We start from the raw sequence: 63329 nt of genomic DNA, 5'->3' as shown, positions 1-63329 counted from the left end.
ATCCAAAGCCCTAGTTGCAGGCCTATGCCTTTTGAGAAGTTATCACCATGGATATTTGGACAAGGATGACTGATATTGGAATGGTTTTCAGTACTGTTAAGCTTGGTCATCTTCTAACTGTAAATCATGTATCAATGTCCTAACAATAGGCTGAAAGGTAGAAGAGCTCTAAATGTCAATATAAAGTAAGAAGCAGGCCTGGCCTAAGTGATCATTGGTGCATGGTCCAAACTGTATCCTTAACTAAACCAAGGAATTTTTCTACACTTATTCCTAATCCCACTAATCCTGATCCTGATCCCAGGGACTGCAGGATCTGTACTTGGAACTATACCAGAAACTGTTATATTTTTCCATTTTATTAGCAAATGCCACTTCAGTTGAAAAAGCATTACAATAATATATATATATTCCATAATGGCAAGCTCATTATTGATGATACCATACAAAAGAAAACACAATATTATACATTTCTAAGTTCCAGTACAGTTGAGTGGATATACAGTATATTTATAAAGCCAAAAAGGCACCACACTCAAATGGGCATAAATGATTTATAAGCACCTCATGGAGTGAAGGTGGTTATGCACAGTTATTATATAATACCTTTTGTCTCAGCTCCCAGCCTGCAGACCCGCCAGGGACTAAAAGACAGATGCATCCAATAGTGTAAAAAAAACCTTTAATACTAATAAATATTTTGTTTAAATTTGCAGTCACAAATTAGTGGTAGTATATTTGCATAACATAAAAGTCTCTCCTTTGTGTTCCTACTATCACTTCTAGCAGTGGGGTGTATCTTCCACCTCCACTCTGCATCATGTTACACCAGCATGACATCTCTTAGAGTAGTGGCACACATGCCATTTTCCTGCCACATGCATTTTTATTGATCGATTATTGATTAATTTTCACTGATAGTGTCTGCTTCTGTAACTGTTTAGTTCCTAAACCTGACTGTTTTGCCAACCTGACTGTCCTTTCTCAACCTATCAGTTATAGCTTTTAAAGCCAATGAACTACTGCTGCATAAAAATGGCCGCACCCTTATAGAACTTGGGGGAAGTACTTGTTTGGTAAAATCATAAAGCTCAAGAGACAATGTTTATACATAGTAACATAGTAATTTAGGTTGAAAAAAGACACATGTCCATCACGTTCAACTATAATGCCTATATATAACCTGCCTAACTGCTAGTTGATCCACAGGAAGGCAAAAAAAAAACCATCTGAAGCCTCTCTAATTTATAGCAGAGGGGAAAAAAATTATTTCCTGACTTCAAGATGGCAATCCGACCCTGTATCAACTTGTACTAAGAGCTATCTCCCATAACCCTGTATTCTAGTTGCCCTTCTCTGGACCCTCTCTAATTTAATAATGTCCCATTTGAGCACTGGAGACCAAAGCTGAACAGCATATTCTAGATGGGGCCTTACCAGTAAAGCACCCCCTCCTCCCATGAATCTATGCCCCTTTTAATACAGTTCAAAACCCTGTTTGCCCTTGCAGCTGCTGCCTGGCATTGCTTGCTACAAGTTTATTATCTACAAGGACTGCAAGGTCCTTCTCCATTATGGATTTGCCAAGTGCAGTCCCATTAAGTAAATAACTGGCTTGCATATTTTTACATCCCAGGTGTATGACCTTACATTTATCCACATTTAATCTCATCTGCATACATACATCTGCCACTTAGCTGCCCAGATTGCCAGTTTTTCAAGATCCTGCTGCAAGGATGCCACATCCTGAATAGAATTAACTGGTCTGGAGAGTTATTTGTCATCTGCAAACACTGATTCATTGCTTATAATACTCTCCCCTAAGTCATTTATGAAGAAGTTAAACAAAAGTGGACCCAATACAGAACCCTGAGGGACCCCACTGAGAACCTTATTCCAAGTAGAGAATGTACCATTAACAACCACCCTCTGTACCCGATCCTGTAGCCAGTTTTCTATCCATGTGCAAACGACTTCACTAGGACCAATAGATCTTAGTTTAGAAAGCAGTTGTTTGTGGTAAATGGTATCAAATGCTTTGGCAAAATCCAAATAGATCACATCTACTACCCATGTTTATAATGTTCTATGTTTACCTTAGTTTATCTTCCACATTTGCCTCTTCTGATGATTGGTGCTCAGCTGCACCCTTGATCTACAGCAACCCTAAACATGGCAGTAATTTTAGAGTTCCCACAGGTGGCTCCATCTATATTCACATCAGACGTGCTTTAGACATATTATAATATATACACGTGTCTATATTACAGGGTCCTACAGAGGATGTGAAGGGTGCAGCTCATCAGAGAAAATGGCACCCAGGAGTTTTACTCTTTATTGCAGCTTTAATATGCTCTGCCTTCTCCTTGGTAACTGGCTGTAATAAAGCCCTCTGTGCGAGTGATGTCAGCAAATGTCTGTTGCAGGTGAGAGATGGTAATAAGTTGTTCCTAAAAAGATTATAAGGTAGTAGCATTATATATTTGAAATATTTCCCCATCCCTTAAGTAGTTTATCTAACTATCTAACTATATTTGATGCATAGTAGACCCAAAGGGTCCATTTGATTATTTTGTGGGCATTTACAGCAATGCTGTCCAACTGAAACAAGTGGCATAAGGGCTTGGCACCCCACAAAAATATATTTGGGGGGGCAGGGCTCGAACAGTCTCTCTTCTCCAGGCTGCCTGTTCACACATACACTACCAGTCTCTCATTCGCAGCAAGGGGCAAAATTAAACTGGCATATGGGGCTGGGAAGAACTAGTATGCATCAGATCCCAAGGTTTAGGAACCCCATAACATGTTTGAGGGCCAAAATTTATTAAAATAGTGGTGTAATAAAATGGAATCTGTGGAGTCTTGTGCACATTGGAGGCAGCATGCTTTCACTTGTACAGGCCTGTTTTATATACTTATTTATATAGCAATGGCATTTACAGTATTTACCAGTTTATGAAATATTTAGTAATCAGACGAAATGGTGACCAGAAGAAACAAAACAATCAATATGTCCAAGCTCTGATCCTAAATGTGTATTATCAAATAGTGTTACATATGCCACTGTTAGAATTGGGTGCTAAAAAAAATTATATGTTCGACAGCACTTCTAAAATGTTATTTTTATTTTGTTAAATTGCCTTTATTTCGCTGCATGGTTTTAGCCAGAGCAGAGCAATTTCACATGTAAAACTTGAGCTGTGCTCTCCACCATCTAACCAAGATCTGAGTCTGCAAAGTCTTATCCCCCAACCCGATAACTTTAAATGGCCCCTTGCAGGTGCAAACTCCCTTTGTTTATAATAGAGGGCAGAAAGGTTCACGGTGTGATTAGGACTGTGCTAAAAGCTTACCTTGGATCTTTTACATTGCAAGCCCATAGGGTTAATTTATGTAGTAAACTGCTCAAAACTAACTGTTGATTGGTTGCTGTCAGTAACTGAATTTGTGCTATTTAGTAGCAATTTTTGTAAATCAGCCCCTTTGACTTTAACTTCTTTATACTCTGTAGGAACTCTGCCAGTGCCAAGTAAAGGAAGGAAACTGCTCCTGCTGTCCCGAGTGTTTGCTGTGCATGGGGAGCCTGTGGGATCAGTGTTGTGACTGCGTTGGTAAGATGGTTTACACACACACGTGTTACTCCCTCACTGCTCTGCACCCGTATTTTACAGCCAAACCCAACTTTGATCTATTTCAGTTCCTGGCAAGGCATGGCTTGCTCTGTAAATGAATGTGTCATCTAGAAAGAAGGAATAATATTTAGTCAGGAAGTGGAAAGATTAAAAAAATGCTGTACCAGGTGTTGGCACATAGAAATGATCGCTTTAAGAACAGAAAAGACCATTTATGCAAGAAAGAACTTGTATTAAATCATAACAAACAAGTGTGAATGTGCAGAAATTGTAGCTTTTTCTAAAAAATAAGAAAACAAGCGATTCAGTTTGCATTGTGTATGGGCATCTGTTATTAATGCAGGCATAGAAGGAAGGATTGGTATAACATATCCTGATGTACAGGTAAAACTAAACAGCAGCTCTTTTGCTGGGACTTAAAACCTGCAAATAAATGTAACTTAAATTCTTAGTGACCCTAATTTAAAAAAAATGCACCAATTATAAATGTGTCTAGTTCTATTAATGAGCTACACAAGATTCATATTGGAAGAGTCCTATTTCCCTTGTGACACTGTCAATAAAATAGATGTCAGGACAAATGTGCAATTATATTGCTAGGAGTCGTTGCAGTACTGGGCAACTAACATACCGGTAGTTTATGGGCGTGCCATGGCTCGCACCCCGCCCCCCCCCCCCCGCGTGGACGTATGTTCTGCAAAAAGCAGTGCATTAAAGTCAACAGCAGCCATAAGTGAGCCAACCATTTGCGGTATACATTCAGTTAACCAGCAGGTGGACAGAAGAGGGACTTGTTTGCATTGACAACTAATTTACAGTATATGAAACCAACATATTCTGCTGCACTTTACAGAGATCATTCACCTCAGTTCTTGCCCCAGCTGAGCTTACAAACTATAGTCCTAATACTTTTATGCACATTTTAGTCAGTTTCATCAGGAGCCTCAATGTTTTCAGAATGTGGAAGGAAACCCACAGTAGCATGGAGAAAACAAACTCCATGTAGGTTGTTCTGTTGTTCTAACAAACCCAGCAAACATTAAATTCATGATTACTTTTGCTTTAAGGGGAACTAAAGGCTGACATAATATGAAAGGAAGTATGCAGAAAATGTTCTCATGTTTAAAAAAGTGATCTGATCATCACTGTAGGGCTAGTCATAAGTTAATTGCCTATGCAGAAAAGTTAGCCAATAAAATGTCTCCTGCATAGCTCTCCTTTCTAATGCTAGTTGGGCTCTGGCAGTAGTGGGCCGGGTGTCCTAGGCTCAAATGCCCCCCTTGCCCAGCCCCCACTCAGGAACACAAGTTGATGAGGACAAGGGGTAGAGAACAGCAGAGGTTCATGCCTAGCACACCACACTGTTTCACCCTAGGCACATGCCTTTTCTGCCTACCCCTAGCTCCAGCCCTGGGCTTCAGAGACAGTGCAGCATCCCCAGCACAGTTCTTTGTTTTGATAACTGCTGCATAGTCATTGACTAAATTGACTATGTCCCAGTCATTTATCTGATAGGGACACACAATGAGTTAATTTACCAAAAGAACAGAGTATTGGCATAGGGACTGTAGCATCTGTCAAAATACAATATTGTAATCCTTGCAGACCAAACTATTAAAGCTTGTGTTAAAAAATAATGAGATTTAAAAAGGGGTTGATTATATGATGGTAGCATCTTTATAAGGCTATTGTAAGCTGACAGCACTGTGAGGTCACCTTATGCAGGAAGTTATAATTGGAAAAGTTGCCTACATAAGGCATTAAACTCTAAGCTCCCCTTCTTGTTGCAATCTTTGAACTCTGCAGGAGCAGAAAGAACAAAAGAGGATTTCAATAATCCTTAAACTTAATTTTAAAAATGTAAATTGCACAAGTGCTCTGGAAAGTAATTATTAATAATAATATAACATTTTATATATGACAGCCAGTGTAAGCTGAGGATCAGTGTCAGGAGGGAATGAAACTGAAATGCAAATAAATGTAACTCCTCTTCTCATCTATGTCTCAGGATTATGCAGCAAAAATAAGGAAAGCAAAAAGCATTCAGCTCGGCGAAGCTCCCTGGAAGAGCTGCCTGTCTCTGTCCCCTCTTTATTCCGGGCTGTGAGTTCCATGCAAGAAGGAGAGTCAGCCCTTGGATGGACAGCCCATAATCTGCCTATTTTGGAGGAGCTGGCACAGAGTACTCACATGGACCATATTTTGCTAGGGGCACATTCAGGTTTGTTGGCATGCATATTTATGGCAACCCTTAGTAAAAGTGACATTCTACTTCCTGTTCCCTACAAGCAGAATCAAAAGAAATTAGCTATCCACTGAGATGCCTTTTGTATTGCTCTATAGGGTAAGAACCCACGGAGCGGTTCAGTTGCCCACAATGGATTTCTGCTATTGTTGGTGATGAACTTACTTTCCATCTGCAACAATAGGAGTCGACAGTGGAAATCCCTTTGCGTCTCTTTGGTAATCCAAAGTCACGCAAAGTTTCCTCCTGCAGCATCTTCACACGACTTGTGAAGCTATGTGAAAGACTTTCAAATGGCAACTCCTATTGTTGCCATTGGAAAGCCATTTGGAAGTGGTTTGTAGCCCGCAATAGCAGAGATCTATCACGGGGTGGGGATTGTTTATACAAAGGGATTCTCAGTAGACTGTTGATATGTTTTTACTGAGCTCACTGGGAAACAGAAGTAGAATGTGACTTTCAGTTTCAAATGTTTCTCTGTTTGGTGCAAGAGATATTTTTTAGTTTTAATTATATAACACGAACACTTTTCATTGCACAAATGTTGGAAAACAGCTTATACTGCCTCCTTAACCTTCAATCTGCATTTAGTGGAGAGAAAATATGAATTCCAAACCTCAGACTGGGTCTGACCTCAGCCTCCCAGGGGGTTAGTTTACTAGTTTAGCAATTGTGTTGAGTGTAGCTACTACTAAGGTGGACTTTATTCAAACATCATTACAGTAAATTATATGTCTCCTTGTCCCAGCCATTTTGGTGGCCAAATTATGCTGATTAGGTGTGAGGCTTGTGTGGATCTATCAGCCATCAACTGGCCACAGTTGTATTTAGCAGGTGGCATATTCTAACCTGCCAGAATGATATTTGAGCAGCAAATGGCATCTCTTGAATTGTAATGTACAGTAACATAACGGGCAAGTTGCTCTTGCAGCAGATTCTTTCCTCTCTTACAAGTGTTGTATTCCAAATAGTTAATGCCCCCTGGTGCAGCAAAAATCTCTTGAGTATATTCCTTTGGGACCTTGCCTAAACTGGCACGCTGTAAACACAATGAAAACAAGGCTATAACTGGTGGAAAAAAAGGCCTGAGAGATGGATGTATGTGTCTATAGCAATATAGCTACTAGATAAATGAGAAATTAACAGTAGTCTATCTCTCTCATTCACTACAGTTGTGACTGCTTCACCCTTGACAAACATATCTGGTTCCTGCACAGTGTTGTACTTTAACCCTTGCATGTCCATGAGACGTTGCCATCAGTCCTGTGAATCTGTTGGATCACCCAGGTATCGTTGGTTTCACAATGGCTGCTGTCAGTGTGTGGGACCAGACTGTCATGGATATGGAAGCAAAGAACCCCTCTGCCTGCAATGCCAGCCCAAAGAGATGATGCCAGAAGGAAAAAAAGAGAGGGCTACAGTATGAGAGGAACCTTGAATAACCACTGGTTAAAAACCAACAAATTACAATACTCAGTTGCCTTAAACATAATTAATGCAAGATAATGTGTGTATTTTACAGACCTACCACAGAATATAGTAGGTGGCTGCTTCTATATAAGGGAAAACTGTGTCAGTATTGTCAACCTTTCCTGCTGAAGTTCCAGAGCTTATTGGACTATAAATGTGAGCTTTCACACCCCAAATTTGCTACATAGCACATTATGTAGTCCTAGTATTATACTGGCTGGCAGATCTGATTCTTTTGGTTTCTAAATTCAATGAAAAATAATAATAAATGGCTGAATTCTAAATGCCTAAAACGCCTAAACCTGATGTTAAATGTTTTCTGTTGTCCGTAACTCACAAAGCAATCTGCAGTATATGGGGTAATAGGATTGCTGCTTTTGCATACACACGAACAAGGTTGTACCTTAATGTTAACAAAACACAATAATACAGATACAAATAAAAAGTAGCTGATCACAATTTGGGCATTAACAGGGAACTGATCTATCAAGGTGTCAGAGGAAAGTGCAGAGTGCAGCTACAGTTACATTTATACAAGACCTCTATTTGGGCATCAGTCCAGGAGTCAGTAAACCCTGTGCCTGCTCGGACCCCTGTGTACACAGTTGCATAGTGTGAATTAGTTGCCAGTGCTAGCCACAATACTAATACATCAGTGAGACAATCGATTACGGGCCACGGCAACAGTTTCCAAAAATATCTGCCCATCCGCATCCATTGGTATTGCCGCATGTAAAACACTAGTGGTGAGCCAGTCAGTCACACTCAGATGTAAATGTATTTGGGAGCCACACAAGCATAAAAAAAGCACTGTTGTTGGCTGTGGAGCCTGCAGTAGGTTCTGTTTGGAAGAAAACTTGTATTTATATGGCTCTGAAACTTGTCTCCAGGCCAGAAATTTAAAAATAAGCACTTGCTTTGAGGTCACTGGGAGCAACAGCAAAGGGGTTAGTGAGCAACAAATTGTTCATGAGCCACTGGTTGTGGGCCTGTGAAGGTCTATATATTATATATATATATATATAAGAACTGGTAGCATTTACAATTAATGCAGTCTTTTTAGCAGGTTTTTCTAAAAGCATCCCCTGATTTTTCACATTTTCATAATAATTCAAAAACTCTAAAAAATAAATAATGAAAACCAATTGCAGCGTTTCTTAGAATTCGTCACTTAGCATTCGAACCACCCCTTTAAGTTTCACTTGAAACTGGGTGAAATAGAAAACAATGATGGGGTTAACTTCCCCTTGAATCTGCGGTAAACAGAAAACAATGAGGGGATTAATGTCTCCTTGAAACTGTGTCAGGCTGACTATTTTATTACTCTACTGTTCTAAGCTTCCATAGGACTCAATGGTACTCGACAGATCAAACCTGCCAAATTTTTGTTTTACAAAAAAAGTTAACTAAACATTGATAAACCACAAATTATGGGAGTTATTTTCGAAAAACTCAAATTTTTCAGGGAAAATTTCCAAAAAAAATAATATTTTAGAGAAACAATATCAGAAAAAAACTGGAGAAAATCCATCATAAATCTCGAAAATATCTAGAAGTAAATAAATGTACTTTTTCTCAAAATTGCTTAGTTTTTATCTGTTGATCTAGAACCTACAAAAAACAATTTTGTTTGATTTTATATAGTTCTGTAGAGAGACATGAATAGCATATGACCTGTGTTTATCTCCCTGTATGTGTGCTATATGTGGCACACACAGCCAGATCTGCTGATTTGGTGTGGTTGCCAAATGAGTGGATCTGGCTCTAATTTAGCCAATCACATGCTGGGACAAATAGAAGAATTTTTTGGGATATTATTGTTCCTTTAACTGGAAGAATGCAGTGGAATCTCAAAAGAGTATTTAACAAATAATACTCAAGAAAGAACTGTATATGTATCATGATGGCTTACCATGTATAATCATGAATACTACCTAACTCAGGGCTTTGGAAATTATAAATTTTTATAATTAAAAGGAAGAGCTGACAGATGTTTTGCTGATTATAGTTCATTCTAAGTTGAGTGGGAAGGATGGTTATCTACACATTGCAGCAGAGTGACAGTACATGGTGGTGCCTAAATAAACATGCATTTGCAATAAGAGTAATTTTTAAAAAAAGCTTGGCCCTAGCAGGAAAACAGAAAACAAGTAAGTTTTTCCTTGAGAGGTGAATAAATGAAGAGGGCTGCTACCAAATTCCCCGCTGGTAAAAGATAATGCTAAACATTAAATACCAAGAGGGAGGCCTAAGAAGCAGGTCCATCCAAATTTCTTTAATTCCCCTTACTACTCTTTTAATACTAGCTTTGAGCAAAAGTGCCTTCTAGTGCAAAGACCTTTCTTTGACCATTTAGATCTGCATAGTACAACTTGAAAGGATAAAAAGGTTAATAGTTATTTAAAATGAGAATGCTGGCTCTCACATGAAGAATGTTAGTGCAGATCCTACCAAAGGACTTTGCTACAAACCAAGTACATCAGGTCTAGCCATTTCATACAGGAGGACCAGGAGCAAGTACAATTCTGTATAAATGATCTCCTGTTGTGATTGAGTATAATTGTATTATGCATCTTTGCACAGTGATGTAACTTGTTCATGTCGGGCCCCCCTACAAAGAAATCTTTTGAGGGAGCCCGGTGCAAACAGTCCCTCCTGCCCCACTCCCCCTCCAGGTCCGCACCTCGCCGAACCTCTCAGCCCACACTGCTCTTAAGGTAGGAGAGGGGCTGGGAGGGGGAATTAAAATACAGCAGACCCCGTGGTCTGCCCCCCCCCCCGTAACTGTGGGGGTCTGCTGTATGGGTAGTTACGCCCAGGGTCGGACTGGGGGGTGCAGAGCCTACCAGGGCTTCTGCCTCAGGGACCCCTCAATGGCTCCCCACTGCGGCCACCTCCCCGCAGGGCCTCCCACCTATCCGACCCCCCAGAGGGTCAGTGGAGCACCCTGCAGGGATCAGGCCCAGTTCAACTATGGTTACACCACTGTCTTTGCCCCTACTGGTCTGGCACTATACAGGCATATAGATCAGCACCACTGGCTATGGAAATACATTGAATTGTGTTGTGTTGCAACACAATTCAATGTGTGTCCAGAACCACAGAAAGTCTATGCACAGATTTATTTTTAGTGTTATAAAGTGCTGTAGTGATTCTACAAAGTTATGTGAGCTATAGTGCTCAGTATCAGTCTGGCCACGAGACAAGGTCAGAACCTTGCCTTAGGGGCGACAAGAGCCACCATTTTTTAAAATGGAAATTCAGCTCTTTACTGCAGAAAGCACAATAGGGCTCTTTGCACTAGAGATGTGCCCCCCCTGACCCACTCCGCTTCGACATTAAAGTTGTAAGTATAGAGTGAAAGAGGGCTGCTGTCTAGGTGGCAGCAGCCCCAGAATAGGCGCTGATAGTGCTTTTTTCAAAAACAAGCTCAGCATGCGGATTTCCCACTTAGTACCAATTTTTTCTGGAAAGACATTAAAATGCAGGAACAGTGTCCAAAGTGTAATTTGCTTTTATTTTTAAAAAGGATTTAAAACATATTGCATTGACATACATCACACTTCTGATCACATAGTCACTTTTTCTAGTGTTATAATGAAGCCAGCAAAGTGGAAAAAATTGGTTGAAGCAGCCTTTTTTGCACTTTTCACACTGTGTGGGGCATTGTAAATTACCTCTAATATGCAATCATTATAAGTGTAAAACTAATTCAGATATCATCACACTGCACCAGGACTTTTTGTTTGAGTTTAGTATTGAAGAGATTGAAGGAGATTTCTCCATGGAGGAATTCAAGGAGAGAATGAAGGTAAGACGTAAGAAGTGAAAAAGATTTAAGGCAGGAAACAGCAATGGCTGTGCAACCAGGCAGTGGCTCTGAAATGAACAGATGAGTTGGCCAGGAATGTATGGAGAGAAGGAAGGGGGTCATTTACCATAACCAGTCGCTCAAAAGCACACCCCATGGTGCTCATTCAGAAATAACTGTGGGCTGGCTGTGCTCTGCATATAAGCAGCAGTTAAAAATAAGATGATAGGTGCAAAGCATTATGCCAAAGGGCAAGTGGTAGGTACACCCTGTGCTTGTCACCACTCCCTAACTTGTGAGTCTAAATGATTTGAAAGTTAAGGGATGGAAGGGGATCATTAGGGAAGATGTTTACATAACTTCCTTCATAAGTACAGTTCTACTAAACACAGACATTAATTTTGGAGTTTAAAGGCCTGTGGCCTGGTGAGAACCTTGCCTTTAGGTGGCAGTGAGCGGCTAGTTACCAGGGGCAGCAAAAAGCCACCTCTGCTAACTTTAAGAGCCAAATTTTTGTTTTTTAAAACAAAAATTTGGTTCTGTTAGTACAGAAAGACAATAGTACTCTCTGCACTAGCGATGCGACCCCCTCTGGACCAGTTCTGATGCTAAAGTTGTAAGAATGGGGCAGGAGAGAGGGCCTGGCATTGGGGCTGCTACCTCAGGCACTGATCATGGTGCAAGTGTGTAAAAAACATGGCAGGTTGTGCATAACTTAGTGGTCCTGGGCTTCCCCTGCAAAATGTTTTTTTTCAGGGCCCCTGTTCTGAAGTCTCACTAAATCATTACGCCAAGGGGTTGTGCCCATTTTTTGCACTTTGCACCCTGTCCTACATGCGGTAAATGGGTGTAGTGAAGTGTAGAAGATGCCATGCCTGTGACTGGGCTATGGAATGTAGCCCACAACAGCGCATCCACTTATCATCTGGTGGGAAACTGCAGGCAGAGGATACCGGACAGCAGAGGAAACCGGAAAATCCGCTTTTTGTGCTCCTTAGGCGTGAGGAGGATTCTAGTAGCTGCATATAAAATAGTGCTAAAGTGAATCATTGGTGGCAAAACATATGCAGCCCTTCATTTTCCAAAACCACCCAAAATTTCCTCTTCTTCGGGCAACTTCAGAAAACTAAGTGCCAAGTATGTTGTTGCCACTGGCAATTCACTTTTTTGCTTGTAGGGAAGCATTCAGGGGGTCATTTGTCGCCTATTTTAAACGCAGGCAACAAATATTCACATGTGCCATGAACCTTACATGGGTGGCAGCATAAAAATGGCTCCTTCACTACCTTGGGCTTAGCTGCTATTTTTGTTGAGCTATGATTGCTCCTTGTAAATTAAATTCTCTGTTCTGCTTTCTCCCAAGGCTAATAACAACTACCTATAATGTTTCCCATTGGTCTTTGCGCTCCCGGATTAGCAGAAAGCCAACTTCAGGAGTCTTCTGAACAGAAAGAAAGAATTTCTACCGTATTTGTATCTATTGAAAATAGATAAAAGTATGTAATCAGTGTTAACACTTTATTTAAATTCATAGTGTAAACAGAAAAGTAACAACCACCCTGCAAAACTTTTAATCTGTGATCATTCTCCTCCACAGGGCGGTCACATGGTACACCGACGTCACGGTCACATGACTGTGATGTCATTAAGGTCCTGGCAATGGATAGGAACTAGACACTACCGAATGATAATATTTACAATAGTTTGCTGGGCACGGTGATTGAGAGACGCTGCTTGTGGATGGTCACCAGAGACCAGTACAAATCCATAGTCTGTTTAGTAGGAAGACTTTTTGAGCACATGGAAGCCTGACAGGTAGCAGACAGCAGTGCCTGTGCTACAGAAAGACACAGTGCGACACGGGTGTGCAAGACAAAATTCCAGCTGCCTAGCAACCACAGAGAGCAACGGGGCCATTAGCCGGAGTGTCCATAAGCTCCTCTTGGTTCGCGGTGGGACACGTTAAGCTGTGAGTGAAGGCGGGGAGTGAGGGGAGGATTGGCAGTAATGTACATGCGTCTGTATGGTGAGTATTTGCGAGCTGAACTCCTTATCTTCATTCTTGGTTGGCAACTGGGGGCTTTACACTGACATATATCTCTTACACATTGTGTATCATCAACCGTTCCCATCCCTTCCCATTTTTATATTGAAGGGGTAGTTCAGGTTTAAGTTAACTTTTCGTATGTTATAGAATGTCCAGTTCTTAACAACTTTTCAATTGTTCTTTTTTTAAAATTTGTTGTAGTTTTTAAGTGAGTTGCCATCTTCTTCCTTGTTCTAGTTTTCAAATGGGGGATTACTGACCACAGCAGCCAAAATACATTTCCTCTGGGAGGCTATAGTTGTGTCTTACTGTTCAGTCCCCCTCCTATCTATATTCCAGACTCTTATTCAAACCACTGCCTGGTTGCTAGGGTAATTTGGACCCTAGAAACAGCTGCTAAAATTCTAAAGTAGACTGCTGCTGAACAACAAGGCAACAAGGTACATAATTGAAAAACCACTAAAACAGACCAATTGCAAATTGTCTCAGAATATCTTTCTCTACATCATACTAATAGTTAATTTTAAGGTGAACTTCAGTTAGGCACATGTAGAAAAAGTGGATAAACATTATCAGAACTTCCAAAAATAAATATCAATTTCTGTTTTTTTACACTGAAATACCTGATTCCACTGAGTAAAAAGAAACCATGTTAAACTAATGAGTCAGATTCCCCAGCCCCTCTTAGTCAGATCATGTAGTGCAACCCCTCCCTCACATTGTTCCATTTTAAAGTGAGAAATTTGGGAGATTAAAGTCCCTCTGGTTTCCATAGTGGGTGGGGCACAAATTCTCTGGAAAGCAGAGGCATTTCTAGAATCCATCACTTCAGCAGCAAGCACTCCATATGCCACTTGGGAAGATAAAAATCATATTTTATTTCATCAGTTTAAAAACACCACATCCTGAGTTGGGCCACTGAGACTGAAGTAGGGGTGGGGAGCTGCCACCTTTTTCTAATGGTTATACCAGCCCTTGGGCTGGGGGTGGGGCAGTAAAATAGGCAGGGAAAAGGTGAATGGGGCTGGTAAATGGGTGGGGAAATAGGCAGGGCAGATGGAGAACATGAGGAAATGGATGTATTTATAGGGCAGTGATCCCCAACCAGTGGCAATTGAGCAACATGTTGCTCCCAGTGGCCTCAAAACAGGTGCTTATTTTTGAATTTCTGGTAAAGAGGCAAGTTTTGGTTGCATAAAAAGGATGCAAGTCCACATAAGGGCTATTAAGTAGCCAATTATAGCTTATTGGCACCCTCAGGAACATTTTTCATACTTGTGTTGCTCCTCAACACTTTTTCCATTTAAATGTGGCTCACCGGTATAAAAGGTTGGGGATCCCTGTTATAGGGAATTACACATTTACAAGCCAGTACATTACAGGTAGATTTGTAATACTGGTGCCGGCCCTAGCTGGTAATTTACAGCACAGACAAAAAAAATATATATTTATTTCTGGCAGTTCAGACAATTTTATGTACCTTTTCTACATACACCAAGCTGAATAAGCACATGTCAAAGAGCAGGGTACATGTTTTGAGTAAGATTACCAGATTTTAAAAATAAACACCAGAGATTTTGTTTTCGGTTACTCTTGACTACTGACATTAACCATATCCAGTCAATCATTGGTTTGCATATTTCAGAAGTATGTGCAGGGGGTGTAAAAACTATGTATAGGCACCCAGGGGCACTTACCAAGGGTGGTGACAGTTTCAAGGGCTGACCCTTGGGTCTATAAAGTGCTAAGGGACACCGCTTTCCTTCATTAGCAGCCCATTAATAAACACTGTCCTACCCATGGACCAACAGGACAGGGTCAGGTAAATGCCCTCTAGTACTGAATATATGTTAACTATTAGTATGTATATGTAGCTGTATAAATACAGTGCTAACTTCATGCCTTAGTTCCACATGATACCAAAAAGTGCTAAGAGGTAATTTGGGAAGACTTTCATAATCAGAATACTAGCTAACAACATTAATATTCTTGGTAAACATGCCCCATCCATAACCTTCTCTTAAAAACTGGTAGTAGGAGCTGCTTGTTAATACTTAAGGTAGTAATAATAAATTGTTTCCACTTTAAAGTGGGCATGGGTACTTTTTGCTTTGGAGCGTTGCATAGGCATTGCTGTTAGGGTGCCCAATGATTAAAAATCTCAAGCTTTTAAATGACAAGGAAGGGAAGAGAATTTATTAGGTAGCCGCCCAGCCCCCCCTCTCCCCCGGAAATTTGAATCACTGAAAAATACACCAGCCTGAGTTACTATTCTGGCAAGCACTGTATTGCCATCTTGCCTCCTCCCCTGGTCTTTGGAGCTCCCCTTTGCTGGGTGCATACACAAACACAATAGAGTAAATGTTTATCTTTTACCACCCCATGTCTGATGTGCACAGCCCTAGGATGCTGCAAGGGATTGGTGAGACTGCCTGCCCTGTTAGCCCCCAAGCCTGATGCCCCCCATCCCTTCTCCCTTGCCTGCCTCCCTGCTGTCTCTCCACCCATGTTTTCACACTGGTACATCACATGCAGGAATGGTGCAGTGGAGGAGAGCTGCTGGGGGATGGAAGTGGTGGGGAACAGTCACAGGGGAGGGGTAGGCAAATGATGGGAACCAAGATGGTAAAGAGGGGATAGGGAATGTGGACAGGGCAGAATTATATATATTTAAGCCCCCCCCGCCGCCCCCCCACCCCCCCCTTAGCCACATGCAAGTGCCTCTGTGACCCACAGGTTGTGCACTGGGTGGTAGTCAGAGTTGGACCACTCTCTCTACATGCCCTCAGAGGGTTCTGCAGTCACTATAGTCATGCCACTGAACATAGGAGAGGGTTTTGGTTTTGTAGACCATGCGGTTAAGGGAGAGAGCTATCAGAAAAATTTAATTTAACTTTACACATTAAACTGTATATTATAATTTATGTGCTCCGCTACACAAAACAAAGATGTGAAGATATTCAGAGTCACCTCAAAGATGCATGACCTGTATATGTACATGCGACTCCTTGGTGACTTTGAATATTTTTTTAAACCATTGTTTTGAGTGCATAACTGAATTGTAACACTTTTCTATAGGTAGAAATACATTAACTTGATATACTGCACATCTGCATCAGTGAGAAGGAATTGACAGGAAATGATCATTAGTACAGAGGTGTGTAACAGGGTTTCACAGGGCTTTATGTTAATGATAAAAAGTTGTAGTTCTATGAGTAGGGTTTTGGGCTCCCTGAGGAGCGCATAGGGCTAATGCCATTCATCACAGGGAAGAGGTTAGAAGACAAAGGACTCTGACACACTGACTGGGTGGACACTGGGGGTGGAGTTAACCTTTTGTTCTCCCATTAAATAGCTGGGGGTGGAAATATGTTCCTTCCCCCATGCAATGTGTGCGCTTTAGGCAGCCCTTTTTTTTTCTTGTGTTTGAAAATCTCTCTCTACACAGGGTAAATCCTGATTATTCTCTCAATGTTTCCACAGATCATGTAGCTTCAAGTGACATCAGGGCTCAGCAGGCAGGATCCTCTAAGGTTAGTAGCTTGATTGCACCAAACATGTATAACACTGTTTAAAAGCAAATATGATTTTTAAGCAAAGGCAGGATAGATTACCAGTGAGCATTGGGTTTGCATACCAGAAAAGATTTAGATGTGTGACTGCAGTAGTGTCAGGTTTGGTAGATGACCATGACCAGTGAGTCGAGAATCTTCTAGGCTGCATTGCCTTTTAACAAACCAGTTTATGTACTCTGTATGCAAGCATACCAGTTGTACTTATTAAACACATGCATCCCCATCCCCAAAAAATAGAAAAGGGATACTTAAAAACACAAGTGTGTTTAAGTTGAAAACTTGCTTTATAATAGGTATGCCCACTATGATGTATTAACATTGTCTTTGTGTAGTGATGGAGACACTTTTTATCACTAAAGATTAATGACTTCCGGTTTAGTGTGAGTATGTCAAGTATTAATTTTTAGTATGGGTATGAATATACAGGCAGCTAAAACAGTCTTAGGGCTGTGGCAGATGGTGGAGATTAGTCGCCCGCGACAAATCTTCTCGAAATGCCATCCCTTCGGCGAAAATGTAAATCGCCGGTGGGATGGCATAAGCGGCACCACAATTTCCCGATATCGTGGAAGTTGCCTTCAGAGGAAACTTCCGTGATTTTGGGAAATCGTGGTGCTGCGTATGCCATCCCAACGGCGATTTACATTTTCGCGGTGGGACCTGCGACAAATCTGCCCATGTGTCACAGTCCTTAATGAAGAAGGAAAGGTATGACCACTGGTGGGGAGGGGGGGGGGGGGGCAAAATGTTAGACACCCCCCCATTAATTTTGATCACTTACCAGGCTGCCGTCCCTGTTAGCAGAAAACTGCTCCATCTTGGGTACCTGCACACAAGTGATCCTCTTCCGGCTGTCTTCTTTCTTGATAAGGTTTTTCGTTGCAGAGACTTACAGAAAGGGCACCCTCTCATGTAGAATGCAGCAGTGCACCCATATATGCTATAAGTCACCTCTTCATTCAGCAGTTTAGTTATTTTAGGAAGAGCATGTAAGCTTTAAACAAACAGTTTCATGCCTTCTTAGTTTGCTTTATAAGCTTTTCTGTCCATGTGGCAGTGTGTGAGTTATGTAAGTAATAAAATACTGATGCATGTTTTAAAATATAGTATAATGATGGGCTACAGCTTAGGACCAAATCACCAATCAGCCTCTTTTAGAGGCATATTTATTTTTTCATTGAAAAAAACTCACTAGACTCGAATGTGTACTTAAAACTCAATGACTTTGGAAAAAAAAAGTACAAATACAGCCCAGTTGCATTCTACTCATCATTTTTTTAAAAAAAACTTGAAAATCTCGAAGAACTCGAATTGAAAATAACTTAAATTTTGCTAGGGCAACTCCCATAGGCTTTTACATAAGCTCACCAACTATTAGATGATGAATTTTTTAGGTTCATCTAATAGTTATTCACAAACATTCAAGTTTAGCACATTAAAACTTGTATGGTTGTAAAAAGTTGAATATGACTTGTTAATAAATCATCCCTTCAATGGAGAACTAAACCCTAGCCCATCCTCACACCCCCCTTCACACGCCTCGATTGCCCCTGTCCAAGCTACCCCCCCTAACATCTTTTCCATTCAAAGATTTCCCCGTGTGTAGACCTGAATTAAGCGAACCAGAGACCTTCCTCGCACACCCTTGGCTCTCCAAATTAGTCTGGTGCACACCGGTGTGCGTCTGGTGCACACTGCTGGAGGGATCGGCACCCTCCCAAACTCCAAACAGCAACAAAAAAAAAAATTGTTTTGTGTTCTAGTATCCTACGGGCTTTTTTCTTCTACACATTGTTTCATTCGGTTATGAGACTGGATTGTGCCATGGACTTGTTCTTACACTTTTTCCACTATATTGAAAATATGCACTGGCTTTATGCCTATTTATATTTATATACAACACATATTGTTGGATGAAATATTCCGTATGGTTGCTGAAAAATCTGTTATGTTGTATCATTGTATATTTAAAGATAATGCACTTTTGCTGGATGACGTATTTAATCAATTTACTAATTAATTATGGTGATTTTGTGTCGCTTTCACTGATCTGTATGCTTGATAAAGGGGTCACTTTACCCCGAAATATTGCATCTCCGCAATAAAGTTTGAATTAAAGGGCTTGTCCCGCTCTCAGCCCTGAGTGCCATTGCATTTGTTGCTGTTTAGACCTGCATTAAACCACAGAGCTGCACAGAGGCATCAAAGACACCATCTTCCCCAGTCTTCAGATCCCCTCTTTTGATTTGCTCATACAAATCTTGCAGAAGCAAGCGCAGTTAAAGCAGATCCTGAACATAGATTAAACTGTGCATGCTCCTGCAAGATCCCTCATCTTAGGCACCACTCAGATGGCATCCATTTAGCAGCTCAACTGACCTGACAAGACGTCTCATACAGCTATATCTTCTCTTAATAGTGACCGCAGAAAATTAGCATATGCAGTTGAAATCAGGTCTCAGTCGGTGTCTTATTGCTTATAGCAGGAGATATTGCTGTGTAAGATGGTACTTTGGTACCCCACTTGGCTACTCTGCTTTGCGTCAGCGTGTAAGGTGAACCGGGTAAGGGGGATTCTTCAGAAAAACTGGCTTAAATGTAATGGTTTTGTTCTGCAGCATGTCCCCTTTTACAGCTGCCTTGCTGTTATTTGGAGTATTGACTATACAAACCAATACAGATGCAGGAAATTTGGAAGGGATATTATTGTGACCATCTGCCTATTTTAAAACATAAGTAGTAATGTACTCCAGTTTATTTTAGAAATGTTCCATGGCCATATGGAACAGGCATGTTAAACTGAGATTTTGCAAACCACACCTTTTTGGTGAGGTATATGTTGTTTGGAGGTTCCAAATCTGAATTACAAGTATTGAAACGTTAACTAACCATTTTGTTTATCCAGCCCACCTGTTACTTCCCTGTGCTATCCAGTAACACCCCTATCCTATAGCTGCTGCAGCAGCAGCAGCAGCAGCAGCAGCAGCATTGTCATGGGAGTTTGGATGATGGGCACTGATTTCAAAAGCCATGGCACCATTTATGTGAATGCTACAATTTATTGGTTCTACCAGATTAATATACAGTTAAAATGTTAGTATCCAGGTGAACTAAAACCAATACCTAAATGTCATGTGATTTTAAAGTGCTGGAAGGTAAAATTGGCACATTTCTGTTAACTTCTAAGTAATTTTCTGAACAGTGTATTGGGCTGTTACTTATAATTACAATAAAAATATTAGTATTTTAGGAGTTACAGATTTATAATTTTTTTTTGTCTCTACAGAATTTCCATTAAAAAAAGCAACTGACCAAGCCGTTGCCTATTCTTTGGGGAACTGAACAGGATAACTGTGGAATACCTTAATAAGCTGAGAATGACCCCTACCACAATCAGGGATCCTGTCTTGTGCCCAGACAGCAATATAGGCCTTGTGTGTTTGCCTCCCATGTCTGATGACCTGCAGCTCATCTGGACTCAGGCAGAGCTGACCAATGAACTAGATGAACACCAACAGCTACTGCACACCTTCAGTTACTTTCCTTATCCTAGCATGCCTGAGATTGCTTTGCTGTGCCTGCGCTATGGACTACAAATGGAGAAGGTCAAGACCTGGTTTATGGTACAGCGGATCCGCTGTGGTATTAGCTGGTCATCGGAGGAAATTGAAGAGACACGTTCACGCCTACTATACAATCAAGACCAGCTGCATTTTGAACCTTTGGTTGCATTTGCCAAAAAATCTAGTATATTTCGGACACCTGAAAAATTAAAAGTTCCTTCTCCAAAGAATGATGAAATGCAAGAAATGACCACTTCACAAACTTCACCATGCTTAGATCATCCTGTACCAAAAGCTAAAAGGATCAAGACAGAGTGCATGACTCCAGAGAGTGAAACTTTAAACGCTACTAAGCACAAGATGCATAGCTCAGATAGGAAATGGGATCCATCAGAAACACAACAGGAGCTTAGACACTCCCCAAGTGTTCCTGGTGATGGGCAGATGTTTGGAGTAGATGGGACAGAAGTTAGCACAGCAACTGCATGCCTTCCATCTGAGGAGGAGCTGTTTAGAAGAGGGTCAACTTCATTCTGCAAACCAGAAGGGTTTTCACCATTGCAGGATAATTGTTTTCAAGAGCAGAGTAGGGGATCTGCTAGAGGAGACTCCTATATGCCAGTCACAAGGAGACAGAGGAAAACCAAAGAACAGCTAGCAATTCTCAAGTCTTTTTTTGTGAAATGTCAGTGGGCTGCCCGGGAAGACTACAAAAAGCTAGCCGAAATAACGGGATTACCAAGAACTGAGATCATACAGTGGTTTGGGGATACCCGTTATGCACTTAAACATGGACAACTAAAATGGTTCCGGGAGAGTGCTCAGGAACACCCTTCCTGGTTAGATGAACCTCAATATGTCATTTTTCAAAATGGAAAGCAAAGTGAGTCAATGCCTCAAGAAAATCATTTATTAATACCAGTGACTGGAGAGCCAGGAGCAAACAACAGAAGTACAGTCCAGTCCATCAAGAATACAGGTCCTAGGGGGTTCGGGGGATCACCTGTAACCCAGAAAACTGCAGCAATACGTAGTATAAACTCAGTAAAATTCTTGGAAAATTCACCAGAAATTAAGGATGGTAAGCGGGGAGCTTCTTCAGGACCAGTCTTACAAAAGAGTCCAAAGACAGTTCTGCTGGATGATTCAGGTGCAGGCGTTCAGTATATAGACGCTTCTGGTTCTGAATACCATTTGCCACCTAAAAGTTTGCAGACTATGAAGAAGAATCTATCCTCCCCCTCTCATGTTCAGACATCTAGTCAAAAGGTGAAATATTATGTGTTAGAAAAATCCAATGAACCAGCTGAGGTAGAAGTGTTACTTGATGTTGAAGAGGAGGGTTATGTTGTGGAAGTTATTGAGGGTGAAGAAGATGATGATGTGATTATTCAAGACTAATTGTTCCGTTGCTTTTAAGTAATGCTGACTGCATACTGTTCCATGGGTGTTACATGCTATAAATCGACTAGCATGATTGCAATTAATAGGATTCACGGTACATTAGTTTATTTTCTTACCTAATTTCTATGGTAACCGAGTCCTATTTAGAGTAATGGCAGCATGCACTTGGTATAGCTAAATGTAGAACTGACTATAAAAAGGCCCTTTACACTGAGTTGTAATCTTTTAATTTGGGAAACTAAAGACGTTATGGGGGAGGAAATTGAGATTTTTACTCTTCTGAACCTCATTTCAGTTTGGCATTTGCTACGTTTTTAGAAACTGTTAGTAAACTTACATCGAGGAAATTGTCTCTTCATACCGTTACTTTTTAAGCAGTTTTAGCAGCTGTGGCTAAGGTGGGGGGTGTATTTTATTCAGAGTTTTAAAAAAAATGCATGCTTATGTAAAGCAAACAATCATTTTATGGAGTAAAAGCAGGGATGTAAACTGATGTCTTCCCTTTTTATACTTAAAGCAATTTAAATACATTTTAGTCATATTTAAAAAGAGAATTACATTTTATAGACCAGTTTTGTAATTCATCTCATGTTCATATTATTGGCACAAACTGATTTTCTGTGATCCATATTCATATTGCTGTATGTCAGAGCAGAGATTTGTGTGAAAGCAATCTTATGGCCAGCTACAGGTTTTTTGAAAGTAAAGGTGTCCAAAGCCAAAGATGTCCAAAGTCTTCTGTTGCAGAAATGAAACTAAAAGTGAGATAGAAGCCAAGATCTAAAGTGGGAGAGGGAGAGCCAGTCATTTCTGTATTTATTTTCTAAAGGGGAACAGCCCAAGTAAAGATGAGGAGTGGTGGAATAGCAAAGGGCTAAACCACATGGGAAGTTTTTGCAGGAGAAAACTGCAGGAAAACCTTTTTTGAAATATGGAATTGAGAAAAATGATAGTTGTAATGCATAGCATAGCTGGCTGCATTTTAACTGATACAGGATTGGACAGATATGCTGCATACTGCATAATGCATTCAGAATGCGATAACATGCAACTTTTGCTGATGTTGCCTGTGGTGTTTTTATATAGAAAAGGGGAAGGTGTAAGTGAATAGAACATTTGGTGCCATGGGAAGAACCCATTTGGAAAGGATTGTGGGAATGTAACTGGCAGAGATGGGTGGAAACTCATGCACCACCACTGAACTTTAAAGGGTAATGCAGAATTGGAAATATAGTTTGCAGCTGTATATTATGGAAATAATTATTTTGAATCTCGCATTTTAGTTAAACTGATTAATACCCTACCTTATAGAAGAAAGGCAGATTTGCCATTGAAGGATACTTTTATTATAACAAGGCTTTTAACTAAGTCTGTTTGTGAAATTGTGGTATTGGTGGAGAAAACATGGTATTTACTTTGCTTCTGAACAGACTGTATTCCCTGCTACTCAGGTGTCTGTATCTACAGCCAAAAATAAAAGCAGTCCTGCCAGACTCCCACTGGGTTCAGTATTTCACAACAATTTCCCTGGGCCCCTGCCCATTCTAAAATGCTGAGAGTTTCCATTGTTTACATTTATACTGCCTATAGGCCTTAAAATATTAGAGTAAACAAGTAAGTGAAGCAAAAAAAAAAAACTGCTACTATATTAAAATTTCAATGTATGAAAAGAACATTAGAGCAGGACATTTGCATTTTTTAAAAATATGATTGTAAAAAGAGTAAATAACTTACCTTGCCCTCTTGAAGGGCATAAATAAGTGCATCCTATAATGTCTGAAAGAGCAACGTGGATGTATGAAGGAACTTCAGTATTGTGTGCAGTGTTTAAAGGGGTTAGGGCTAATCCTAAACTATTGTTGTATACTGTTTTGGACTATATTATGGTGGTTATGGAAGATACGTTCACAATAGACCAGCAGTACCTCTGACATTATATTATCTTTTATTTCTCTGTGCAGTCTGTGATTGATTAATGTATAGAAAAAGACTAGTTCCATAGTCCCCTAGTACTGCCATGACACCTTGTTCCTACACTTTGCAGCATATTTAAAGAAAATAACATAAAAAGGTTTAAACTCTTTGAGGAAACTAACACATTAGATACAGATTAAAGCAAATTGTTAATGAGAAGAGATGGTGTGTTCCTGCACTGGTGTAGCAACTCTGTGCAAAAGAAAGCCAAACCCTCATAACTTACTTGGCTGCTTAAATTCCTTGAAGTAGCCACTCCTGAGCCAGTTGTACAGAAGATTAACACTGCAGAGTATCAAAGAATGTGTATACCTTTGTTTATAAAGGTTGTTTTGTGAAAGGGATTCTGTTTTGTACACACTCACTGTGTTGGGAACACCTCTTGCAATTTACAGTAGTCAGTACCTTTCCTGTTTGGCAAACTGGCAGCAGCCACAGCATTCCTTGTTAATAGTTCTTATCTAAACAATAATGAAAATCCACACATTTTATTCAAATATTGGCATGCATAGATGAGCAATTCTTGGTTTGTATTGAGTGCATAGCAGCTACAGAGTGTATGCCAGTGTCCCCTTGTATACTAATGTTGTATGCTGTGTGTGGGTGGGATGTTCTTTTGTACCCAATTTTTAAAAATGCTTGTCGAGGGACCAGTGTGCATCTCTAAGCCAATTGTGAATTTATATATATGCATGCCATATTTTCTGAAGGATCCACAATTGGCCCTAACAATAAGCAGTGTCATAACCTGTGCAGGAGCACACTGACCTATACACTCAATTCTAAGTACAGCCAATTACATTTGGAACACAACTTTGTGTGTCATATGCAAGAATTCTCTAGCTGGATCTAACAAACATACAATATATTCCTCTTCACTAAATACATGGGAGATTTTGATCAGATTCCGTGGGTCCAATTTTATCATAAAATTTTGTAGGATCCTACAGACTCTGATTCCCACAGTTGCAACTTAAAGCTGGCCATACACTATAAGATCTGACATTTGGCAAGGTCACCAAAGTAGTGGATCTTTATGCTGACAGGAGAACAAGTTGCAGTCCTGTTTCTGAACAAGGACTGCATCAATGAGCCAATGCAGCCCTCAATCCGACAATAAAATCAAACCAGCCCAATCAACATCTGGCTGATTTTGGACCAAATGTCAGTCGGGGAGCCTCATACGCAGCTTAAATTTGTCCAAACATAAGTCAGATGAGATAAAAGTCAGATAGAGTGCTTTTAATAAGAAAAAAAGTGTTTCAGACACCATCAGGTTTTATCTTGCTAGAAAAGCTTTCTATTTTAACCACACCCACATCATGTATCAACCATTACTAATTATCATCTTTCCACCCCTACCTGCTCTATGAATGTGGGAGGCTCCCTGACAATTTGAGTGGGTAAACAGCTCTAAATAAGTGAATAGATCTGCTTTGTGTTGACCACATATTGAAATGCATTTCTGTACATGCCTTAAAAGGCAGCAACTAGCTGCCCAAAGTAACTAACCAATGACCCACGTATTTCAGCAATAAAAATACTAGCTCTAGTTACTTCAACAGCCTGATTTCAAAATATTTCCTTTAATCTTAAATAAAGCCAATTATCTAAGAGCGCTTTGTGGCTATTACTTCTAACATGGAAATGGAAGAAGCCGCCTCATTTTCAGTGAAATGGGAAATCCATTGTATCTCAAGGTTTGACATGTTGAGAAATAAAATGCTGGTCATCTGCCTAGCATGGCTTAAATACATTTTTATTGTTTGTGTATTGCAGAAAATCTTTATCTGTGTGCTATGTCATAGATAAAGGTTTTCACACTGTTACTTATGTCGACTGAACTCTCAGGTCAAATTTGAACTAAAACACCATCTGCTTGTATGTTTAACTGTGCAAACCTACTACATACATCATAAAGACTTGCTTCAGGAAAGGTCAGCCTTTTTCCATAATGCTTTGGCTAACTTCCTTTCTAACTTTCAGATATAGGATCTGTTATACGGAAAATCATCCACAAAGGTCCAAACTGAGGGAATGCCATCTCCCATAAACTGTATTTAAATCAAATAATTCATATTTTTAAAAGTGATATCCTTTTTCTTTATTATAATAATAAAACAGTGCCTTGTATTTGATTCCAACTAAAATATAGTTAATCCTTATTGGAGGCCTGGGCTGGAATAAGGGAAGTCAGAAGAGGCACCTGTTGAAGGCGCAACAATGAGAGGGGCGCCAGGCAGGTATCTCTTCTGCCTACCCTAGTCCACACTTTCTTGTCCCTGCCACCACTTGTCATTGTGCGGCACCCCCTACAGCATCACTGTGCATGTGGGCTTCTTTACGCCCCCACACGGGATGGGAGCAGGGGCAAAGTGATCAGCTGGGTTGCCTAGGGTGCCCGCCAGATTGGCCTGCTTCTGTTGGCAAAACAATCCTATTGGGTTTATTTCATGTTTAAATGATTTCTAATAGAATTAAGATATGGAGACCCAAATTATGGAAAGATCCCCTGTTCACAGAGCAGATCCCATACCTGTATTCCATACCTGGTCCCATACCCATATCTTTTTTTTTTTTTAATATCCTGCTTTGGGAAGAAAAAATAATCCGCTATGAGGACGAAAAAAAATCTATTTTCTAAACATTTTACAAGCAAGACTTAGGTCTTTAGGTGTACATTTGTATAGCAAAATATAATATATAACATGCTGAAAAAAACACTGTATAAGAATAAATGCAGATGGCCTGTTTATTTATTTGCTTTAAATACAATATGTTGTTATTTTCTCTAGATAAAAAAAATTAAATTGTGTTTTTGGTTAAAAAAAATGTTCTAGTCATTAACACTTATTTTTTAAATCAAGTAGGAATATATTTTTTATTAAATCTGTTTTGACTGCAGCTTTTTTTTTAATTGCACCACAAGAGGTCACTGTTCCCTTAAAGGTGTTTTAAAGGAATTAAAATATAATGTGCTGTTGCTCTGCAAAAAACTGGTGTTTTTGCTACAGAAAAGCTACTATATAAATAAGCTGCTGTGTAGCCATGGGGGCAGCCATTCAAGGCACAGGTTACATAGCAGATAACTAGTAGATAAGCCCCATATAATGGGGGTTTATCTGTTATCTGCTAAGTAACCTGTGCCTTTTCTCCTTTGAATGGCTGCCCCCATGGCTACACAGCAGCTTACTTATATAAACTATAGTAGTCTTTCTGAGGCAAACAGCCCAGTTGTAGCAATGCAGGGCAACAGTACATTATATTGTAATTACTTTTATACACTTTCATTTTTTGGTGTTACTGTTCCTTTAAGGTTTGAATGATATGAGACAGAGTACGATTGTGCCTATGTACTCCATAGATATCGTCTTGTATCACATTATCATGTAGTATATTATGCCCACAGTTTAGTAACTGACCTAGTATGTTGAAAACAGGAGCAGCTGTTACTTTTACAAACTGAATGTATCCTGGTCATTTTCTAAATCAGCACAGCGTCCTGTTATGTTTTATAACTAGGATACTGGTCAAGGTCGAACAAGTACTATCAGTTGCCCAGTGTAACCTTTTCATGTGTCATGTTCCAGTAACATGCTATGCCAACACTGCCAATGGTTTCTTCTAGACATCAGGTCACCTGCCTGGTCCTGAGTCCAACTTGGTTATAACAGCCCTTACCTGATATTTCAGTGGCACACAGTAATCCAGGGGTGTGGGCTTATTTCCATGGGGTATGCTTATTGTTCCGTTAATAATACAACCAAGACTGTGAACAGAGTTAAGGTTCCCATACACTATAAGATCTGCTCGCTTGGCGATGTCGCCAAACGAGCGGATCTTCTCTCAATATCCCCCACCTACGGGTGGGCGATATCTGGAGAATCCAGGGTAATACGATCGTTTGGCCCTGGGGCCAAACGATCGAATTACAACAACGGGCAAAGGCAAAGTCGGTTCGGGGACCGCATCAACCAGCCGATGCGGTCCCCGATCCGACCAGATTTTCTAACCTGCCCGATCGAGATCTGGCCGATTTCAGGCCAGATCTCGGTCGGGCAGGCCTGTCGGGAGTGCCCATACACGGGCCGATTAGCTGCTGAATCGGTCCAAGGGACCGATATCGGCAGCTACTATCGGCCCGTGTATGGGGACCTTTAGGGTCAGCAACACTGCAGGTTTAAAGGAACAGTAACACCAAAAAATGAAAGAGCTTTAAAGTAATAGAAATATAATGCACTGTTGCCCTGCACTGGTAAAATTGGTGTGTTTGCTACAGTAACACTACTATAATTTATATAATAAGCTGCTGTGTAGCCCTGGGGGCAGCCATTCAAGCTGGAAAAAAGGAGAAAAGGCACAGGTTACATAGCAGATAACAGATAAGTTCTGTAGAATACAATAGTGTTTTATCTGTTATCTGCTATGTGCCTGTGCCTTTTCTCCTTTGAATGGCTGCCCCCATGGCTACACAGTAGCTTATTTATATAAATTATAGTAGACTTTCTGAAGTAAACACACAACTTTTACCAGTGCAGGGCAGCAGCACATTATATTTTAATTAGTTTTATACACTTTCATTTTTTGGTGTTACTGTTCCTTTAAAGTGGCTGAGCTAAGGCTTTTCCTAGCATGACAGGCCATTAATATATTGGTTTGGGATGAACCTCTTGAACTGTTAAGTTGTACAGATAAAGGAGCAGGCGATCAAGCCCAGCAACAGAGTTGGGCCAAGTTACATTTCTTATTTCAAGGTACATTTCTTCAGTGGACATTCCACAGCAAGGCTCTCCTCCTCAGTGATACAGACAACTTCAGGGGCTCTAAATCGCGGAACTTATTTTTCCAAGGAAGGCTCCCTATATTATTAGTCCAGGAGATGGTGATCTCAGGGTACCCTCTCTCTACATGATGGCCTGTGACCTAGATATTGGATTTTATCTATTTCCATAATGTTACCCACCTGGCAAAGTGTGTCCCGCAAGTCTTCCAAAATATGTCTTTAGTATATGCATACAAAATCTCCTTGTGGTGTACTATCAAAGGGTCTACTAGTTAACAGATACAGTTGCTGGGAATTTTTTATAAACAAAAGGGGACAAGGCATTGTTTCTGTCATCATTGGAGAGCTTGTTTTTCTTGTTCAATTGTCGATGTATAACTGGGTAGTTTTAACTTTTAAGGGAGACAGTGCTGATAAAAGCTTTGTATATGGGTCCAAAGACCCTTGGGATGCTGCAGCTCTGGGTTTTGTAGATGAGCAGCTCAGCATGTGATCCTTGCTGAAAGTGAATCCTGGGCTTTAGTGGCAAACACGATGAAGCCAATGGTATTACTGATGTCTCTCCCTTGCTATATGTAGCTTGCTGGTGTGTGAGTGATGTAGAGCAGATACTTGCTGACAAGTGGGAACTCCTTATAGGAAAAGGACAACTTATTCCCATACTCTTGCTGTTCCTTTAAATGGGCACAGCATTTTTTATTGTTTCTATTAAAATGCTAGCATAGCCTGTTTAATCGTGTTTTGTCAAGGAATGGAGGGAAGGGTTAGCAGTTTGTAGGCATACTATAAGCAAAGAATTCATTCTGAAATGTACTGGGTCTCCTGGGTGACCTGTATGCCATTTTGGAAAAACCTAACCAGCTACTTGGACATCACTGACTGTGGTGAATATAGAAAGCGTAGTGCCCACCTCTGAATAACTTGTGGCACCATCAGTATAATTTTGCTTACTGTAATGTTATATGCTACTAAAAAAACTTAAAGAACAATACAAAAAATCACCAGGGAGAAACTAGAATGCTATGTTGGTTTCAGGAGAAAACAAACCTCCCTTTTTTTACCAGATTAATTAATTGGGATAATCTCAACCTTTCCAAATGAACATAAACAGCTTCAGTGAGGGAACTTGATGGATTCAGCGGCAATGTTACTATACAATGATTTGCTCAGTCACAATGCAAGCATTAGGTACCATTTAATCAATTTAAGTACACATACAGCGGATTTCGCTATGCATACCGTAGCATTCTGGATTAAATCTGCTCTTTGTGTGCACACAGGCTGCCACAGTGCTTGTCAGTGCATTTAACACACTGGGTAGATGGGTAAAGTTCTATTCCCATGGGCTGTTTGTCTGCCTAGTGTGACATAATCCTAAAGGTTTTGCTCAGCAGAAGGCAACCCTGGACAGTCACCCTGGGATCAGGGTCATCAAACTGGATGGTAGATCACAGCTCATCAGCAAAATGACACAATGGCAGTTGGGACATTGGTAACCTTTATTACAATTCACAGCAGGGGGACTCCCTGGGTTTGCAGCAATGATCTGAACTGCCCTCCTTTTTAATTCTTAGTGCTGGAGACCCTAAAGAAAGTAACAAGATAATGAATGATGAAATGTCCAGCTGTAGGTTTCAAGATCACATGTATATATGTCTAAATGGTAACAAAGTTTTTTAATCCTGGAAAAATATTTCTAGATCAATAAAAAAAATATTGGAGGTTTTTGCTAGATTGCAGCCTGTTGTAACACCAAGAAAAGCCTAACGAGAATGAGAAATACAGCTGCAGCCTTGTTTTGGAATTACAGTTTGTTCTGCTCAATAACAGGTGTTATATTGGAGACAAATCCAGTTTTGTTATAAAAGCACATGGAAACTTTAAAATTAATATAAAATTTCTCTGGGTGCTTTTCTAAGCAATTTTATACCGTTTATATTTTTTTCTGTTTTAAAGGAGAAGGAAAGGCTAAGTCACTTGGGGTGCCAAATGTTAATCGCTTACCTTTTACCCCGGGCTGGTGCCCCTGTTAGGTGAGAACCGCACCAGCCTGGGGTAGCTGCAGTAAGCGATTAAAGTTACTTAGGGGTGCCTAACATTTTGGCACCCCAAGTGACTTAGCCTTTCCTTTTAACTACAATTATTATAAATTTAGAACAGTGCCACCTGCTGGTCTGTTCATATGATTGTACAGCTGGAGAGACATTCAGAAGGAAAATACTTTTTCTGATGTTACTAAAAGAAAAAGATCAGAAAGCTTAGATTGCCTTTCCTATCTTTTTCTTGTGCAACGTATCAGCTTAATATTTTTAAAAAAATATGTAAATTGCAAAAGTGCCATGAGAAATTAGAAATGTTACATGTATTTATTTTAAAGGAGAACTAAAGCCTAACTAAAGAAGTAGAAAAAAGAAGCAGAAATGTTGTACATTATGTGTTGGGCTTCTGTACCAGCCCAAGGCAACCACAGCCCTTTAGCAGGTAAGATCTGTGCCTCCAAAGATGCCCCAGTAGTGTTCTGTGCTGCTGTCACTGAGATTAGACACTGACTCACAATATACTGAATATATAGAATATAAATGTCACAATTATGCTTGATGCCAATGTTATCAATAGGGGGAAAAAACAAAAAATATAGGTGGCAACCCAACCCAGTGTACAATGCAACAGTAGGGCTCCCTGCTGCCATGGGACCTGAACTTGATTCCTAAGAATCTACAGATACCGCCAGTTGACTCCACTATAGTAGAAACATGTTATTTCTGACCTGATACCCCCCTGGTTACCACCTTGTTGCTCATCTGAACTAACACCTTCCTGGGAGGCCACATGATGGACTTGCCATGATGCTGTTGCACCCCTAGCCCCCTTAGTATTTACTCCACTGACATAATGAATAAGTGGCAACTCCCCAAACCATCTCTAGGTGAATTGGAAGTACCATGAACTCATAACAATGGGCAGTTCCATGGATGGTTAGACAGGGACAGCATGGAGATGGAGATGAGTTTGGTCTGATTTGATAGCTAGATATCACTTTAAGGCAAGCTGGGGGTTTCAGCCGTGTTTGTAGCTGTGTCATTCAGTATGGATCCTTATGTAAAAATGACTAGTATGAATATTCATCTCTCACTCCAACTGCATTTTGTTTGCTTTTGGTGTAAAGACTGCATCTAGACCTGTTTATTTATTATTCCATGATAGATTACATAAACATTAATTTTCCCCTGGATTCCACATGGGTATAAGCACTCTACTAAATCAACATTCAAATATACATTGTGAGGATGTATACTCACGCTGCAGAGTGATAAGAGCCTGGAGTTCTTGGAGTGAAGCTTAGCTGCAAAAGAATAGACTCAGCTGCAGATATATTGTAATCCTTAACCAAAACTGACTGTACACGTATATTTATCATGCTGTGTAAAAAGTGGAGTGAAGCATTACCATGATGTTGCCCAGGGCAACCAATCAGCAATTAGATGTCAACAGTTAGAAAACCAAAGCAAAGCACCTGGTTGGTTGCTGTAAGCAGCATCACCAGTAATATTTTACTCCACTTTTTACACAGTATGATAAATATACCCCATAATGTTCTCTGTGTGGTGTTAAAATTTACTTTCACTAACATCATCATAAAATTCATTTTGGGCAGTAGTTGGCAATGGCAGTAGCTATGTCATTTCCACAGCAGCCTGTGTCAACAGACACAAACACATGCCAAAATACTTGTGGCCCAAGTATGCTGGAATTATAGAAGCAAGTATAAAGTTATTTGGTAGACCATCTTGTAGTCAGAGGTGGAAACTGCAGCAATCAATATGGAAGCCACCTGGAAGCCTGTGGTGGTCTGCATATAAGTGAAGTTTCATACATAGCAAAGTATATAATATACTGCATACAGTTTAACAGCAAATATGTTTACTTTAACCGCCAAGTATGTGTTCTGGAAGAAATAGCTATATCTGCCAAGCACATAACATGGTTCTTGGACAGATAGAGGTTTTCTCTGCAGAGAATCATGAGCAATAACAACCTTAGGCAACGACACAGTGGGGGCTGTCATGTGGGTCCTGCAATGCGATCGTTGCAGGTCTGACAATTGCATCGTATCTGCTGCTTTACTTATTAATTTAACCCTTTTTTCTTTTGTTTTTCCAAAAAAAAACGTTATTTTGACAGCTTGACTATTGGATCAGGTATTTGTACCACTTATTATGCTGTGGTATGACTTATTGTGTTATTTCATTGATTTGCATAATTATTGTGGTTTTATTTATTTTTATCCTTGCATTATTGTTCCTTATCTGTTTTTTAGCATAGCTTTGCAGTTTGGTACTTTGGTGTAGAAAGACGTCTTTATCCACTTTCAATTCAATATGTGTACTTTCCAATAATACATGGTTTTCTGGAGGTCTCTGTACAGTTATGGTGTCTTACAACACATAATACACCGTCTGTTTGCAAAAGCTGAGTTGGCAGGCGAGAAAATGAATATACAATAATTTCATTTTGGGGTTCCTATATATTGCATACTTTGGTATATAAATGCATAGTGGGCATCGAACTGTTCAGTAGATCTATGGCATTCATATTTGGGTTGATGCGCCCTGGTATGTAAGAAACTGCACAAGATAAATGAGGCAAATTACAACATTTTTAGGCTATTTTAATGCCGTCAAAACCACTAACTTCAGGAAAGCTTTGCAGTTGCCGTAAATTAGTATGCAAAAAGTATATAAGTGCCATGTGCTTTGATAAACCTATGCACAGTGGGCATTAAACTGCTCAGTAGACCTCTGGGGTTCATATTTAGGGTGTTATATATGGTTACCTAATGACCTGTAGAAAATAAGATGCTGCAAAATATATGGGTTTATGGGGTGAGCGTACTTATTTGTAGCTTTATCCCACATAAAATGATGTAATTGTGTTGATTTTGCAGGAGCTGAATTGACAGAAATTATAGATCATAAGGGGTTTGTTCACCTTGGGGCCCCTAAATGCCACATACTATGTAAATCTATGCACATTGAGTGTCAAACTGTTCAGTGGGCCCCTAGCTTTCATATTTAAGATGTTTTATCTGGTTACCTTATAACCTGTAGGAGAGAAGATGCTAAACTGGTAAGATGGTAAACTAAAAGTCCCCCCCAAGGAAAGGCCCCTAAAATGTTTAAAAACTGACAATAAAAGTTCCTCAAGTGAGCAAAAATCGGCTGGTGAAAGGGTTAAAGTCATGTCCCAAATAATATTATTATTAATATTATAGTGTTCATATTCCTATCACTCCAACTATACACTCAGATTGTAAGCTCTAGGGGGCAGGGACCTCCTTCCTACTGTGTCTCATACCACATGGCACTTATATATAGTTATACATACATACATACATACAATAAGTAATGCCTTAAGGGTGGCATTTACTAAGAAAAAGTTTCTTTCTGAGAACAAATTCAGACCATTTTTTTCAGGACTTGAAAATTACATACCCGGAGGGCTCTGAGACGATCAGTACTGCTACATGGTGTCATATTGGATTCCATCAAACCACCTGCTGGAGGATTATAGTCATTAATACCCAAATATGGAACAAGGATAGCATGGCCACCCTGCAGCCATCAGCCTGAAGCTATTAAAAAATAAAAAATTTATATGTTTCCAGGATTAATACATAGCCAAACAGTTTGCTCTCTTTCTGATGCTAGAAAGGCAATCCAGAATAGAAAATAAAAAACATATAATTAAGAACAGCAGAACATCTCCCAGTATTATTTTAACTATAACAAAGGTTAAACTGGTGGGTGGCATAAATATGTGGCCATTTGGTTTGAGTAGCAGTTCATTTAAGGCAAATTGGCCCTATCTGTGGATGGCCAGTTTAAATGATCTTATCAACTAGTCCACAGTCTTATATCTGTATGAATGTATATTTTTATTTACATATCGCTACTTTTGTACACAGTGCTGTACAGCAGAACAATAAATAAACAAATGGGGTCATTACAATAATAGATAAATAAATACAGTGTACAATAATGTATACTATGTATACTTACAATCTAAATGGGAGGCTACGGGTTGTGCTAGTGCCCCAAGAGGTAGTCTTTGCGTTTAGTTCTGAAGAGACTGAGGGGGGAATTCTCTTCAAAGGAATTCAGGTATGGCATTCCAAATCTATATCACTTACCTGATACTCCTGGCCAGTGCTCCCGTTAGGGGAAACTGCAGGGGCAGGAGTATATGCAAGCGAGCATTCCTCTTGCTTTTGTCTTCTTCAAAATCCTGGGGCTGACACATGCGCAGTTAAGCGAAAAAGGACGCTTTTTTTCTTAAAGTCACCTTTTCACTCTATTGCATATGCGCAAAGACCAAAAAAGGAACACTCGCCCGCATACACCCTGGGCGGTGCGGTTTTCTCCTAACTGGAGCTCTGGCCGGTGGTTTCAGGTAAGCAATTTCAGTCACTGGGATTTTGGCACTCCCCACTGATGTAGCCTTTCCTTCTCCTTTAACCCCAAGAAACCCCAGATTGCAAACTAATTTAGCCCTTGGAAACTAAAGAAAGAATGTTAGTTTTCTTGAATACATTACTATCGCGTTTTATTTTATCATGCACAGCCAACATTACAGGAATTATTTTATTACCTGAATATATTCGAGGAGAGTTATGTGTTTGACTGTTATCTCTGGATACATTAGAGTGCATTTCCAAAAGGGGAACGTTTAGCACATTAGATGTCTGTGAAGACATGCTGTAAAAAAAAAATGAAAAAACAACACAAAGATTCTATCACAAAGGTTTAGGTCTAAAAAAACCTGGAAAAATATTTACTCCTAAGATCATTTTCATAAGTAAGCAATATTGCAATTAGTCCAGGATCCACTAGGATTTTAAAAAAAGTTCCAGAACTTGTAACAAACTAACAGGTTCCAATAATGTATAGTATACGTCCATGGAGTGCATCCTAGGTATTTATCGTCTAAATGTGAACAATATAAATATATATATATATATTGAGAAAGGGTCCAGGTGTTGGACCGAAACCTCGATTTTGCACAAGTAAAGGGTTACATTTTTTCCACTACTAAGGGGCTGATTTACTAACCCACGAATCCGACCCGAATTGGAAAAGTTCCGACTTGAAAACGAACATTTTGCGTATGTTTTGCGATTTTTTCGGCGTCTTTACGAATTTTTCGTTACCAATACGATTTTTGCGTAAAAACGCGAGTTTTTCGTAGCCTTTACGAAAGTTGCGTAAAATCTTGCGATTTTTCCGTAGCGTTAAAACTTTCGCGAAAAGTTGCGCCTTTTTCGTAGCGTTAAAACTTAAAAGGTGCGAAGTTTCGCGTAAGTTTTAACGCTACGAAAAAAGCGCAACTTTTTGTGCAAGTTTTAACGCTACGAAAAATCACAAGATTTTACGCAACTTTCGTAATGGCTACGAAAAACTCGCGTTTTTACGCAAAAATCGTATTGGTAACGAAAAATTCGTAAAGACGCCGAAAAAATCGCAAAAAATACGAAAAAATCGCAAAATACCGATCTTTACGAAAAAAACGCAATCGGACTCATTTCGACCCGTTCGTGGGTTAGTAAATGTGCCCCTAAGTCTTGTGAGTGCTGTGCCTATTCCACACCCGGCGCCCAGGTAGTTAAGGAGTTTTGGTGTGTGCCCTTTTTACCATGATATAAATGGTTATTAGATAGAGAGAGAGAGCGAGCGAGCAAGCAACTGGACTTGTTAAGTAATCATTGAAGACGTTTCACTACTCATCCGAGCAGCTTTTTCAGTTCAACTGACTGGTATGGGAAGTCCTCAGCATATATACTCTTCCACTAATCCAATCACAATGGCACATTGTAACTCTTCAGAAAGGTGACATCTGAAACTCACAGAGGTGTGAATGCTGTGGAGTTACTTTGATAGGATTACCAAAGTATCATGCAATTCTTCAAAACAGGTGTTACCAGGTATGTAGATGACACTTTGGTTAAAAATATCTGTTGTTCGATTCCCACCATCCGCTGGAACACAAACTGGGTGTCATTAGAACTCTGCACCACAGGGCGGAAAGTGTGACAACCCATACCAAGGACAAGGAACGCAAACATCTCAGAGGAGCACTGAAAGTGGAAAATCTTATCATACTTACCGTGATTTTCTTTTCCTGGACTGGAACATGGCAGTGGGCACCAACGGGTTAATCCCCACGTCAGGTGAAGGACAGGAAATGACTCTCCAATAAATTTTCTCCCTGCCCTCCATCCGGTCTCCTATTTTCGACTGAATATGAGCTCTCTCCAAGGGCTGGGAAGTGTTGCCCACTGCCATGTTCCAGTCCAGGAAAAGAAAATCACGGTAAGTATGATAAGATTTTCCACTTTCCTGGTCCTTCACATGGCAGTGGGCACCAACGGGACCTTACCAAGCAGTAAAGGATACCACACGGGAGGGAGTATAATGCAACAAAAGGCATGCAAAACTGCCTGAAGAACAGCTCTGCCAAAATTAGCTTGGTTAGCAGAAAACACATCTAATTTGTAAAATCTGATGAATGTATTGACATTAGACCAGACAGCAGCCTTGCATAACTCTTCTGCCGAGACCTGAGCATGGAAGGCCCAGGATGCTGCCACCTCTCTGGTTGAATGGGCTTTCAACACATTTGGGACTTGCACTGCACTTATCCTGTATGCCTCTGAGATACAAGACTTGATCCATCTGGCTACCGTAGCCTTTGAAGCTTGACAACCGGCTTTCGGTCCTGCCGGAATAATCAAAATATTTTGATCTTTCCTAAATTCTTCAACTCTTCCCAAGTAAATCTTTAAACATCTGGTCACGTCTAAAGTATGCCATTTTTCTTCTTCCTCATTCTGAGGAAATGGGAAAAATACTGGTAGGACAATGTCCTGATTTCTATGAAAATCTGAAAGAACTTTTGGAAGAAATTCATTCGGAGTTCTGAAGACTACACAATCTTCTCTGAATATCAATAAATTCTCTGATACTTGAAGAGCTTGAATTTCCCCAACTCGTCTTTCTGACGTGATGGCTAGCAGGAAAGCAATTTTCCACAAAACAAATTTGAGTGGAGCAGACTGTAATGGTTCAAATGGTTCTCTAGTCAAAGCTTGCAGAACCAAACATAAGTCCCAAGGAGGAACTCTATTCTTTTGCTTAGGTTTAATTCTTTTAAGGGCCTGAAAAAACCGAATAACCAGAGGCTTAATAGCCCAGTTTTCTCCAAATAAGGATGACAAAGCCGATACTTGCCCTTTGAGGGTTGAAGCACTAAGGCCCAGATCCAACCCTGATTGTAGAAATTCCACAATACTCAGACTCAGGCAATGATATTTCAGGAGATCTTCCTGATTCCACACACCACTTAAGGTTTCCTTGCTGCCAACAAAGTGTTAACTGCATTATCTGACAGTCCTTAAAAGGTTTACCCTTTCAGTCGCCAAGCCGTCAATTTTAAACCCCCCGGATTGGGGAGGATCAATGGACCCTGTTTCAACATGCTGTCATGTACTGGGATTCTGAAAGGCGGCAATATTGTCATGCTGAACAATTGGGGAAACCAACTCCGTCTGGGCCACCATGGCAGAATCAGTATTACATTCGCCTTGTCTTTCTTTATTTTCTTCAAAGTTTTCCCAATAATTGGAATGGGGGGAAACGCATAGTTTGAATCGCCAAGGAATTCTGAAACAATCTTGGACCATCGCTTCCTTGTTCCTGAATCTGGAACAAAACATGTTCACTTTTCTGTTCTGCGAAGTTGCCATAAGATCTACTACAGGACATTCCAGCTTCGCCACAATCAGATTGAAAGATTCTTGATCCAATTCCCATTCCCCTGGGTGAGGCTTCCTGCTGAGCCAATCTGCCAACACATTTTGTTTTCCTGGGACATGAACTGCCCCTAAGGCTTCCAGGTGAACTTCTGCCCATGCACAAATTTGTTGTGCAACTTTCAATAGAGACTTGCTCTTTGTGCCTCCCTGTTTCATCAGGTATCTGACAGTCGTCATATTGTCTGAATTTATCATGACCGATTTCTTTTTGATCAGGCACTTGAATTTCAAGAGAGCCAGACGGACTGCCATAAGTTCTTTCCAATTTGAGGAAAACATTATCTGAAAAGACTTCCATTTCCCCCAGACTGTTTTTCCTCCCAAATGGGCACCCCAGCCCAGTTTGCTGGCATCTGTTGTCAGGTAAACCCAATTTGGTTCCTTCAGGGATTTGCCTGCTAACAAATTTTCTGATTTTGTCCACCATGACAGGCTCTTTCTGAGCTTATCATAATATGTTGATCCTTCTGAAGACTGTTCCATTGTCTCAGAAATTCGAACTGTAGGATGTGGTGCATAGCCTAGTTCACTGCATCCATGGATGCCACCAGCTTCCCTATCAACTGTTGACACACCAAAGCTGTTGAGACTTGAAATTTGGAGAAACTCTCCATCAGCCGAATTATTTCTATCACTTTCTCTGATGGGAGGAACAATCTGAATTGAATTGTATCTATCATCAACCCTAGATACCTCATTATCTGGGTCGGGACAAGAGAAGATTTTTGCGTATTCACAATCCAGCCGTGTTTTCCCAGCATCTTTAGTACTATCATAGTATGTTGATTGAGTACCCTCGGACAAGCTGCTTTTATCAAGATGTCGTCCAGGTAAGCGAATATTTCTATTCCTCGCAATCTGATAGCTGCAATCAAAGGAGCCAGAATCTTTGTAAATGTCCTTGGAGCTAAGGCGAGCCCAAAGGGCAGAGCCCTGTATTGGAAATGAAAGCCCTTTAGGCAGAACCTGAGGAATTTTTGATGATTCGGATGAATTGGAATGTGCCAATAGGCGTCTTTTAAATCTATTTTCACCATCCAGTCTAAAGGCTGAATTACCTGACAGATCGATCTGATGGACTCCATTCGAAAAGACCTTACCCGTAAAGACTTGTTTAATCTCTTCAAGTTTAAAATGACACGAAAATCTCCTGAAGGCTTCCTCCTCAGAAAAAGATTTGAATAGACTCCCAAACCTGTCTGGTGAACCGGGACAGGACAGATCACATTTTCCTCTAGGAGTTGACAAACCATGTTCTCTAAGGCCTTGGCTGCTTTCCTGAATCTTCGGGAGTCTTAAAATGAAAAATGTTTCTTGTGGAAGATTTACGACCTCCAGGCAATATCCTCTTAAGATGGATTCTATCACCCATTTGTCTGAAATAGTATGAGCCCAAACAGCCTGGAAATCGAGGAGTCTTCCCCCAACCCCCTGCTGCCGGACTCGCACACCTTCATTGGTTCTTGGTTTTATCTTGTTTACCCTCTTTCTTGAAGTGTTGAAAAGACTGATTCTTTCCTTTCCAAGAATTCTGTCTGGAAAAATTCCTTCCAGGTTTATACGATCTGACATCTTTAAATGAAGGTCTAGCTGATCCAGATGTCTGTCTTCTCCCTCTTTTATCCTGGGGAAGAAAGGAAGATTTCCCTGCTGATGCTTTAGATATAATGTTGTCTAACTTAGCACCAAACAAAAGGTTTCCCTCAAAAGGAAGAGAACATAAATTATGTTTAGATGAAGTATCCGCCATCCAGTGCCTTAACCAAAGAGACCGTCTAGCTGCGACCGCCAGACTCATTCCCTTAGCTGAAAAGGAAACTTGATCAAGCGAGGACAAAATCATTTGTAGCTTTAATTTTTTCCAAAATCTTGACCATATCTTCTCTACTAGACTTGTCTTTTAAAGCTATTTCCAGATCTTGTATCCAAATCTTGTTGGCCCTGGCCAAAGAAGTTATGGCAATAGCTGGTTTACAAGCTGCTCCTGCCACCACGTAAGACTTCTTTAGGATGGAATCTTGCCTTCTTTCCATAGCATCCCTAAGGGATACTCCTTCATCAACTGGTAAAGTAGTTTTCCTAGCTACTCTAGTAATTGACGCATCAACCTTTGGAGCTATATCCCAATCTTTCACTTCTTCCTCTTTAAAGGGATACATTTTCTTTATCCTTCTATTTAGGTAAAACTTTTTATCTGGAACATTGCATTCTTCTTTGACAAGATCTTTGATAACTTGATGAACTGGAAAAACTTCAGATTTTTTATTAACAGATTTAAACATAAGATCAGATACTTCAGAAGACTTTTCCTTAACTTCCAATTTCAGAGTTTCTCTCATAGCCCGAACCAATGGGCCGATCAAATCCATATTAAAGCAGATATCTTCTCTATCATCAAGCTGTTCCTCAAAAGAAAATTCAGAATCACTAGAAATAGGAGAATCCGAAAAAGATACACCCAAAGAGGTAGCCGCTTTTCTTCCTTCTCCTTGAGACTGTAAAGTCGACATCTTAGATAACATATTCTCTGTAACTTTATTAACCATATCTTCCATAGATTGATCAAAGGAATTCTTCATCCACTCCAAAAGCACTGATGCATCTTGAGGAGCTGATGTTCCAGCCACTTGATCCAGACAATTTTGACATTTCTTGTTATATAAAGCCGGGTTATTACAAGACATGCATTCCTTCCTAGCAGATTTCTCCCTCCTGGCATCCTCTTCTCTCCTTCTCCCTGGAGAACTAAACAATAACACTGTGTAAATAATTTCTTAGCAACAAGCTAAAAAAGGCTCTGCATGTGTCCACTCACCCACTTGATCTTGAATGGGATCTCCTCCCAGAGCTCATAGCTGAAAAAGGGGGAATAAGGTAAGATTACCAACAGGCAGCAAAACAGCAACAGATCCCCAGGGAGCACTTACTGCAGTGACAGAATCCCTCACAGAGCCCAACCAAACTCCAGCAGAAACCGCCGCAAACACAGCGAGGAGAGCTTCCAGACGCTCAGATTTGAAAATTCGCGCCAGGATGACGTCACCCGCGAACTTCCGCCCAGGAGCGATACCTGAATCAGGCGGCTTACTGCTCATGCGTCCCAACTGGAGCATTACGGCTTACGGCACCAGAGGCAATGGATGGCCATGGCCCCAGAGAAAGGCCCTGCAGGGACACACACAGGCACCCCCGGTCCCGCAGCGTCAGTGGTAGAGCCAGGTCCGCTGGAATGGGGTGAGCTTTCTTCCTGACAGGAAAAAATAGGAGACCGGATGGAGGACGGGGAGAAAATTTATTGGAGAGTTATTTCCTGTCCTTCACCTGACGTGGGGATTAACCCGTTGGTGCCCACTGCCATGTGAAGGACCAGGAAAGCTTGTGGCTACACAGACTGGGCTTTTGTCAAAACAACAGCAACTAAGCCCAACAGGAACACCAAAAGAAATAACCGTCCTGAGACACAGAGTAGGCGCAATATAGTCATCCCAAATGTAGCAGGAGTGTTGGAGAAACACAGAAGAATTTTCCACAAACACCACATCCCTGTGTTTTTCAAACCTAGCAACACGCTGAGACAAAAACTTGTACACCCAAAGGATCCAACACCAAAGGAAAAACAAAGCAATGTATACGCAGTCCAGTGTAGCGAGGAGTGCACAGACCATTACATTGGTGAGACAAAGCAACTGCTCTCCAAGCGAATGGCTCAACATAGGAGGGCAAATTCTACAGGCCAGGAATCTGCTGTATTTCTACACCTAAAAGACAAGGGACACTCCTTTGAAAATAGCAACAGCCAAATTTTGGACAAAGAAGACCGCTGGTTTGAAAGAGATGTGAAAGAGGCCATTCAAGTTAAAGTGGAGAAACCATCCCTAAACAGAGGTGGGGGACTTCGACACCATCTGTCTGCTACATACAATGCTGTTCTAACATCTGTACCCCGGCAGTTTCAGAACTCTTCACACATCCATTCATGCAACTCTTACAAGTAATACCTGTTTTGAAGAGTTGCATGATACTTTGGTAATCCTTTCAAAGTAACTCCACAGCATTCACACCTCTGTGAGTTTTAAATGTCACCTTTCTGAAGAGTTACATAGTGCCATTGTGATTGGATTAGTGGAAGAACTAAAGAAGCTGAAGAAGCTGCTCTGATAAGAAGTGAAACGTCTTCAATGATTACTTAACAAGGCCAGCTGCTTTAGATTTAATTAGATTTAGTTTTAGATTTAATTATACTAGATATACCATGACCTGGAAGAATGAAAATCTTCATAGTCATAGAGAAAGAGTACCGCACATTCAGGGAATAGAAAAAAAGTTTATTGAAAAACTCTGTTTCAAGTACAAACAGTACTCTTAAACACTGTAAACAATCAGCATGGAGAAAAGAGGCAAAGAAATGTACTGTAGTAAAATGGAGTGAAAATAGGTGAAACTATAATGTTACAAGTGTTGCTGTTAAGTGTAAGTGGTTATTAGGTTTCAACACATGTATCAAGTGAAAGAATGTTGCAAGAAGTGTCTAAACATTTAAGTATAGGGAATAAGTTTCAGGGACAAACAGAGCAACAACAGCAGGACTCAAGGCAAATGAGGGAGAATAGTATCAAATCGTCCACATAAACTCCTGAAGGACAGAGTCATGCGTGTCTGAAACACTGGAAAAGTAGGTATGGGATCCCTTATCCAGAAACCCTTTATCTACAAAGCTTAAAATTATTTCCCTTTTCTCTGTATTAATAAAGCAGTAGCTTGTAATTCCATATTGGAATCCATATTGGTAGCAAATCAATCCTGTTGGGTTAAGGTGTGGAGATTCAAATTACATAAAGATCCCATATTCAGAAAACCCCAGATTCCAAGCATTGCAGACAATAGATCCAATATTTGTATATATTAATACTGTGTCAATGCATATAAGCAAAACATCATCATGTCATCAAAAGGCATTGAGGATAAGTCAATATACATGTACAACTAAGCTAGAAGGACACTTCATGTGTTTAAGGAGACCAAGAAGGGACACACCACAGTGCTGGAGTGCTTAGGTCATGTGGCCAAAATCCTATACTGAAAGATGATGCAAAGAAATGAGGGCTCTGTCATTCCCCAAAGTATTTGACTGCCTGACAGTTAAAATAAACTGCACCCTAGAGTTGTATGATATAAACTGACTGCACCACTCACATGCCAGTCTATCACTGCCCCTTTGCAGCTCTCTTTCTCCCCAAACTATATATCTAAATTCCTCCATCTGACCACTATGCATTGGATAGGGAGATAACAATGGGGGCGCAAGTTCCCTCATGCATAGGGAGGATGTGATAAGCCGCTCAACTGAAGCAGCTGATTTGTGGTAAAGAATGCCTTGCACAGTTAGCAGGGTTGCTAAAGGGTTTCTGGACAGGCAAAACTTTTAGATTTCTTAAGTGAACTAGCATAGGTAATGTTAGGCAATTATAGATTTTTGGTCAATTTTAATTCATAAATAAATGCCCCTTGTATATCCCTGGTTACCCAAAGGACACTACCTTTGCAAGTATATATGTATGTAGGAGTCTAGTGATCATGCATTGCTTTTCTTACCGATTGGAGGAACTCCTTGTAGACATTGGCGATTCTAAAACAAAAATTCAATCAAAAATTTTGCACCAACTTTCACATGGATACAATTAAATGTTTAATAATGCAGCTATTAAAGAGAACAGTTTACTGAGAAATATCAGATACCTAGAAAATAACCATTTTTTCATGGCATGAAAAAGGTCTAGTTTATTTTCCCTGCTCATTATCACATGTTCCAATGGTTTCATTCATGTTGAAATGATGCTCACCATAACTGGATATTGGTGTGGTCCTTTCCTGTACTCTGCCTGCTGATAGTGGCTGCTGTAAAAAGATATATCTAATATTATGTCAACACCTAGACTGCACACTTTGTTCCCTGTCCCATGTCACACTTGCAAACACTTGCAAATTGCAATACAGACATAGTTCTATAGAGAGATATAATAGCTAAGTCATCTACTAATGTCTCCATAGGTGGGGCTGCCAACTGCATTGGCATTAGGCCACTGTTTTTTAACCATATGATAAAATTTTATATTAACTACACCATTCATTGGACTGAAAAGTTCTCTTTGCAAGAGTTTTAGGTAATCCATCCTTGAATATGCCAGAAACTTGTCTGATACCATAGTTCTGCCAGGAACTTTGTACATCTGAAATAAATTATCATTTTCCCAGAGTGGTGTGTTGGCAGGACAAAGCTGTTACAGTGGTATATGCTATTACTCCCCTAACACCTTATGCACTGTATTTATTAAACTAACGGTACAATAAATATGATTGGTTCCAGGGTCAGGCTGGGCCGCAGAGACACCGAAAAAAAACCGTTGTCCTCCCCTGACGCGTTTCACTTATGCGCCCTGAGGGAAGGACATCGGGCGGGTTCCCCTGCAGGGGGTTGGGGGGGGAGTGGCAGGGGCACCCTGGGCGGTGTGGGGCCCCTGGGGTGGCAGCCCCGGTGGGTCCTGCACCCCTACTCTGACTCTGATTGGGTCAGACAGTAATGTCACATTTAGGGGGATTTCTTTTCCCCTCATAAAAGAGCTAATACCCAGTGACCAGAGTCTCTATTTCTTTCCCCAACCATTTGCACCACTATGTAATATGGCCTTCAGTATAGAAGAGCCAGTCCCTCCATGGCTATATGTTGTTTTTCCCTGCATGGCTATATGTTGTTTATACTTCTGTATGGAATCATTGACTTTTTTCCATCCCAATTTGGGTTGTTTTAGGGCAGGGGTGGCCAAAACGTTGATAGCGCTCCATCAGTCGATCCCTCATGGATCACTGGTGGACAGCGATGTAGCTGGGGATGCGCAAGTGCTGCGTGAATGCGCACATACGCTGTGTTGTGTACGTATGCATTCACGCCTCACTTCCGCATTCCCCGGTAATCAGTCGACCGCGTAATGAAAAAGTCTGGCCACTCCTGTTTTAGGGTCTAGGGTTTCAAAACTATTTTTGCAATATAAACAGACCAATCTTGAAATATATACAAAATCTGAGGGAAAAAGACCGTTTAACATATATCTACTATACCGGGGGATGAAAGTGAGACAACACCCCATACCTTATCAGTTCTTTAAATGGGTTGTTCACTTTCCAAACACTTTTCAAATGGTACAAGATAAATAAATACTTTTTTCAAATTAAATTCTATATTTGATAATAGCATTTAATGATAGCATTTCCATAAACCAGGCTCAGACACTGACTTGTTACACTTTGCTACCCTGGTTGATACATTTTTCAGCAGCATCTGTAGAATGTTAGCAACTACCAATAATAACAGCTGCCTCAGGGATTGTGTTTAGCATGGTCAAAGAAATTTACTGTATCACATTAGAACAGTTTGTGAGTCGGTAACCCTCCCCCTCAGAGCTACTCCGGGGAGACACGAGAAGGTAAAAAAATGAAATGTAAATATTAATATTAGAAAAACAGTCAAAAATAAAAAGCAATTTAAAAACATATTTATTTCTGATGAACTCTTTGAAAACAACAGAATTGAAACAACCCCTTTAATATGCCAAATATGCTGCTAACTGCAATGTCTGTCCTACACATTCTAAAGGGCAAGCCAAATTCTACATACAAGGAAGTGCAAAACTTCCAAGTATAGCATCACCAATAAAACTAAACAGCCATATACTGTACAATCATGATGTAGAGAAAAAAAATAGATAAAAGCAACCAATCTTACACCATGTTCTTTTTGTGCACACTATAGAGGCATATTTATTATAGAGTGTAAGACAACATCACCGCTGATGTTGCCCATAGCAACCAATCAGCATTTAGAATTGAACAGTCACCTACATGTAAGAAAATAAAAGCAAAGATCTGATAGGTTGCTATGGGCAACATCACTGGTGATGTTGGCTTACACACTATAATAAATATGCCCCATGTAACCCAGACAGCCCATACTGTGTTCGAGCTGGCTACTCACAGGACATCCCAAACAGGTAGAGCATACAAGAGTCCAGCTACTGACAAATTAAAAAAAGAATTTTAGCAAAGAAGGAATACAGTAACTTTGTTAATTAAACACTATATACACACATAAAAAGGTCACATAAAAGAAAGACAATGATGAACACAGCACTTAGTTTCACTACAGACATTAGTAATGCATAAACTATCATAAGCAGCTGTTAAACTGGGATGAAATGAAACTGCCTCCTCAGAAGCTAGGGCTCCTAGATCCTTAGATGATTTTATGTTCAAGCATTATGTGATTCACAAATGTTAAAACATTTCTTCTATCGTCATTTTTATGGTGTACTTTTTTTTTCTAAATTACACTATTTACATAGCAAATAAGTCATTCTACCATTTAAAATGTAATATTTGAACCAACAAATGTATTTTTTAGTTGTAATGTTGGTGTGTAGGCAGCCATCTCAGTGCATTGTGGCTGAGCTTTTCAAAAATCATTTATTATGATGAGTTATTAGAGCTTCTTCCGCAGAATCCTGCATTGAAATAGTTTTTTAAAAGTGCAAACAGATTTTTTTTTGTATTTAAATTTAAAATTTGACATGGTGCTAGATATATTCTTCAATTTCCAAAGTGCCACAGCCATGTGACCGGTGCTCTGATAAGCTTCAGTCCCTCTTTACTGCTGTGCTGCAAGTTGGAGTGATATCACCCCCTGGCCCCCCTCAGCAGCCGATCAGCAGAACAATGGGAAGGTAGCAAGATAGCAGCTCCCAGTAGATATCAGAATAGCATTCAATAGTAAGAAATCCAGATACAATAAGGGCTCTGGCACACGGGGAGATTAGTCGCCCGCAACAAAACTCCCTGTTCGCGGGCGACTAATCTCCCCGAGTTGCCTTCCCCTGCCATCCCACCGGCGAAAATGTAAGTGGCCGGTGGGCGAGTCTTTTTCGGCGATCTCCCGAAATCGCGCCGCCGCGTGTGCCATCCCACCGGCGACTTACATTTTCGCCAGTGGGATGGCAGGGGAAGGCAACTCGGGGAGATTAGTCGCCCGTGAACAGGGAGATTTGTCGCGGGCAACTAATCTCCCCGTGTGCCAGAGCCCTAAGTAGGAGAAGCAATAGGTTGTCTGAAAGCAGTTCCTAATGTGTAGTGCTGGCTCCTTCTGAAAGCTCAGAATTGGGCATAGTGCACCAATATTACAAAAAAATGTATTACTAATATTACTAAAAAAGTAAATTTATTGGTTCAAGAATAACATTTTAAATGTTAGAGTGAATTATTTGTTATGTAAACAGTGTAATTTAGAAATAAATAAGGACCAGTAATATTAACTGATGCATTTTAGTAACTGAAGACATTTAATCTTTTTATGCTATCTTGTATGTAGCCAACTAACCAGTGTTGGGTGCCAGTAGGGCTCACTTACCAATACTGATGCTAATTTGCACAAGTAATTGTGTAACGCCTAATCAGTAATTAGCGTCAAGCAGTCTACTACAAGTTAGAAAATTAAAGCAAATATATGATTGGATTGCTATGGGCAACAGCATTAGAGCACATTAAATTACATTCTAAACAAAGAGAATATCATGTTTGATTAGTTCCTTCATTTATTGTTCGATTCAGACATATTTGGCTGTATAGTATTATTGGCTGCACTATAATTGAATATATTTATATTTTTTTCTAGAATTGTAGTTATAAGTAATAAGATCTTTAGTATCTGTAGTGAGCCGACACTTACACTCTGTCCTCCTGAGCGTGACAATCCACGTAACAGTGATTCCGCAGAGGATGAGCGGCTATAAAAAAAGAGGCAATTATCATCTTTGTCTGCACTTCATCATCAAAGCTCAAATGAATATAGATAATTTTACCAATTTAAGCAACAAAAGTGTGTAATATAAACTCCATACCTTGTATCATGGTTGCTTTGCTGAGGAGTAACTAAAAAAGATTTAAGCACAAAAGTATTTGTAAGTAAAAGATTTAAAGGGATTCTGTCATGATTTTTTATGGGTACTTTTTATTTCTAAATTACATTGTTTACATAGCAAATAATTCCCTCTACCATTTAAAATTCTATTCTTGAACCAACAAATATATTTTTGTTAAGCTGGCCATACACGCACTGATAATATCGGTGCGTGTATGGCCAGCTTAACATTGTAAGATCGCAAATCGCCACGTGTGTGGCCACCTTAAGTTGTAATATTGGAGTCTGAGCTTCCAGAAGGAGCCAGCGCTAGACAATAGAATTGCTTTCAGATAAACGACTGTTTTTCCTACTCCCGTGTAACTGGAGGAGTCATGGCCGGACTTGGATATTTTACTGTTGAGTACTGTTCTAATATCAGCCACTTTTAGCAATACAGGTATCAGGTAGTTGCTATCTTGCTACCTTCCCATTGTTCTGCTAATCGGCTGCTGGGAGGCAAAGGGAGGGGGTGATATCAGTTCAACTTGCAGCGCAGCAGTAAAGAAAGACTGAAGTTTATCAGAGTACAAGTCCCATAGCTGTGGCACCTTGGGAAATTAAGAATATAAAAAAAAATGTGTTTGTGCTTTTAAAAAATGGATTTCAATGCAGGACTCTGCTGGATGAGCTCTATTAACTGATGTGTTTTTAAAAAAAAACATGTTTTGCTATGACAGTATTCCTTTAAACAGAATAAAAGCCATTTCTATAACAAGAAATGTTAACTATGACATTAATTTACAGAAAGTATAGCCAGTCCATAATCACTCTGCTATAAATAAATCCTTTTTCACCGTTATTTATTTTGTATGGTTTGTCAATTGTTTGCATTCTTGTTCTGCCTATTTCCAGCCTGCAAGTGAAAAATACTATTTTATTGCCACCCCAGCAGCCAAAATCCGATTGACTGTAAAAGTCTGATTATATTGTTATTCTTATTTTTACAGGGAACAGCATGCTGAAAGATCTGTAGCTTTATATCACCCCAATGATAAAATGCTACATATCTCCTGCTCATTTATATTGAATGACAAAGCCACAATCAAACCTTATCCCATCTAGGGACAGGAATCTTTTACTCTAAAATGCAGAGGCATGCCTATTTACTAGACAAGATAAGGTGCAACAAAACACTACAGATCTCCCTGTGTGCAATAGTTTATCTTTTGACTTTGCTATTCCATTCAGACTTTCATACTGCCAACTAAATTGCAGTTAAAATTCGGGTGGGCGATTATGGTTATGGGGCAGTCGGTTCGGGGACCGCATCAACGAGCTGATGCGGTCCCCGATCCGACTGGATTTTCTAACCTGGCCGATCGAGATCTGGCCAATTTCAGGCCAGATATTGGTCGGCCAGGCCGCTCTGTTCTGCCCATACACGGGCCGATTAGCTGCCGAATCGGTCCAAGGGATCGATATCGGCAGCTATAGTCGGCCCGTGTATGGGGACCTTTAGTCAATAGGTGCAATACATTAGTCCTATTATCCTCTTTCTTTATATTTTGTCTGTGAACACAAATAGCTGCACAAATGCTACATTTAGGATTATTTATTGAGTACTGTTTGTTAATATCTCTGATTAATGTTAGAATGTTTGTATTGGGTTTGAGGTTATATAACTGTTAAACGTCTGAATAGGTTCTCTTTCTAATACATTTTACATTTGTGTGTAGTGCTATGTGAAACTAAGGGGCTGATTGAATAAAGAGAATCTTATTGCAGCCCAGAAAAATATTACAATAACGAATGACCTTGTAACTTGTTTGAAGACTCAACTCAAACATAATGTGGAATTTAAACACAGATGTAAATTTAAAAGCTGAGACAGTATTAATCCATGGAGTTGCTGATAACAAAGGCATAATTGACTGATAAGAGAAGAGTTAATGTACACTTCCAAGTGCCCAGCAGGTTCCATTTACCTGTCTGAGAAGGAGAGGTGATAGCAACAGGTCGAGGTATATACAATCTGACAGAAAAAATACAAAGACAATAAATTAGTAATGTTGCTTCACTACTGCGGGTGACTAATCTCCCTGAAAACGCAAAGTTGCCTCACAAAACTTTGGGTGGTTTTAGAAAGACAATGTGACACATATGGTTTCCCACCAACTATTTACATTATTGTCGCTAAGGAAGCATTCAGAGGAGAACAGTTACTCGTGGGGTGACTAATCTCATGTGTCATTGCTTAAGAATGCACAATAATGGTAAAAGAGTATTTCCAAAAACAAGCTACAAACTATTACTTTTCAATGTAGACTTGCAGCAATACCTCTTCTCACCACAAAGTTGCGCTCTGACACTAATAAATAAAATATTTGCTTGCCATTTAAATCAGTAAAAAATACATAGAAGAATTTTTGTGCACCTGTTGTTGTTTTGTGATCTGGTCAAAGAACCCTAAATATAAAAAAAAATAAAAAATCCTGAAATATATATGAAAGAAGAACATTGGGTATTTTTTAAATTGTTTTAATATCACAACATGCATAGCATTTATTTTATCAATAATTGGTCGGAAAAATCATATAAAAAGTCTTCTTTAGCACAGAATGAATTATTCCATTACCTTAAGAGCACTAACCAGGGTTCTGAGTTCTGCATTGTCTTTTTTCACGGTTTTCAACTCGCTTTAACAAAAAGGAATATGTCACTGGAGATTAAATGTGCATCATTGTAAAGTTGTTGATATAAATTTTTCATATGTTACATCTTTATGCAATTTGAAGTAATACACTTTTTGGTGCTATTTCGGGCCACTTGCCCATAAATATACATTGTGTTGTTCAGAAATGTTCAAAAAGAGTTGTAATACTTAAAATTAATTATACATTTCTACAAATATACTGTAACATTAATATTTGGAGTAACTTTTCCCATGTCAGCCCAGTAATACAACCACTGTCAACTACAAACGCCAGTTACTATTGTACAGGCTTGACAGCAGAAAATCTTACATGGTCAGAGATTTTTGCAGTACTAATGCCACATGTGTAGTGGTTTCCCACTATAGATGGAAATTGGCACAATAGGCAATTGTCGCTACACTGTATGTTTGTTGCCTGAAATCGCTCATTTTTAGAGTAGAGTCACAATGATGATAGGGTTCATTTACCAAGGGGGCACATGGGCTATACGCACTAATGGTTTAAAAATATGTCTATCAGAGCATATTACACCTGCTTCTAGCTTAATTTAGAGCCTCTGCTATTAGAGCCCTGTACTTACTTCCAGAATGCCTTGCATCTCCTTTTAGTTCTTTTGCACATTGTGAATGACACAAAGGCAGCAGACCCCCATGCCGCTTTATCCCTGTAAGCAGGGATGTGTTGTGGGCAAAAAAACATGGCACTTTATGCCCATTTTATGCACTTTGCATCTTTCCCTTTGAATAAAGGGCCAACAGAAACAAAAAAACAAGACTTAATGTTTAGCTAATGTGCCACAACAAACTAAAGTTTTAGATTTACTGTATATCTATTCATAGGGAGATTTCCTCTCATACTGCACCAGAGGATCAGCCAAATCCAACTAGTTCTCACAAGGGTCATACACTAAAGTCCAAAAACTTAGCTTTTAACCATTTATTTTGCCCAGAATGCAATGTTTTTGTCCATCATCCGAGAGTAACTCAGTTATTGGCACTACAGTTGCACAGTTGTGCATAAGTTATTCCAGGGTCAATATGGGTGTTGTACAGTATCCAAAATGCTGTTTGCATTGTATTCAATTTGTGCAACTTTGTACTGCCTGAGGCTGCATCATGCAAAGGGAGTCTTGGAATTACCGCTTGATCAAGGCACAAAAAACTCTAGAGCTCCTTTTTTTCCTAATTGTCTTGGATTTTGTACTGAGGGCCATATGTATAAAGGGCTTTTAGGGCTTATACACATGGGCATTTCACCCTATTTTGATTTCTCCCGTGTTCCACCACAGGGGAGCGCATAATGAAACACAATTCATCTTCTTATCTGCCCATACTGACAGAGGCACAACTAAGCACCAAAAGCTGGCAGAACGTAACATGATACGTTTCACTGGTGTTCAGCACCTGGATGCGCCTGTGTCAGTATGGGCAGATAAAAAAATCAATTGCATTTTGTCCTGCATTGCCCTGCAGTGGAACGCAGGAGAAATCCACGGCAGGGAACACTGGGCAAAAGCTCATGTGTAAGAGCCCCTGAGACGCAGTCTTGAGCGCACCTAAATGCATGAGCTAATTGATTCCATTTAATTCTGTCTTATTATACCACCAACATCCTACCACTTTTGGGGGGTGGCCCTTGGGTGCCTATATAATAGATTTTCTTTTTTGAATAAAAATCCCCCCAGCTGGAAAATGTTTGCAGAAATCAGAAAATCATGTTGATGGCATCAGTTTCACAATTTGGGGGGTGTATTTTGGTCCGGAGCCGGGCCCAAGTACAACAATGTTTATGCTGCTTTAATGAACTCAACATGCTATATATTTTTATTTGTTCAAACATGTTCATAATACAAAAAATAGAGACATGTAAACTCACAATAACATTCCATTAAAACAAAAAACATCAATGCAATATATGCATTTTTAAATGCTTGGCATGTATTTTTTAAAAGATATTTAGAAAAATGTCTATGTGTAAAACAGGCTCAAATCATCACTCTGAGCAAAAAAAAATCTTCTAAATGTGATTTATTTGACCATAATTATGTGGCTATTTTTGTGCAAAGATCTAGGACAAGCAGTTGTAAATTAAATAGACTTGTTGCCTGTTGGCACAGCCTCCTACGTTTTTTACAAATTAAAAATTAGCTATATAGCATGTTACTGTTATAAATTCCCATTTTAAAAGAAGGCTATGGTTATCATTATATAGGGAAAAATATGTTTTATTTATTGGGACGGTGCATTTGTATTAAACTTTGTGCTAACATCTTTATATTACATTACATTTGTTACGTTCACTTAACAAATATGCATATATTATTATATATTAATATATATTTTAATACCTTTCTTGGCTGTTGACCTTCTGAAGAGCATCTTGTAATGCACGCTGAGTCTTACAAAGGTAATGTTTATAAAAGGCCATTTGAAGTTCAAGCTGCTGCTTTTGAAAGCTCGACACCTGTGAACAGTTGAGATATGTAGGCTAAATAGGCCCAACAGCAAAAGGTATTCCTACCCAAACATTTACTATAGCTACTCAAAGCACTTAAAAGGATATACCTAGGTAAATGATCGTATTTATTCTAAAGTTTTCTGACTCTACAAATCGCTAAGCATCACTACTAACAAAGAAAGTAAAAAGAAAGATGCTCAGAATTATATTTTTTGGTTAGAGTAAATCCAGACCTAACTTTAACTGTGCATGCTCATGATATGTGATTGCTGGAAAGAGAACATTAAGCAGTGCCAGATGTGCCCACCAACCCTGCTGTTTTACTCTCTTTAGCAATAGGTACAGCAAACAGGATACTATTGGAGATACATAGTGGTACAATTTAAAAGGGAGGCCTTTGGAGTGGGCCTAGGATTTTAAAAGGTTTAAGCCTTTAGGGCTCCAGATCTCAGAGCTATGTAAGTCACTCAGAACAATCTAGCTTGCCTGCAGGATGAAACTTTGCTTGACTTCGGAAAACCGAAGCGATGAGCAGGCCTTTCTACCGCCGATTTCCTTTGTTGACAGTGGAAAGGCATTTAGGAGCGATAAGTCACCAGCAGTAGCAAGGATCTATCACGGGCCACTAAATTGCTCCATGAGCCTCAAGTTATTATGTGGTGTTTGTGTAGCACCCACATGGTTATGCAGTTCATTAGCAAATTATCACAAACAGGCATTATAAAATAAATAAATAGAGAAAAGCATAGAAATGCAAAAGGTACCCAATTTTAATGGCAATTTGCACTTTCAGTTCATAGTATATAAGTAGGGAGGGCTGACTGTATAGCAATGTGAGCTTATGGATCAAAGTCACTTGGAGCACTTGACAACATCATATTTTAGAACACACCTGAGTAATTTGATCAAAGTACTTCTGAGCTATCTGCTTGTGATGTCTGAAAAATATCTTCTCCTGAGGCTTCATCTATTTAAAGAAAACAAAGTAGCTAAAAATAGCAGCCAAAGAGAAAATATCATAAAAAATCAAGGAGGCATGGGAGGTAATGCATATTGGTACAAGTTTGGGATTATCTATCTAGAGACCCATGGTCAGACTGGGGGGTGCAGGGCCCACTGGGGCGTCTGCCTCAGGGGCCCCTCTACCCCCCAATGGCCCCCACTGCCTTCACACCCCACACCCCCCGCAGAGGCCCCCAACACTCTTCGAACCCCTCGGTACCCTGGCGGCCCAGTCCAACGCTGTTAGAGCTCTGGAATACGGCAATGCAATTTCCCATAATTTCCTATTTAAGCAAATAACCTAATAACCATATCTGTATAATGTGTAATCTGTAATGTCATCTTTACATAAAACTATCAAAATATATGCTATGTATAAATAAATGTAGTAAGAATAACAAACTTTTTTTGTTAATAGATATTACTCAGTGTGAAATTTGTGGTACAGTATGTCTTTTCAGTGCCCCATAGTCATACTTCTCCAGTAAAAACTAAATCCACTCACATTATCTGATATTTGCAGGTATTTGCAGGCTCTTTTGCAGACGCTGCATTTATCTGCACAGGAAAAGAAAATGATTAACGTTAGCTATTAACTACTATTAAGTGCTGGCTCAAAGTGCGAGGGACAGGGTTCAAATCCTATTCAGCACCATCCATTGTGCATGATAGCCAGGTGTTATACCGGGGGCAGGGAACTGGTGCTGCTGTTTTAGTCATTTTCACGGATTGTAAGAGATATGGAAAACACACTTAAATATAGACTAAAGGTGGTGATAGACGGGCAGATTTCAACTACCGACTCTGGACCTTCAGACCAATTCGGCAGCTTATCTGCCCCTAACGGGCCTAGCCGACCGACATCTGGCCTAAAATTGTCTAGATCTCGATTGGGCAGGTTTGATTTTCTGTTGGATCAGGGGGTGCATCAGCTTAATGAAGCAGTCCTCGGCCTGATGACACATATGCCTGATGGGAAGGCATAGAATTAAGGGTGTATTTTTCCTCCTTGCACTGTATCATAGAAAAGAATACATGCAGTTAGTCAGCTATACAGATATTTTGCCCAAAGCCAGTCACCTTTCACTTTTCGATGCTGGCACAGACCACATTGTTATCATAACATAAGAGAGGAGCAGGGCACATCCAAATGATAAAAAGTTACAACTTTATTTTACATATCAAAAAACCCAGCGCGTTTCGACCCCCATTCAAAAGGAGGGGGTCTTCGGCAGGGGCACATATAAAAAGCAAGCTTTTTATATGTGCCCCTGATGAAGACCCCCCTCCTTTTGAATGGGGGTCGAAACGAGTTGGGTTTTTTGATATGTAAAATAAAGTTCTGTAGGTGTGCAGCATTACATACCTGAATTTTCACATTGTTATCATTTGAAGCTCTGAATTTACAAGAAGGCACTTGTAAAACATAAAGCCTGAACTTCACAATGTAGTCTACAACTACTAACCTAATGCCCTGGTGCTGAAGAATGGTTACAACTCCAACAAAATGGGACAATAACAAACTGAATGTATCCAAGATTTTCCATAAACGTCCAATAGCCCTGCTAATGTGTGGTAATACACAAAAAAACAGAGGGTTTTGTAGCCTAGCAGCTCAAGGGGTTGGGGTGCATGCGTGTTCAGCTAAATGTAGTCTGAACTTATCATAGCAAATTACATTTCCACTATTATTTACATGGTGTGTAAATAATTTATATGCAGTGTAATTGCATTTATTTTTACTGCATATACACAGTTTAAGTACACTCACGCATTCCCCTGTGGTGGCTTACTGCACGCACAGAAACACCAAACACAGGTAGAACGCAACTTCAATGGTGTAACAATAGAGGAAGCAGACTGTGTGCTTGTGGGGTGGAAAAGAGGAAAGGGAGGCACAGGACCACAGGGTTCATTTCCTCTGTTTGCGAGTGGGCCAGGGGAAAGGGGGCCGGGTAGAGCTTGTTACTTTGTGCCAGGCCCCTGGAAAAAAAGATCTTCAGAGGGGTCTGATGTAAAATAGCAAGCCCTACCCAGCCCCCTTCTCCCTGCCCATACGCAACTTGCTTTATTCCACTTGCGTTCAGCATTTCCATGTGGAAAATGTGAGGTCACCAAGCAAGCGGATCTTCTCCTGATATCTCCACCTATAGGTGGGCGATATTGGGTAAATTAGAACGATGTGAATAGGCGTCTGTTGGTTCGGGGACCGCATCAACCAACCTATGTGGTCCCCAATCCAACTAATTTTTAAACCTGCCCGATCAAGATCTGGACGATTTCAGGCCAGATGTTGGTCGGTAGTGCCCAGACACGGGCCGATAAGCTGCCAATTCGGTCTAAGGGACTGATATCGGCAGCTAGAATCGGCCCATGTATAGCCACCTTAAAGGGAATGTCAACCCCAAAAATAATGTTTTGCATAATGAAAGAAAACATAATTCTAAGCAACTTTCCAATATGAAATAATTAAAAATTTGTAGCGCTTTAAACGTTATTTGTAAATGTAATTGCTATTGAAAGCAGCATTTGCTGAACTCCTAGTTGTTACATTTTACATTTTAAACAGGTCTGTCAGCCTGCTGCCTTGTGTTACAATGTTTCAACAGTCTGAGCCACCAGGGCAGAGAATAGAAAGCACAGGCAAACACTGCTTCTAATAGCAATTATAAATACAAATAACTCAAAAACCATTACAAACTTGTAATAAATGTATATTGCAAAGCTGCTTAGAATTTTGGTTTCTTTTATTAGGCAAACAATTATATTTTGAGTTGCCTTGTCCTTTAAGCCTTGGGTATTTTACCTCTACTGTCTGACATGAATTAATTCTTTGGATGTACATTACTTGGTATCAATTTGTAATTTGGACGGCTGTAGCGTAGAATAATAAAACTTGCACAGTGCAGTAAAAACCAGAAATGGCAAGTGTGATTGCAGACTTCAGCAGTTAACTCAGCATTTGTTGAGATCAGCAATCATTCAGGCTTATTACATCAACCCTCGAACCCACAAACAAGAAAAAGCAAAAAAGGAAACTGATATGAAATGGAATTTCAGTAAGGAAGTAAGAGAACTTCATTTTAGCCTCTGTACAACTTTAAGCAGAACTGGTTAATAATTTGTAAACAGCGCCGGGCACCCCTAGGCCACCCCCCATTCTGCCGCCCTTTGTAAAGTATTAGTAATATTAGTAGTAATTATTAGTATTAGTTAAGATGCAATAAAAATCACTTTCTTTTTCTAGTATTGTATTAAATCTTTTCTAGGAGGGTTTATTTCCATTCAGGTCACCTTAAGATTAGAGTAGGAAAGGGCAGCTTTGATAAACTGCACATCTGAGAGTCACATGATCACAGTCTTAGCACAAGTTTTAAAATAATACTATACACATGGGTCTGTTCTAACCACAAGAACCACAAATAACAGCCCGTCTGTGTGCAATGACCTGTTACCCTTTTATCCTCACATGCCCAATCACTCATCAGCAACACATCAGCATAGCATTTTTTTCTCATTCTCTCTCTCCCATATATATATATAAAGCTGACAACTTGGAATTTTTACAGAAGTTCCAAAATGCTCTTGTATACAGTATATAGTGATACAGTATAATGTAAACCAATATAAAATTAATAACTCATAATAGAGGTCAAGCATGGCTTGTAAGAAGCATAATAAAGTTTGAGCAGATACACATCTGTTAGGGCTCTTACACACAAGTGTTCTTCCTGCATTCCTGTGCAGTGGATCTTTCATGCGTTCCACCTCAGAGAAACGCAGGAAAAATTCAGTTCTGTATTTCCTATAAGTTTATACTCAGTGCGGTGCTGGCAAATGCCAAATGCAAGTGAAATGCAACTTGATGGATGTGTGAAGCTGTACATACTCTGAAAGATCCGCTTGTTTGGCAAGGTCACTAAATGAGTGAATCTTTTTTCCAGTATGCCCACCCTGAGGATTGTTTGGCCCTCGGCCAAATGAGTGGATGGCAATGACAGGGATACAGGCTGTCAAGAGGAGGACTGCATTAGCGAGCCAATGCCATCCTAACCCTAACAAGATTAGGGTTGTGAAGTTGTGCAATGCTTCCTCCTGCAGGCAACTTTGCACAACTTCAGAAAGCCAAAGCAACGTGTAGGCCTTTTCACTGGCGACTCCCATTATTTCCGGTTAAAAGGCATCAGTTACTCGCCCGCAGTAGCAGAGATCTATTGCGGCTGACTAACTGGCTCTGTGGGACATTAGCCTAAAGGAGAAGGAAAGTCATTTTGGCAGTTTACTGCCAATAGATTCACCACATTAGTGCCACCTAGAACACTATATTTATTCTGCAGAAAGCTTTACCATACCTGAGTAAAGATCTCTAGAAGCTTTCTTTGTTTGTTTATGATTGCAGTTGCCATTTTAGCTTGGTCTCCATAACTTCCTGCTGTAGATTTAGAGGCTGGTAGCTCAGATTACACATTCCTAAGGGGGTTGGGAGTGAGTTTTATGAATTCTTATGGGAGGGGGAAGGAGGAGTAGGGACTCTGGCCCCTGTGCACGCTCTGGAATGAAGGATTTTTCTGAGAGAGGAAGTCAAATACCGAAGAACATGTTTATAAAAAAGGAGAAAAGAAATCCTGTGTTTCTTTTAATAGAGGACTCGCAGCTACCCCGGGCTTTTGCGGTTCTCTCCTAACAGGGGCACCAGTCAGGGTAAAAGGTAGGCGATTAAAGTCACTTGGGGATGCCTAACTTTTTGGCACTCCCAAGTGCTTTGCCTTTCTTTCTCCTTTATAGTACAATTTCAGTCTGTTAGCTTTAGATTGTTGCATTTAAATGTGCGATCGATATCCAAACATATGCTGGAAGAAGAAAAAATGTCTGCAGTCTTATACAGGGAAGGTACTGACCTTGTGTGACGCATTTCTGACAGTGTATGTGCCCACAGTTGGTGATATAGAAGGTTTCATTCTTATCCAGGAAACACATGTTGCAGTGAAACCAGTCCATGTCTGAAAAAAAGCAACCTTCTTTATTCACCAGATATATTTATGGTACATATAACAGTTATCCTCCAGTAGTATCTGTCTGGAAATGTATAGCCTTTGCACTTCTGGCTCTAAAGCAATATTGATTATATGTTGATTATAAGACTTAGAGAATACCCACCTCTGTTACACTGTTTTAAGAGTCAGATAGAGAAAACACAAAAGGATAAACATGCACTGCTTTGAATAACAAGTACATTTACACAGCGCCGGATTTCTAAACCGTGTGCCCCAAGGCCGCCCGATTCTGCACCCCTAACCACCCCCGATCGCGCATGCGCAAAATTTCCAAATTTCACTGCGGGGGGACACCATGTCGCCCCTAAGTTTATAGTTACATAGGGTTGAAAAAAGACCAGAGTCCATCAAGTTCAACCCATCCAAGTAAACCCAGCACACACAACCCACACCTACCAATCTATACACTCACATACATAAACTACTGTATATACTCGAGTATAAGCCTAGTTTTTCAGCACCCAAAATGCTTATACTCGAGTCAGGTGCCATGGGTCCCTCTAGACTAGCACCCTCTCTCCTTTGTGTGCAAATTAGGCCACCTGCAACCAGACCCTCCAGTGCCCTTGCCTAGGATCCCACTAGCAATACTTATTTCCCCTTACATCTCCTCCGGGACCGGGTCTGCTGCCAGTTTGCCAATGTGCAATGAGCTTGGGGTAGTACTCATATTGTTTTTGTTGACCCTCTTCTCCGCTTACAGAGCTAGTTTACTGTTTTTCTTTGAAATAAATATTGAAAAACATATACCCCAATGATGCCTCAATGAATGTAATTTTATTGGTATTTATTTTGATTGTTAAAACTTAGCAGTAGCTGCTGCATTTCCCACCCTAGGCTTATACTCGAGTCAATAAGTTTTTCCAGTTTTCTTAGGTAAAATTAGGTACCTCAGCTTATATTCGGATCGGCTTATACCCGAGTATATACGGTATATATACAACCACTAATACTAACTGTAGATATTAGTATCACAATAGCCTTGGATATTCTGATTGTTCAAGAACTCATCCAGGCCCCTCTTAAAGGCATTAACAGAATCTGCCATTACCACATTTCTAGGAAGGGCATTTCCCAACCTCACTGCCCTCACCGTGAAAAACCACCTACGCTGCTTCAAATGGAAGCTCCGTTCCTCTAATCTAAAGGGGGGGCCTCTGGTGCTTTGATTGTTTTATGCCACCCTAGGCCCAGTCCTTTGATGACTCGCCACAAATCCAGGCCTGCATTTACAAGCCATCACAAATCTATAATGAATGTACATTTTTACTTAGACTTACATAGAATTATAGAATAACATTTTCTTTAATTATGCAACACAACCAGTATTTGAGGAGGCCCCTTTTAAGGGACCCTATAATGATAAAAACAGAGTATGTATTTGAGCCTAATAACATATTATCAAGTGGAGTAGGGCACAGCATTTGGGCATAACTGGTAGACTGGAGACTCGGGTGCTGTATCCCCATGCATAAAAAAAAATTAAAAAACAAAAATGATAATCTAAATTCTGATAACATTTGTATTCACTACAAAAATGTTTTATTTAAAGTGCAACTTTAAAGGCAAGGGCACACAAAGCATCTGGTTCGCCTCTCTCCACCTGTATTTTATAAGCGCCTGCAGGACCAGAACTAGGGGTAGGTAGTAGAGTCACGTGTCTACGGTGTAAAGGTGAGGGGGCGCCAGGGATGTACCTTTTTTTGCCTGTGCCTACCCTGGGCCCTTGTTCCCACACCGCACCAATGTCCTCCTCACCGGCCACATTGCTTCTCTCACAGTAGTCTTTAGCACGCGAGATCATGCATTCATGCAAGCGTAGGGGGGGGGGCGAGGGCAAGCAAACCGCCCAACCGGGTTGCCTAGGGTGCCTATGTCTAGTTGCACTGACAGGCACAGAATTAGCCTGAAAGTTCAGCTATATGGAGTGGAGATCAGCCCAAAAAAAATCCAACATTAGGCACCCGCTTCTGTCTGCCTGCCTACAAAAGGGTTAGTGTGCCCTTGCCCTAACAGTTTTTATCCTATCGGGTCTGCTATTTTCAGCTTCTACTAAAAAAAGTCACTCAGTCTGTTAATTAGCCTAAAGTCACACTCAATGTTAATTAGGCTAATATCCCACGGGGACATTAATAAATCTTATAAAGATTTAAAAAGCAAAGGTGGCCATACACGGACCGATTTTTTACTTACAAACGACCGATTCCCGAACGATCCGATGCTATCGTTAAGTTATCGTATAGTTGGTGGTGTACGAACGATCGTCGTCCCACTAAACGAGCCGACATTATCGTCCCCAAAATCGATCGGCCAGGTTTAAAAATTTTGGTCGTTTAACGATAAAATCTGCCAGTTGGTGTGAGTGTCAGACATTTGTCTTTCAACGATTGTTCTCTGCGCATGTCACGATTGCCAGCAGCGGAAGTCAACGACATTCGATCGTACGTAGATGTACGATCGTACGTATTTTACGATAATGATGCGACGAAATCTTTCCCGAATTATCGTTGCTCGTGGATGGCATATCGTATGGGAACTCGATCGCCATACGATCGTTTGTCGATATAATCGTTCATCGCACAACGAGCGAAATCGCCTCGTGTATGGCCACCTTTAGAGTAAAGGTCCCCATACACGGGCCGACTATAGCTGCCGATAACAGTCCCTGCCCGTGTATGGGCAGAACAGAGCTGCCTGGCCAACCGATATCTGGCCTGAAATTGGCCAGATCTCGATCGGCCAGGTTAGAAAATACGGTCGGATCGGGGACCGCATCGGCTCGTTGATGCGGTCCCCGAACCGACTGCCCCATAAGCTCAAATGTAATCCGATTTTTTTTTTTTAAAGTCCCTTTCTACCCGATATCGCCCACCTGTTGGTGGGGATATCGGGTGAAGATCCGCTCGCTTGGCGACATCGCCAAGCGAGCAGATCTTATAGTGTATGGGGACCTTAAGGTTTATATTTTCATATGGTTTTCTATCTTCCCTCTTGCAAATCAAAAGCCCAGCCAAGTTTATATGTGTGTATGTATACAAGGCCGCCATCAGAAACTTTCAGGCACCCCATGAAGTGCCAAGATTTTGGTCATTCAGCTTATAGGGGGTCAGTGGAATTTGCCCTAAGTTTAACCCCTTCCCACCTACCTGCCTCTGCTCTGTGCTATCATTACTGGATATGGAAGTTAAGTTAGTTTTCGCATAAGTTGCGTGAACTGCAAAGGGGCCCAATATCTAGTCAGTAGTAAAAATAATTAATGTGCTAATAAGTTAGTATTTTAAATGGGGTGCAATGGAGTTTATACATAGGTTACGTAAGTTTCTTTAAAAGTAGTGTAAATTTTTGCATAAGTAACGTAAATTGTGTAAGTGTAAGGGCTCAATGATGTTGCTGTGGGGCCCAATAACCAGTCATTACCCTGCTGGAAAGTTCATGCAGAAGAATAGCGTAGGTTTTGGCATAACTTTCTAAATAACTTACGCTATTTACGTAACTTTAGCAATGCGACCAGGCCCCCTTACGGAAGAAGATTTCATAGGGCTCGGGATAACTGTACCTCCTCAGTGAAATAATGTACCCCCTGTTGTAAAATATGAGGATATTAAAATATTAGAAGTCACATCAGGGTTTCACAACCTGTATAAAAGCATTTGGCCTACAGCCAAAAAGTAGGTACATTTACTATATATAAATATATGGTGAATGGGAGGCAGCAGTGCTTCTTTGCCCTGTCTATGAACAGAAAAGACTATTATTAACATTTATTTATAAAGCGCCAACATTTTCC

The 63329-nt window shown here is 40.2% G+C and overlaps 3 protein-coding genes across 6 annotated transcripts in view; 2 read left to right on the top strand and 1 right to left on the bottom strand.

Moving 5' to 3' along the window:
• Nucleotides 1-7648, top strand: part of twsg2 (twisted gastrulation homolog 2) — a 9146-nt gene extending 1498 nt beyond the window's left edge. The window contains exons 2-5 of the mRNA NM_001015756.1: nt 2271-2426; nt 3512-3611; nt 5641-5853; nt 7050-7648. Coding sequence (NP_001015756.1) covers nt 2271-2426; nt 3512-3611; nt 5641-5853; nt 7050-7303 — 723 coding nt within the window. The 3' untranslated portion in view covers nt 7304-7648. The remainder of the gene's footprint in view (nt 1-2270; nt 2427-3511; nt 3612-5640; nt 5854-7049) is intronic.
• Nucleotides 7649-12760: 5112 nt separating this feature from the next.
• homez (homeobox and leucine zipper encoding) lies at nt 12761-25283 on the top strand. 3 transcript variants are annotated; one of them, XM_018091469.2, is made up of 4 exons: nt 12761-13184; nt 16284-16362; nt 16689-16738; nt 20067-25283. In XM_018091469.2, exon 4 carries the CDS (start codon nt 20158-20160, stop codon nt 21742-21744), a length of 1587 nt encoding a protein of 528 aa, XP_017946958.2. In that variant the 5' UTR covers nt 12761-13184; nt 16284-16362; nt 16689-16738; nt 20067-20157; the 3' UTR covers nt 21745-25283.
• A 4397-nt stretch (nt 25284-29680) lies between these two features.
• Nucleotides 29681-63113, bottom strand: rnf212b (ring finger protein 212B). Of its 2 annotated transcripts, none has more exons than XM_031891115.1 (16): nt 63023-63113; nt 59387-59488; nt 54994-55046; nt 54379-54453; nt 53377-53492; nt 50951-51011; nt 50750-50781; nt 50301-50347; nt 48314-48344; nt 48142-48199; nt 44213-44267; nt 43965-43998; nt 35153-35259; nt 33997-34061; nt 31804-31847; nt 29681-30089 (listed from the first exon to the last, which is right to left on the bottom strand). In XM_031891115.1, exons 2-16 carry the CDS (start codon nt 59484-59486, stop codon nt 30068-30070), a joined length of 900 nt encoding a protein of 299 aa, XP_031746975.1. In that variant the 5' UTR covers nt 59487-59488; nt 63023-63113; the 3' UTR covers nt 29681-30067. The 2 variants fall into 2 exon arrangements, with proteins under 2 accessions (XP_031746975.1, XP_031746986.1); XM_031891126.1 differs by having other exon boundaries at nt 29986-30089; nt 33997-34058.
• Between the last annotated feature and the right edge of the window lie 216 nt (nt 63114-63329).

This window comes from Xenopus tropicalis, chromosome 1 (assembly GCF_000004195.4).
Source record: "Xenopus tropicalis strain Nigerian chromosome 1, UCB_Xtro_10.0, whole genome shotgun sequence".
NCBI classification, from domain to species: Eukaryota; Metazoa; Chordata; class Amphibia; order Anura; family Pipidae; genus Xenopus; species Xenopus tropicalis.
The sequence above is the reverse complement of the archived record's forward strand: the minus strand, read 5'-3'. Positions and strand labels throughout refer to the sequence as shown.

Bases quoted from the DNA above. Each gene is read 5' to 3' on its own strand.
- homez (XM_012957668.3), top strand. From the start codon at position 20,158: ATGACCCCTACCACAATCAGGGATCCTGTCTTGTGCCCAGACAGCAAT.
- rnf212b (XM_031891115.1), bottom strand. From the start codon at position 59,486: ATGGACTGGTTTCACTGCAACATGTGTTTCCTGGATAAGAATGAAACC. The intron at 53,493-54,378 runs GTGTGTTCTAAA...AACTGTTCACAG, and splicing joins ACTTTGATCAAATTACTCAG to GTGTCGAGCTTTCAAAAGCA. The intron at 48,345-50,300 runs GTAAATGGAACC...AATCTTTTTTAG, and splicing joins CACCTCTCCTTCTCAGACAG to TTACTCCTCAGCAAAGCAAC.